Source organism: Nelumbo nucifera, chromosome 5 (genome assembly GCF_055504915.1).
Source record: "Nelumbo nucifera cultivar China Antique chromosome 5, China Antique-T2T, whole genome shotgun sequence".
Lineage (NCBI taxonomy): Eukaryota > Viridiplantae > Streptophyta > Magnoliopsida > Proteales > Nelumbonaceae > Nelumbo > Nelumbo nucifera.
This window is the reverse complement of record NC_142653.1, coordinates 4,860,486-4,932,574: the sequence shown is the minus strand read 5'-3', so window position 1 is coordinate 4,932,574 and position 72,089 is coordinate 4,860,486. Positions and strand designations below refer to the sequence as shown.

The window sequence follows — 72,089 nt, the reverse complement described above, 5'->3', positions numbered from 1 at the left end:
AAGCCAAACTTATAACAAAATTAAACCAAAATTGGCCTTTAAATCATTTGCAGTTTCACACTTTTGCACCAATGCAAGTGAAATTACACCGCGAACAAACGAGGAGAAAAATCAATGGAGAGAAGCTGAAATCCCTTAAGATGATCTATTCCGGTCATTAGAAGCATATTAACAAACTTTGGATTCTTCTGCTTGGCTTCGAATTCAAATTTTTTGAAATAATAAATTTATTAAAAATAGTAAATTTTACTAAAAATAAAAAAAAGACTAAAAAGTCCAAATCCTAATAGAATTTAAAAGTCATAAAAATAGTAAAGTTTCTAAATGAGAATTGGGATACACTCCTCACAGAGTGTCTGTCCCTCACAGCCACACCCTACTGTGTATTGAAGCATCTTTCATGAATAATAATAATAATATACAATTATGGGAGATGTTCCCGATGTGTGGCTAAAGCATGCTGTGAGGTCGGTATAAAAAAACACTCTATAAAGAATAGATCTGGACTCCTAAAATGACTAATTCTAGGGGTCGTATACTGCATGGAATTGTGATTTCAAGTATTAAACATTGGAATCAAAAGTTATAGCCTTCAAAAGTTTCATGTCATATTATTTTAGAAATCTGAAACAAACCATTTTACATCATTATTATCATCATCATCCAAGCGTTGTCCCAATTGTATGGATTAGCTACATGAATTGTGAATCATTTACAGAAAATCATAAATAGACCACTATAAAATGTTATAAAGGAAAATGGGCGGTCATGCTCATCAGCTCATGGGGTATATGACCCACAATAATGCTGAATGCAACTAGGGTTGCAGACGAATTGGATCAAATATAATCCTATATATCTATATCCAATTTTCATTTATTCATACATGAATTTGAATTGAATCTTAGTCATATTTAGATTGGATTTGGATTGAATTTTATTTTTACTAGTTTAGGAGTGGAGCAAGTGGGTGGGGTGGGGTGTGGGTGTGTGTAGGGGCGTATTGGCCCTACCCCTTGAACTGGTTCAGTGGGGTCAGTTTAGGTCTTCTCTACCCTTTGAACTGGTTAAACCTTGGATACATTCACTGTAGGGGTGTATTGGTCGATGTGTATCGATACTTTGAATCTTACCTATTAGTAATTCTTTAAAAAAAAAAAATCTCTATTTTTTTAGGTATAAATCTTTGTTAAAAAAAAACCAATATTTATTTTGTTTATGCACGTCTATGTACTTTGTTTTTGAACGTCCTCTTACTTTTTTTCTTCTCTTCCCTACTTTTTCTGAAACTTTAAGTCCCTTATCCATTTTCTTCTCTTTGCACAACCCGACAAGGAAAAAAAATATCTACCGGCACACCTCAATTTGGGAACCAAACACAGGTGAAAAGTTGGACTTATTATAACTTTTTCATTACTATAAGCTTGGCCCCCAACAGAAAATTCCTAATGTGCTCGAGTTCATTAAACATGAGGCGAGACCCATCTAAGTCAAATCCTCATAATTAAATGGTTTGACTGCTCGAATCAGTGATTTGCTGACCAAATCAATAATTTTTAGCTAAATAACAGTTTTGAGGTAAAATGGAATTGATCACCTGACTGATTCTCAGTTTTCTGATCCAACTGTCCGGTCCGATTTAATTTTGAAAACCATGCTCTAGAAACTAAAACATTAGAAGCAGATACATTTCCTTTGAAAACCCATTTCCATTTCTCCTTCCAAATGATCAAAAGAATGATAGAGGAAATGTTGCTAATTAGGTATTCAATTTGAGAATCATGTTTGCAGCACAATCTTCTCCAACTTCTAATTAATCCGACCAACAATCTTGTTAGGGATAAATAAATGAATAAAGTAATTCTAACCTTTTTGAGTCATAACCCCAGCTGCAAATAAATGATGAAAAGTTTCGGTTCTATGGCTCCCACTTCACCGACACATTGAGGACCATGTTTACACCTCTTTTCATGATGAGTTCCTCAGTCGAAAGAGCACTATATGAATCTGCACATGAACATTGAAATTTTAGTGGGAAAGCCTGTTTTCCAAACTAATCCATTTCAATCTATTAAGTGGTCCTGATCTCTAACTAGCTCCCAAGAAGTTACGATTCATATTGCAATTCCAAACCAGTTAATCATAAGAATCATCAATAAAGCAATTACATTGTTCAATCTGAGTCATGATAAAAGGTGGGACATAATTGTTTGCAACAAAGTTCGATGACCCATCACGGTTAAGAACAAATGGAGATGACACATAAAACTGAGGCCCCACCCCACCATATCCTGAATGGGGTAGTTTTTTTGTTTTTTTCAGTCAAGTGGAGGTGGAGCAAGGGAAAAATATTTTTGTCCTAAACTGGGGATAATTCAGGGGTGGGAGTTGCATATAATTCCTCGAACCCTCCTATGATAAATTAATAAAATACCCCTAAATTTAATATTAATTTCTAAAATATCATTGAATTTCTCCCAAATTCCTAAAACCATACGATCTCATGACTTTATTTCTAAAAAAAATTGAGTATTCTCTGTTCCCAACAGGTAGTGAATGGGTGTCTTACCCCAAACCAGCATCACCACTGGGGTAAGACACCCATTGCTGTTCCTAAGAGCAAAGTCTTTGATACCATCATCTTTAATTTCATTTATTAAAGGACCTGGTCCAACTAGTTATCATACCAAATAGAGAGATGGCCTCTACCCCACTATCCATTAACGATGAGATAAAGTGCAATATGTTCATCACTGATTAAAATGTAGAATTGAGTAACATTATCATTATCATCATCTAAGCCTTATCCCAGCTAATAGGGTCAAAGCTACATGAATTCTGTTTTGCCATTTCGTTTCATGTAAATCCATATTCATTTGTTACATTGTTGACACTTAAAATCATTTATTGTTCTTCTTTCTATATACTTCTAATTTGTTGTCTACACCTACTTCTTTTAGTCCCTCCAATTTGCAACAAAGTCTTTTTTTTTTACAAGTATTGTTAATGTTTTAACATGCAAGTGATTAAATCATGAGTGTTGAGTTATTAATTTATTTTAACAAGGGGTACATAATTCTCCAAAGCCCTAGACCCCATCCTGGATGAAGGCGGGAGTTGATCCCAAGTGTCCACTACATCCAGATACAGCCTTAGCTAGAGATTATAGCAGCAGGCTAGCTGTAGATCTAGATTAAGGAAATAATACAACAATGTTTTAATGCAAAAGGTTATATTAAGGATGTACCATTTTACTCTTACCATCTTTCATTTATTTCATTTGCCAAAAGTTTCAAATATCCATACAGTTCAATACGTCAGATGGGGTTTGGCCTATTTAGGATACTCAGGCCTTATACCGACCCTGAACAGGTTTGAAATATATATATATATATATATAATAGGCCAAACCCCAAAGCTCTGAGCATTTCGCGTATTTGTGGTAAATGATGGGCGTTTTATTTCTTAATTTTGTTAGTCAATTGTGAACGGAAATGGTATTTGAAAGCTATTTCTGATTTATTTATTTTACTTGTCATATTTCAAATGTGTTCCTTTGCTATGTCACTAATCGCCTAATTAATATGTATAGAAATGAAAACTCCACAATGTAAAATGCAATTTTAAGGATGCAACTTTGAGTTTTTAATTTTGACCATAAAAAAAAAAAAAAAACTTCTATTACAAAAAGAACCACCAAACTTTAAAATAGTCAATGTTGTAGACGAATAAGGTTTGGCTGAATGTAATGGTTGTTCAGCAAGTTGTGAAATCTATGATAAGGTTTCATGTCAATAAAAAAATAGATGTTACGTTGTAGACCTTATTATTGATTCCACAGCCAGCCAAATAATCATCGCGTTCAGCTAATCCAAATTCTTTGTAGATGAAATCATCCATGTTTAGCATGCAATTACTCAGTATTTTATGAGCATTGGGAATTGAAATTTGTTTGATTTGCATACTTTTAATTCTTTGCATATATTTTTTTTTCTTTTTTTAATTATTGGGCTTCAAATTTATTCCTTTTTATATAACTATATATTATGAGAAGTATGTAAATTAAGGGGTCGACATGATAACATAACTCAAAAAAAAAAAAAAAAAAAAACCAAATTTGAGAGAAACTCAGCCACACACTTTCGTTAGTATGGAGTAGCTATATATACTGTATAAGATTTGCATTGAGTTACAGTGTTAGAGTGAGGGTGTGTTTCAAGGTTTATCCTTACTCAACTAGCCACATAACCAGGCAAAGCGAGGGCCAACAAGAGATTTGGTGTACACGCCAGCAAGCTAGTCCTTTGTAGAGATGAATGAAGCACACAACAAGATACTTATTCTGACCATGGTGCCGAACAAAGTCAACATCCACTTCAATATGCTTGGAATGGGAATGAAAAACGGGGTTAGAAGATAGGTAAGTGGCCCCAATGTTATCACACCATAGAATTGGTAGAGAAACAAGTGAGATGTGTAATTCTTGGAAAAAGGAACACAACCATAGGAGCTCACATGCAATAATTGCTATATTGCAATATTCCACTTCAATACTTGACCGGGATATTGTCGCTTGCTTTTTGGATGACCATGAGATAATGTTGGATCTCATAAATACATAAAAATCTCCATGAGAATGAGAATGACAGTCATCTGTTCAACCAGCCCAATCCGCTTCAACAGAGAGTTATAAAAACAAACATCTATGGTGTACTTCAAGTAGCAAAGGATGTTTTTGACATGCATCCAATGAGAAGTAGAGGGGCAGTGCCTTGGGATGCACGTTTTTGACATGCATCCATTGACACACCTTTGTGGCCACAAAGGAAAGATCCAATCAAGTGAGCAAAATATATTGGAGGGCACCAATTGTATGTTGATACTCATTGGGATTAGGGAGAGTATCACCATTGTCATTAGAGAGATGTGCATTCGTAGGAAGAGGTGTGCATGCACCAGTTTGGAGCCTTCCATGTGAACATTGAGGCTCCGTTCGCTTTTCAATAAGTTATTTATCTAGGTAAATGCACTTAACTGAGTAAGTGATTCCCAAGAAAGACTTACCCGGGTAAGTGCATTCATTCATGTTCTTTTATTTTCCATGTAAATAAGGCAATGATCATTTTAGTCATAAAAATCCATTATTAAAAGAGGCATTTTTGTCCCATTCAAGTGTAGGCAATTTTCTATCCAAGTGGAAAAGTTATTTACCCACTTAGGAGCTAGGTATCACTTATCCCTGATCCCCACATAAATCTAAAAAAGAACATAGATTTCTTGATCAATGGAAACCAAAATCCCATTAACCAACTTTCCTCCCTCTCAAAATCCAAAAATAGAACGCCCTATGAAAAATAAATCACGGATATATTTCTATTGAGAGAGGAACAAGCTCAATGTGGTGGGAAGGACTTCAACGCCAAGGAAAAAAATGGAGCAGCTATGATCCTTCACTGCAAAGGCAATGCCCAGGGTGGAGAGGAGCACACACCACCATCATGAGAACTAGTGACAATTATATCCTCAACGTACATCAATATAAATAGAGAGTGACCATCAACATGTTTGTAGAATAGTGAGGTATTTGACTGAGAAGAGGATAAGCCACATGAGAATAAGAAAGTCATAAGCTTGTGATACCAGGCTGTAGGATCTTGTTTGGACTTTTTTAATAAGCAAACAAAGTCAAGATGGGCAGCATCCTTGAAGCCCAGAGGCTGAGACATTAATAGTTTCAGAGGTCACTATGAAAGAATGTATTTTGAACATATCCAATTGTCGCAAAGACCAACCTAAAGGAGACAACAAGATATAAGACAATGGGGATAGTGGTGGCTGCAACCAGTCGGGATTCATAACGTTCAATGGTACCACCTACATGTCGCTTGAGCCTGAAGACCCATTTACAACCAATGGATTCAACCTTAGAAGGCTTGGGAACTAGATCCCAAGTACCATTGGCTTGCACAAAAGAGTGAGGTTCAATGGGCTCAACTGTCAATGGATGCTTGGTTGCAGAGTAGAGCTTCAATTTGTAAATGCCATTCTTAGCGTTCTTTTTTTGGATTTTGAGAGGGGAAAGTTGGTTAATGGGATTTTGGTTCCCTTGTTCTTTTTTCAGATTTATGTGGGGATCAGAGAAAGTCTATTTTCCTAAGTATCACTTACCCTGAAAAATAATAACCATATCATATGTGGGTAAATAATTATCCCATTTAGGGGGAAAGTTACTAATAGATTTTTATGGTTAAAATGATCATTATCTTATTTATATGAGAAATAAAAGAATATGAATAAATGCATTTACCTGGGTAAATATTTCCCAAGAAAACAAATAAGGATGTTGATTCACCGGTAAAAGATGGGGCCACATTAATAGATGCTGGAGTAGACAATGGAATAATCGTAACATTAGAAGGAGGTGCAAGTAATGAAGGCCCAATAGAGGAGGCAGGGTAGATAGTAGGCCTAGTAGAAGTTCACACATGAGTACCGTTTAGTACTGACGGAAAACCAATAGAGGAAGACCTTTGACTTTTGAGGAATAGAACCAAAGACAGCCGTTGTTGCAGGAGAAGCACATGGTGGGTGCCATGAAATGATTAGTATCCTCATTAAATATTACATCTCTAGATATTAAATATATGGTTTTTAAAAATGAACGGGTGATTGAATCGGTCAGGGGTCCGGTTATCAGCTTGAACGGTCTGACCATTTGACTCGAATGGCCAGCTCATTTTGATAAAAAAAATTAGAAAGCAGTTAAAATCATTTGAACGATTAACTGGCCGGTTCAGCGGTTAAATCAATGGTTTCGGGGAAAAACGAAACCGATCAGATGACCAATTTCCAATTTTTTCGGTCCGACTGTCCGGTGTTAAAAAACATGATTAAATATGACCCATGTGCATGTTGAGCATTTGAAACATTTGTAATTAGCAGGATATCCCAAGAAAATGCAATCAAAGATTGGTATTCTATTTTTTTTTTGTTATGAAAACACTGGCAACCGAATGTATGCAGCACACGATAGTTAGGATGTTTGCCAGATAATCGTTCAAGGGGACTAATGAATCTAAGCACACGTGAAGGTAATTGATTAAATAAACCACAGTACGGAAGGCGTCATATAGGTAAGACTTCGGGGAACGAAACGGAGCCATTAATGTGAGCCTAGTTTCAACTATATGACAATATTGATGTTTTTCATCAGAAATTAATGCCATTTTGCTGTTGAGTATTTATGGGGCCAGGCATAAAAGACGATGGAGAATGCCAAAATCAGCAAGAAAACAAGTTTAAGTTTACTGAAATTCTAGACCACCATCTGTTTGTAATGTATCTTAAGCTTCAGCCATGGATTTAAAGGATAGAACCATGTAAATCTACTAAAGCCATCCACAAAAATTAAGTAGTATTGGTATCCAGGGTCCTCATAAACAATTTCCATTAAGGGAGAAGAAACGATACTATCACTTAGAAGAAATGCATGGTAGACAATGACATTTTCCTAGCTATTATGAAGCACAAAAGGCAAGTTTATTCACCAGGGAGATGAAAATCGAAGTAGACATTGTTATCAGCTGAACATACAATAAATTTCTCATGATAGCATGAACATGTATTATGTCACGTAAAAACATTGAACAAGTAGGGGAATGAATAAAGGATTTTCCGGTATAAAAAAGTATTCAAACCTGTACTGAATCAGACAATGATCTTGTCAGGTCCCTTGTACTCAGAGTGCAACTTCATATTTTGAAGATTAGTGGTCAGATGGTTGGTAGCCCAGAGTCCCTGTACCAACAAGACAATAATCATCATTCTTGGATGTATTAGTTGCAATCATTGCAGATGGAATTTTGGGTTTACAAGGAAAACATACAGTCTAGTATAGATCATCTGACATTGCCTTCTGCATTTTGGACTTCTTATCGTTGTTCTTGCTTGTTCAAGTAAATTAACACTTGTGAGTGTGGGCCTTTGTTATCCTTTGGCTGCAACATTGGCCAACATAGTGGACGAGCCCATAAGAAACTTTGAGTTAGTTGTTCATATGAATTTCATGGATTTAGTAAATAGTGCCTGAGCCTCATCAATTGTGTACTCTGCTGCTCCAACGGAGATGGTGGTGATAAGAGACTCTTACTCCGGTTCAAGGCCCTCGATATATCAAGGATGAAATCCATGTTTGATACTGGTTGCCCAGCTGCGCATCAAGGCAAGCACTCAACACGTTTTCCATTGTAAATTTGTAATGGTTTCAGGAGGAAATGGTTAGACCCAATAATTAAAGTATCGGTACCGAGTATCGTATTAGACCATTCGGATATAGATATGGATATATTTTGGAAACACATGGATATGGACAAAAAATGCATATAAATTCCATAAATATATTAATAATATTATATTTAAGATCAAAATAGGCATAATTAATGTATAAATATATAAAAAATGTATATTCTAAAGATATATGTGAAGAAATATACTACAATTAAAACAGTGGGATGCATAAAATTCATAAAATTTTATTAATAATGTATCAATCAAGAATCCTAGAACATATTATATATGTTTTTTTTACAAATCAATACATGCATAAAGCTATTATTATGTTATTTTCTACTGAATTTCAAGGCACAAAACATATGCAACTATTATACATGAATTTTAATATTAACCAAAAGTCAACTAAGAATTAATTCTCAAATATTTAGTTAACAATATTTTTATTTTTGTAAACAATAAGCATGTTATTATAAAATTTGTAATTAAAATATCAATTAAAAATTTATAAAAATATATAATATTAACTTAAAATATATTAATTTTTTAAGATACACATCATATGCAAATTCAAAATTTTTAACTACTAAAATAAGTATAACATTATTAACATTTTTCCATAAATTTTTAGATAAAATATCATTTTTTGATATAAATGTAGAATAATGGATTTGAAAAATTCAATTTATATTATATTATTGAGTATTTTATAAATAACATTTTTATTTTTTGTAAATAATATATATATATACTTTTATTTAATTCAAATCAAAATAGTAATTAATAATTTATTCTATTATTAATATCTTTATTCGTATAAATTTCTTGAAATTAAAAACCACTTTTTGATATAAATGTGGATTTAAGAAATTATTTATTCTAGTAGTTTACAAAATATTAGTTTTGAATATTATTTTTTATTGAGTTGGACACAAATGTATGTTATTTGTACGCATTACATGTGAACACTAGAATTGATAAAATAATGTTCTATTACATTTGTTGTCATAGCTCGAAATGTGGTCTAGTGGATTAAGTGCGTGGATAAGGCTTTAGCGCTAGGTGATCATCCTCCATCGTCGATATTGATACGATACTCCCTGTAAAGGATGTATCGTATTGATATTTAAATCCTTGGTTAGACCGTGTATATATATATATATATCCCGATTGCAAAGTGGAGAAGCAAGATGATTGAAAAACTTACAAAAGTCGTTCAATAGTGAAGAGTTGATAAGGGTTTCATCGAAAGAAAGTAGAATAAATTGCTCTAACCAAATAAATTTGTAGTCATTAAACTCACAACTTGGTAGCACTGATCCCCTCATAATACCTAATTGCTTATGGTTGCCTTGGCCTCACGTCAAGACAATCATCCCAAAATTTTATTCTCTCTCTCTCTCTTGTACACCCTCATCGGTCCGACCATCGGAGTGCTAGTTTCTTAAGGAAGAGAAAGCTTTACTTGTTTCTCCTCTCTTTAGTATTGTTTCGTCAGGTTGCACCTGCGTGGGCCATAGGCAACTCCCTATGTTGGTTCTAGTTCTTATAAATACTAGCAATTAAGCACGTGCGTTGCATGTATGAATTTTTTTTCATATTAATTACTTGCATTTTAGATATATCATACTTAAGATATAAATTGAAAATTAATAAAAGTAACAATATGACTAAAAATAAACTTAAATACTTGTACTAAATGTGCACATGTACTAAATGCCATTGAAAATTATTATTATTATTATTATTATTATTATTATTATTATTATTATTATTATTATTATTATTATAATTATTATTATTATTACTACTACTACACTACTAAATTTTGTGTTCCATTTTTGTCTTAAATAGAAATAATTTTTATTTAATATAATGATTATATAACATTAGAAATGCTTGAAATGTCTTTACAAAACTTTATACTTTTTTATTTTTTGTGTTCGACCTTTTTTAAAATATTTATTATTCAATTATGACTTAATGAATTTCTTCTTTGAAAAGTTGGATCATTTACCCATCATTTAGATAAGAAAACAGCTTTGCTTTCGGATCATATTTAAATTATATATTCTATCTACATTATATAAATAATTTTTACTTATCACACTTAATTTTTGTTTGACATAATTAATATATAATTTTTTATATATTCTTTTGATTACTTGTACTTTTTTATTACTTTTTAAATATTTATTATTTAACTATCATATCATTGACTAATCCATTTGACCTAAACCACTAACCCACGACCTAAAAAAAAGTTTGATTTCTAGGTTGACATTAAATTTTGTATTACATTTCCATTATTGATAAAATTATATCTTATGTATAATATTTAGTTTTGTTCAATATAATGAATGTATAATATTATAGATGTACCCAATATTTTATTTTTTATAAATATATAACATTATATTTTATGTATAACATTTTTTAAAAATTTTATCATTTGACTATGACATCATTTCATTTCTAGGTTGATTTTAATTTCATTTTCATCATTTATAAAAATACTTCTTACATTTTATACTTATTTTTGTTCAGTTTAATGAATATACAATATTAGTGATGTGTCCAATTCTTTTTATTTTTTGTATTATATATTTTATTTGTTTTATTTTTTATTATATAATTATGGTATTATTTATTAACGCATTTGACCCCAAATGGTTGAATTGCTTACCCACCACCGAGAGTGAAGAAAATGGTTTTGTTTTCAAATTATTTTTCAAAATATTTATTTTATATTATTAAAATTAATATTATGGATTTAATTAGTATAATTTAATAATGAGAAAAATATATCTTAAATATAAGATTTAATAAGAGAATATACCTTAGATATGAGATTTAATGAGAGATAATAGAAAAATAGTTTTACTTCCAATTGGTTTTAAATTTTACATTTCATTTCCATCATTAATAAAAAAAAAGCATTTCTTATTTATCATCAATGTTTTCAACTTGTTGACCTGGCTGATTGAACCACTTGAACCGTCACGTGGCATTGATCCTAGGTTTGGTTATATTGAAACTCCCCCTTTTAGTTAAAAACTGCCTAACTTGGGTGGTTCAACCATTGCCCCATTCGACCCATTTACCAGGTTACAGGTTGCACACTTAATTATGTGCAAATTCTGGAAGCCATAACTAGGGGTGAGAAAAAAAGCCGAAAAACCAACCCGTCCGAAAAAAAACAACTGAAACTGAACCAAAAGTTCGGTTAACCAAACTTGTCAGTTCGGTTTTGACTCAATATTTTAAAAAACTGAAGGTACCGGTTCGATTTTGGTTAACCAAAATAGAAAACCGACAGTTAACTTAACCAACCATTATACTTATATTTATATATGTTTTGTGTATACTTATATTTATTTTGTATTTTCTATATATTATAAATTAATAAATATGCATTATATATAAATATATATTTCTATAGTAAACATTGTAAATAATAAAACCGAAAAACCGACGAACCGAACTGATGGTTAACCAAACCAATCAACCGGTTAACCGATCGGCTTCGGTTTGGTTTCAGTTACTAGGTAACCTCGATTCGGTTTCAAAAATTAGCCCCCGGTTCAATTAATCGAACCGAGCACCCCTAGCCATAACTTTGCACTCTGATGTCTGATTAGGGTTGTCTTTTTTTTTGTGTAACTTTTCAAGATTTATACGTCTCAAGGGCCTTAGGTGCCTTGCCTTGCTATTTTCACAAAAAAAAAACCCTTTTTAGGCCCCAAATTGAAATTTTAATATTTTTTTAAATAAAAATTAATCTGAATTAAAAAACATAAATAAATATAACATAATAGATATAGAATACATATATTATATCATATATTATATATAATATATGTAAAACATAATTATAAAATATATGTAAAGCATAATTATACTATTTATTGATAAAATATATATATTTTTTACATACACACATATAGTGTTGACGTAGAGCGGTTTGATTCATTTGACCTTGATAGTCCAACCGGTGACCTGTGACCCGAAGGCAAAAGTGGGTCGGCCTCTGGGTTGGTTTTGAAAACATTGTTTATCATACTGATTATTGTTTAATATGTTAAATATGTGATGTTAAAAATGTTCCCATTTTTATATTTTTATATTTTTTTGAATTTTATATATTTTGTTATTTAATTGTGGAAACATGGATTGGCCCATTTGACCCAAATGGTTTAATTTCTTTCCACCACCAAGATGAAAACACTATTTTTTTTCCATGCATATATTAAAAATATAAGTTTTATGTTATTGAAATTATTAATTTATTATGTATGGGTTTAATTATAGAATTTAATGATGAGAAAAAAAAAACAAAAAAGCTTTAAATATATGATTCAATGAAGGTGAATGCAAATTAATACCTTAAATGTTGGATTTAAGAGAAAGAATTGCATGCATTGAATATCTTAAAATTACCTCTTTTCAACTCATTTAATATCAATAACCAACTACCCTATTTGCCCTCATTTTTTATCAATAAATTTAAATATAGAGGGGTAATTTTTGTCTTCAAAAAATTCCAGAAATATTCTTGAGGCTATTCATACTTTTTATAGTAAAGATATATATTTGGCATCCATATTGTAGATACAATATCGTTTTCTCATAAAACAGTAATGCTGATGTGTGGGTTGGAAGCACCTTTTCTAAGAAAACAGTGTCTTTTTTTTTTGTTTGGAAATGTTACTGCTAGGTAGGGTGTTTTCTAGAGCAACAACAAAGTTTTCCGTTTGGTACAATGCTCCAAGAAACGTTTTCAGCACCAGTACCTATTATCCAGTGCCACGTTATGCCCCCTATCTCTGCCACCTCATATCTCTATTGGCAGCAACGAGTTGCAGCTCCGGTAAACGTCAAATTCGGCGCTCCTAGTCATGCCTTCCCAATTTCTAAGGCATGGCATGAAGTACCGTTTTTTATGGAAAAATAGTTTTAAACAAAGTGTTTAATGGAACACCATTTTTTTCCAACGTGGCCCTGATGTAACGCCATTTTCTGGAGCAACGCCATCGATACCAAATAGACGCATAATGACTAGGAGGGAGAGACACGTTTAGGTCAATTATTGGTACCTACTCTCGAATAGGTTGAAGTTGAACCAACCCCATTCCCCAGGGTCACCAATTTTCTTCCAATTCTGATAAACGATAATCCGTTTTCGGTCCAAACTCCAAATTCGATATATTGGGCAAGGATGAATTGAATTAATAGTTTGACTCTTCAGTCTTCCATCATCCTGTGCCTGAAGACTCGCTAGGTGATACGTGTTTTCTGTAGATTACTCGTCCATGGAGGATTATTCTCTCCCTCAAGATTCTCTTTTTCTTGGATTCGACAGTTCTACTCAGTAAGTTGGTTTTGATTTCTTACCTTGCGTTTTTGCTTTCCCGATTTTCTCCTATTCTATATTTCTCTGTCCCGATCTTTAATTCGAAAGAATAACTTCACAGTCAGAACCCTATAATTGATTTCTCTTGGAATTTGATAATTTAGGTCTCTCAAGGCGACGGTTCTAGACTCCAACCTCAACATTGTGGCTTCTGAGATAGTGCATTTTGATTCTGAATTGCCCCATTACAAGACAAAGGATGGAGTCTACCGAGACCCATCTGAGAACGGCAGAATTGTCTCCCCCACATTGATGTGGGTGGAAGCTCTGGACCTCCTGCTTGGGAAATTCGCCAAGTCCAAGTTGGACTTCGGAAGGATTGCTGCCGTTTCTGGCAGCGGACAGCAACACGGTAGTGTGTACTGGAAGAATGGCAGTTCTGCCATACTGGGTTCTCTAGATGCCAGGAAACCATTAGTGGATCAGCTTGGAAACGCATTTTCCATTAAGGAATCACCCATTTGGATGGATAGCAGCACCACCGATCAGTGTAAGGAGATAGAGAAAGCTGTTGGAGGTGCACTGGAGTTGTCCCGGCTTACAGGGTCCCGTGCACATGAGAGGTACACAGGCCCACAAATCCGGAAGATATTCGAGAAGCAGCCAGATGTTTATCGTGAGACTGAGAGGATCTCCCTTGTTAGTTCCTTCATGGCATCTCTTCTTATTGGAGCTTACGCTAGTATCGATGAGACTGATGGAGCGGGGATGAATTTAATGGATATCAAACATCGTGTCTGGTCTAAAATTTCTTTGGAGGTCCGTTTCTTATAATCTGATCGAGTGCTCTAACATATCTCTATTGACATATATCAATTGTGACCTTACCCTCATAATGCTTGTTATAGGCTACTGCACCAGGATTAGAAGAAAAGCTGGGACAATTAGCACCTGCCCATGCTATTGCTGGTTTCATTGCCCCTTATTTTGTGGAGAGGTCAGTTGTCCACTTTTTGTTTCATGGAAACGTTGAAATGTCCAAGATCTCTTCTAGGAACTGCTAACGCTAAGCCTTCTGATTTCTTCTGGTCTGAAATCCTGACTCTGGTCAATTTACATATATTAACTGAATTCTGAATATTTTTATATATTTTCATGCACTAAAAATATTAAAGTAATAAAATACTCAATATACAAAGAAAAGAGATACCAATAAGACATCTATAAAGATGCAGTTTTTGGATTGTTCAACACTAATTACTAATAATTTAACAATGGATATGGCTTTAAATAGAAGTATAGATATGATTGACAAAACAGGATTCATGTAGCCGACTCCATATAGTTGGGATAAGGCATAGATGATGATGATGATCTAATGCTCCTCCATTGTCACTGCCAATGACTAATGTTAGAATGCAACTAACTACTGTCAAAGATTTAGGGGAATTTGCCAGTAGGTAAAAACAAAAACAACCCAATATCAGCAAAGTCAATATTTGTGGTGCAACTTGATTGTTATGTTGAACTCTGTAAAGACTATAGTCAATTTCACTTGAGTCGCTCTGCAGTGAATGAATTTGTGTTCTTTTTGGTAGATATACAACATCATTATACCCATAGTGAACAACTTTTATCTATATTTGAACTATCACTGAACTGAAGGAAAACCACTTCTGGTTAACACCAACTTGAAGCTTGATGTATATATCTTTTTGCTTAGCCTAATATAAAATTGATGGCATAATCATAAACTGTGCACAACTGTGCATTTTGTGCCTCCTCATTTTATGTCAATATGTGAAATTGACACTCAAGTCATGATATAGGTGTATCTATAAGCTCTGCTATCAATGATACCTTGAGGAACTATTTTTTGAAGCTTACAATATGTCCTTATAATCCTCTTTAGTGTACTGGCAAAATATGCTTTTTGCTCCCTTTTTACACTCTTTTGTTGGTGATCCCCTTTTTTACACTTTAAAGCTTACAATTACAGCTTCTTTGAGCTGCTTCAGGTTCCACTTCAACAAGAACTGTTTGATAATTCAGTGGTCTGGAGACAATCCAAACAGCTTGGCAGGTGATCAATTTTCTCTATCACAGTTCACAAATTGACAGAGTCAACATCAGCTTTATCTCTTATTAAAATTTTCTAGTATCTAAATATTATCTATTTCTAATTATTAATTACTTTATAATATTTCTCTAAAAATAGTATCATGTTACTACTGGTTTAGACAGTTGTAATTTGTTTTTGATGGGTTGCTTATTTCATTTAGGTAGTAAAATCATTTTCTATGCCTTTTCTCAGAAGAATTGTTAGAAGTAGTTAACAGGGGCAGTATTGTCTTTTTCATGTTATTTTTTTTCTCTTATATCTGCTGTAACTTTCCTAAGGGTATTGTAGTCATCTCAGCCTTAGTAGAATGCTAATACAACCTGGTTCGACAGTAAGGAGAAGTGAACAGATTTCTCCTTTCTAGTCTTCCCTCTTTTCTTCTCCTTTTCTTCTCTTTCCCTTCCCTTTCTCTTGCTATCTTCTTCTCTTTCTTTCTTCTATCCTTTCCTTACTTTATTAAAGTTGGAACAGTAAACAATAAAACATCTTGACGGATAGAATTGAAGCTTCCCCTAGCACATAGTGGGTTTAAAATGTGGTTTAGAAACCCTGTTTATGATTGTCTGATAACTTAAACAATAAACACTACTCTGGAAGCTGAATACATTCATATGTAGTTCTTCAGTTTCATTTTTACATGCATTGGTGCTAGGGCCTACTTATAGTTTAAGGGGGTCTTCACCAATATGCATGATTTTTTTTTTAAAAAGAAAGACAACTGCTATTTCAGAAAATGAAAAAGAACAACATACAACAATATCAACTCTCAACTTTGGTTCTCTGTTTCTGGGTAGATTTAACACCATTATTGAATGATCATTTTCTCCTATGCATTCTATGTTTCAGTTTCTCACTCTGTATAGCACATGGTGAACTTTGCAGGTCTGACCCTTAACTCTCCAGGGGATTTAGCAATTAGTCTTGGCACCAGTGACACAGTAAGCTAAATTACAATATCTTATATTATTTGGTCATGTATTAATATTGAAATTCTTCAAATCGAGTACCCAAATTTGTAACCTTATTGATTATATTCATTCTCCCTGCTTGGAGAATATACATCGTAGTAAGAACTCTCCCATTGATTTAATGTCAGTACAGGAGATCACACTAAGAATGGTGAATCCACAATGTGTAAAACTGATGTTGAGAAGTCATGTCATTCTATATAACATGGAAGGATGGAATATAGGATTTCCTCTATGGAGATACCTGTTGGGACCCAAATACCTTCCCCAAACCCAACAAAGGGAGTGGAGCAGGCCACTACCCATCAGCAGTACTCAAGGAGGCAGAAAGGACAGGCGACAGAGCCTCAGAATTAGTTACACACAGAGAGGGTGATTCTGCCGACAGAAGATATTCCCTCCATGATATTTCCCAGAGTTAGTTATCCTACCAATCAGAGGATATTCCCTCTATGATTACACCTGTAGGCCAGCTATATAAGGCCATACTCTTACAATGAAAGGCATGAATGAATATCCCATGTTTCTCTCTCACTGAATCCCTCTTTTCCTACCTTCCCTTCTCTTCTTCCTCTCCACTTTCTGTTTCAGGAGGTTAAGCCACCCTCAAAGGGGCTTCCAGGGTGAGCGGTATCTCACCAGGTTGGTATCAGAGCAGGGTTGCAGACCAGCTATGCCACAGACAAGATCCTCTACCATGGAAGATAGAGTCGACCAACTTGAGATTGGGTTCCACCAAGTACTGAACGAACTCAGGGACCTCAAGGTGGTCATCTCTAACCTCGCCTCCCAACAACAGTCCGGCGAGACCAGTCAGCCAACAGGGGCCGATGCCTCTGTTTTCGGTAGCCAGGGAACTGGGGGTTACCCTGCCGGAAAGGTTACTAAAATCAATTTTCCAAACTATTCCAGTGGAGATCTCATTCCTTGGATCTTCAGAGCAGAGAGATTCTTCGAGTATCATGAAACCCCTGCACACCAGCACGTCGCCATCGCCTCCATTCACCTAGAAGGAGACATTATTCTCTGGCTCCAGGGGTATCGACAAACCCATCCTCAGGTAACTTGGGCGGAGTTCACAGAAGCTTTGTGCATCCATTTTGGGCCAGCGGCATTCGTGGATTACGACGAACTCCTCACTCGACTAAAACAGACTGGGACAGTAGCATACTACCAGCTCAAGTTCGAAAGAATGGCGACCTGAGTACATGGATGGCCGGAGAAGGCCTTGGTTGGGTGTTTTGTGGGAGGTCTCAGAGAAGACATCTGCCTGGAAGTGAGAGCTCTTTGACTAGCGACAGTCATGGCGGCGGTGGGTATGGCTCGCTTGCAAGAAGAGAAGATTGATAGCATGCGCAGGACCAGCAAGCCATCCTATCCGAATGTGAGGGCTCTCTAGCAAGCTGAACAGCAACCCCAGAAACAAGTTGGGGATTCTCAGAAGCCCATCTTGCCCAGGCCCACTGTGCCTTTCAAGCGCCTCTCGTGGGCTGAGATGCAGGCCCAACGCGAGAAGGGCCTCTGTTACAACTGTGATGATAAGTTTGGGTCGGGCCATAAGTGCCGGGTCCAACGAGTATTTCTCCTTCAAACAGAGGGAGAACCGGAGGGGACAGAACCAGAGCACATCGAAGACTGTGAGTTGATATCAGGCGAACCAGAACCTGTTGGAGCCGAGATCTCCCTACACGCTCTCATGGGCCTCAACCCTCTTCAGTCCATGCGAGTAGAAGGAAGATTGGCTGGCCGATCTGTGATGGTTTTGATTGACAGTGGCTCTACTTTGAATTTCATCACTTGTCGTTTGGCAAAGCAACTAGGTATGACTATACACCTCACTCCTCTCTTTTCAATCCATGTGGCTAATGGGAATCAGATGTTATGTGATGGTGTATGTAAGAAGGAAAGGATCCTCGTACAGGGCCATAATTTCGTGGTAGATCTCCACCCATTGGAATTCTCGAGGGCTGATATTATTTTGGGAATCCATTGGTTACGTGGCCTAGGTCCTGCACTGTGTGATTGGGCCAGAATGACAATGGATTTTTGCCAAAATGGACAAACCTGCCATTTGCAAGGGGTGCGGCCCCCTAGTCCCCGAGGTGATACTTTAACCTCTATAATACGGGCCTCCAAGGATACTGGACAGCCCTTGTTTTTGCACTTAGGCATTCGGCCCACCGTTCCAATTTTAAACAACCGGGACTGTGACCAACCCACTGAAGCCCAACACCAGACCCTAAGATCGATCCTTGATCAGTTTGGTGACATATTCAAGGAACCGAAGCAGTTACCTCCACCCCGGGCCCATGACCATCAGATACCCCTCTTACCAGATTCCAAACCAGCCAATGTGAGGCCATATAGATACCCTTATTTCCAAAAGCTGGAAATTGAGAAGGCAGTAAAAGAGCTAATGGACAAGGGGCATATATAGACCAGCACCAGCCCGTTTTCATCCCCCGTACTCCTAGTGAAGAAGAAGGATGGTAGTTGGCGGTTTTGCGTAGATTACCGGGCCCTGAATCAGATTACAGTGAAGGACAAATTCCCAATACCCCTCATTGATGAACTGCTGGATGAGTTACGGGAAGCACAAGTGTTCTCCAAACTGGACCTGCGGTCCGGGTATCATCATATCCGCATTCACCAGGCTGATATCCACAAGACAGCCCTTAGGACCCACGATGGCCATTATGAGTTTCTGGTTATGCCGTTTGGTCTTACCAACGCCCCCTCCACCTTTCAGGCCCTCATGAATGACATCTTCAGGCCTTTCCTAAGGCAATTTATTCTGGTATTTTTCGATGACATCTTGGTTTACAGCAAGGATTGGGGCACCCATATGAAACATCTGAAACTTACCCTCACAATTCTGAGAGAGCACCAGTTGCATGCCAAATTGACAAAGTGCTCCTTTGGACAAAGACAGATTCGGTACTTAGGCCATGTGGTTGCTACAGGGCGGGTCATGGCAGACCCAGAAAAGATAGATGCCATCCAAAAATGGCCCAAGCCCACTACTATAAAGCTCTCAGGGGTTTTCTTGGGCTTACCGGTTATTATAGGCGCTTCATTAAGGGGTATGGGCTTATGGCTGCCCCTCTAACACGCCTGTTAAAGAAGGATTCTTTTGGTTGGGCTGATGATGCCCAACGGGCCTTTGAAGACTTGAAGATAGCAGTTTCTAGCCCTCCAGTCCTCACTCTTCCGGATTTCTCTCAGCCCTTTGAGATAGAGTGTGATGCATCGGGTGTCGGAGTGGGGGCCGTTCTGATGCAGAAGGGGCAACCCATTGCTTATTTCAGCAAGGCTCTCTCAGCAGCTCACCAAAATCAGTCCACCTATGTCAGGGAAATGATGGCCGTGGTAATGGCAGTACATACCTATTGGGACGCCAATTTATCATAAAGACAAACCAACGAAGTTTGAAGTACATAGCAGAACAAAGGGTGCACACCCCGGAGCAGCAAAAATGGCTTAGTAATCTAATGGGATTCGACTACCACATCGAGTATAAACCTGGGCCTGCCAACAAAGTAGCTGATGCCTTATCACGGGTAGAAGAGCTGGCCCAACTAACCTGCTCTCAGCCCAGTTTTCCCTTATTTGAAGCTATACGGCAAGAAGCCAGATCTGATCCACAGCTGCAAGACATTAGGGAGAAGTGGAAACGTGACCCTTCTCAGGTTCCGGGTTACCAAATTGTGGGACCTGATCTTTTCTTCAAGGGTAGGTTTGTGGTTGCTCCAAATTCCACCCACAAAACTGAACTGCTACGGTTGTTTCATGATTCCGCGTTGGGAGGACATTCAGGGGTTCTACGGACCCTAAAAAGACTCAGCAGCCACTACCATTGGGTAGGAATGCGCAAGGATGTGTTGCACTATGTATTAGAATGCCCAACTTGCCAACAGCAGAAATACTCCTCACAGTCACCCGCGGGCCTTCTACAACCCCTCAAGATTCCAGAGCAAGTGTGGGAAGACCTCTCCATGGATTTCATCACAGGACTTCCTCGTTCTGCAGGAAAAGAGGTCATCATGGTAGTGGTTGACCACCTCACCAAGTATAGCCATTTCTCTGCTTTGCCTCACCCTTACACTGGAGCAATGGTGGCCGACATTTTCATACGGGACGTGGCAAAACTGCATGGAACACCAAGATCCATTGTCTCGGACCGTGACCCTGTCTTCCTAAGTTCATTTTAGAGGAGTGCTTCAGATTGCAAGGAACCCAACTGCACCCATCCACCAGCTATCACCCGCAAACTGATGGACAGACTGAAGTCATTAATCGATGCTTAGAAGCCTACCTTAGATGCTTCATAGGGGAGAAGCCTAGACAATGGGCCCACTGGCTTCCGTGGGCAGAATACTGGTACAACTCAACTTATCAGTCAGCTGCAGGGATGACACCCTTCAAGGCCCTATACGGCAGAGAACCCCCTCCCATATTACCCTATGAATATGGGTCGTCCAAGGTGGCAGAAGTAGAGACTCGCCTACTAGAAAGAGACGAGATCCTTAGACTGCTCAAGGCCAATTTGACAAAGGCCCAGCAACGAATGAAAATAAGCTATGACTCTCACCACTGCCCATTAGAGTTTCAGGTGGGTGATTTTGTCTACCTTAAGCTCCAACCTTACCGCCAGGTCTCAGTGGTAAGATGGGCTTGGCACAAGCTAGCTCCCAGGTATTATGGGCCCTACAAGGTGCTGAAAAGAGTGGGCCTTGTTGCTTACAGATTGGACCTCCTGCTACCTCGGAGCTTCATCCGGTGTTTCACATCTCTCTTCTCAAGAAGGCTGTGGGAAATCATACTGCTATCTCATCTAGCTTACCCCAATTCACTGAAGAAGGGGAAATTTACACAGAGCCCATCAAAATTGTGGATTTTCGATGGGTCCGACGAGGTGGGCAGGTTGTACCAGAAGCCAAGGTAGAATGGGCCGGGCTGCCCCCAGAAGATGCCACTTGGGAACCTTATCTAAGGCTGAATGAGAGGTTCCCGAACCTAGACCTTGAGGGCAAGGTCAATGCTAAGGAGGGAGGAATTGTTGGGACCCAAATACCTTCCCCGAACCCAACAAAGGGAGTGGAGCAGGCCACTACCCATCAGCAATACTCAAGGAGGCAGAAAGGACCGGCGACAGAGCCTCAGAATTAGTTACACTCAGGGAAATTCCCTCCATGATATTTCCCAGAGTTAGTTATCCTGCCAATCAGAGGATATTCCCTCTATGATTACACCTGTAGGCCAGCTATATAAGGCCATACTCTTACAATGAAAGGCATGAATGAATATCCCCTGTTTCTCTCTCACTGAATCCCTCTTTTCCTACTTTCCCTTCTCTTCTTCCTCTCCACTTTCTGTTTCAGGAGGTTAAGCCACCCTCGAAGGGGCTTCCGAGGTGAGCGGTATCTCACCAATACCCTTAAACTTAATAAAGCTGGTTCTTTGATGAGTTTTGCTTAATATCTTTGCATGCTGTTCATTCAGGTTTTTGGGATAACCAATGAGCCCCAACCTTGTTTAGAGGGACATATTTTCCCTAACCCTGTTGATACAGCAGGTTACATGGTAATGTTGTGCTACAAGAATGGATCTCTAACTCGTGAAGGTATGACCTCCAAATAAGATCTTGAGAAAACATTAATTACCTCTCCATGTTGAGAGTGCCTAATGCTACTATGACTGTTGTGCCAGATGTACGGAACCAGTGTGCAGAGCAATCTTGGGAGGTTTTCAATGAATTCCTGGAGAAAACACCTCCCCTAAATGGTTTCTCTTTCTTCCTTTGTTATGCTTATGTGAGCATTATTTATATATGTTATATTAAATTTCTTATTCCGTTCTGGAACAGATGGAAAGCTGGGATTCTACTATAAGGAGCATGAAATTCTTCCTCCTCTTCCAGGTGGCTAATTGGCCTTTTCCTTTTTTTCTACAGATTTTCTTGATCAAATCGTATGTGTGCATGTCTGTGTAGTATATATAAATATGGGGTAAATTTATGATGCCAGAAAGGTATGATAGCCGAAGGGCTTTGACCAATCAAAAGCTCCCGTGCATTTTGATGAATACCACCTGATTGGTTAGCACTTTTATGATACTGGTTAATTGGTTACAAGTTTTTCTGACATCATATCTTTTTAGTACCATAGTTGAATCTATATATATATATATATATATATATATATATATATATATATATATCACATTTTCATATACACAATTGCATGCGTGATGCATGTGTGCATACATGCATCAACATAGATCCTAACATGTCAAAATATTTCTTTATCATTATGGAGAATATGTTGGTCCGAATATCATAGGTCCAATCTCTGTGAACTACCTATGATTCATATGCTTAACACCAACCATATAGTAGTTTTATATTGGTGAAGTTTGACTAAACCAACAGTTGGAACCATCAAAGCAATCACATTTCTTTAGATGGTGATGAAAATCTCGTGTTGCTTTTGTAGCATGGCTAGTGCAATATGGAGGTCATATGTGCATGTGTCCTGAACAAAGTAGCAATTTTATTTATTAATTCACTCATACTTTCTAACATGATTTATGTATGCATTCAGTTGGTTTCCATCGTTATGTTCTTAGAAACTTCACCAGTGACTCGTTAAATGGGTTGGAAGAGCATGAAGTGGAGGAATTTGATGCTCCTTCAGAGGTTGGTGACCTTGGATTATTCATAGCCTCTAATGTTGTCAGTGAAGGAGCCTCATGTAGTTTTCTTGTTGTTATGAGGCAAATAGGATTATATGCTAATTCATTGATATCCACTTTCAGGTACGAGCTATAATTGAAGGCCAGTTTCTCTCAATGCGAGCTCATGCAGAAAGATTTGGGATGCCATCTCCTCCAAAACGAATAATTGCAACTGGTGGGGCATCATCAAACCAGAGCATTCTCAAATCAATTTCTTCCATCTTTGGTAGTGACGTCTATACAGTCCAAAGGCCAGGTAAGCAACTGTCATTTGATCATTATTTTTCTTTTCCTATTTGCTTCATATACTTCATTTTGCTTCAAACATTACATTTGAACCAGAAATTTATAAATGGGGAAAATCTATGATGTCAGAAAGGTATGATACCAAAAAAGGCTTTGACCAATCAAAACCCCCTGTGAATTTTGATGAATACCATCTGATTGGCTACTACTTTTATGATACTAGTCATCGGTTGTAAGTTTTTTCGGATATCATGCCTTTCTGGTATCTTTTTTGTCATCAAAAAGAGGGGAAAGACCCTGTACAGTATGGTACAGTCAATCAGAAAACAGCAAAAGTATTATGGATACAAAAATCTATATAGTATTGGATGTAGCTGATTTTTCCTAAGAAACAACGTTCAACAATGGATATTGTATTAAACAGAAAATGGGGTAAAGGGTCCCTGGCTCTGATGGTTGACTGGGCAGTGGAGAAAAGGTGATTCACCGTCTCCATCTCAAGACTCAAGGTTGCAGAAAACACAAGTGGGTGAAGGCACAGTTATGCCCCTTTTGGTGAGATTTTCTTTTTTAAGGGATTTTAAGGGCTGCAGTCCAAGTATGAAAAGATATCTTGGAGGTAATCCTGCAATCCCAGATGAGTTTGTGTGGGAAGTCTGGGGGCGTGGAGAACCCGATGATGAAACATGGATTTTACTGTGAAACTTCCAGAGCCATTCCACTTCCAAATGTTCTGCTTCCAAAAGCAAATCAGTCAAATCAGTGTTTGGCCTTTTACCAAAAAAATCACTGATTGGCTGTCTCTGCATAGTGAATGCCAGTGGGCCCACACATGCATCCCTATCGAAACCGGATTTTGTCCTCACAATCCCTGCAGCCGTGCATTGGGAATATCTCTCCACGAAGAAAACAACATACTAGTACCTAGATGTTCCCAATGCATGGCTGCAAAAAGTTGTGATAACAGTGTGAGGATGGTACTGTGAGGACCAAATCCAAACTCATGTTACTCATCCTTATCACCATTAACTTCCTCCTTTTCAGAAACACATATTTCATTTATCCTTTTGGACTTGCCGTCCATGGCCAAGGCAAGAAAAAATAACTTGACTTCCTAGATGAACAAGGTTTTTGCATTATCGTTTGCTCTGATAAGTATCTTTTGTCTGAATGAGAGAAATTAAGACCATAAGGTTAAATACCATTTCTACCTACCTGTTTTTTGTTTGTAGTTAGGTCTGATCTGAAAACTAGCTAATGATCCCATACCTAGTACAGGAGAACTATATGTGCATATTTTGTTTGGGAATTGGGACACACTATCTGTGTGGTAACTTATGTAGCATTTAGACTGTTTTGTTTGTCATTGAAGATACTAAAACAGTTCTTTTGTACTTATAATGGTCTACCAACTACCAAGTACAACTATTTGACGTGGTTTATCACCTTCAGCCTAAGACCTCAACTTGTTGATGCTCTTAGCCCCAATGTACACACACCCAGATTCACGAAGAGATGGTAGAATCTTGTAAAGAATGATTTTGCAATTATTACAAGTCTCCTGATGGCTATCTATTTTATGTTCCATCCACCTGTTGCAGAGGCTTCTTACTCTTTATTCCATGTTTGACAGACTCTGCTTCCCTGGGTGCTGCCTTGAGGGCAGCACACGGATGGCTTTGCAACAACAAACGCTCTTTCGTGCCTATCTCATGCATGTATGAGGACAGATTAGAGAAAACATCCCTTGGCTGCAAGCTTTCAATGAAAACTGGAGACCCTGAACTTCACTCCAAATACACCTTGTTGATGAAAAAGAGAATGAATATTGAGGAGAACCTTGTTCAAAAGTTGGGGCGCTGGTAAAATTACGTAGTAAAGACAAAAAGACCACACAACAGTGGAATTAAGCAATAATTTAAAGAAAATATATAGAAGGTGCTTTTTCTGTGATAGATTGTAGTTGTTAGATGAGTTTTATGTTAAGATCCTGTTAATAGGAACAAAATGAAGAATACTTGTAAGATGGAGACATGGATTTGAGCGTACTGTGTTCAGAAACACAAGCTGATACTACAACACACTGGTTCAAGGAGAAGCATACCGTCTTAAGCTACTATGACTTTGATCACAACCAAGGTAAGTCTGCAATCCAGAAAACTGATATAGGGATGCAAACGGGCAGGGTATATTCAAATCCGATCCTACACTGTTTATGTCAGATTGGATCTGATAGAACTCAATCTGAATTCGAATCTTATTGGATCTTCGGATCTGATTTGATCCGATTTATTTTCTTTAAAAATAAATAAATTGTTAAAAGAAAAAATAAAATATACCAATTTAAATAAAGGAAAAACAAAAAATACAATTTTTTTTAATTATTATCATATATATATGTTTTTATAAAAATACAATATAAACAATATATTTATAAATAAATAATGTATATATATATATAACACATCTTATCCGGTTAAAGCTCATAAAGAGGACAGCTCCCATCAAATCACAAGAATAGCTTCATGAAGTTAGAACAAGCTTGTACTTCTAGTTATATTCTACTTTCTTATTTCTGAAAGATTTTCAATCTTTTCCAACGAATTGTTGAAATGATTTCAGAGCGCCCATGGTTTAGCAACGAGTATGGTACGAGAGTAGGATTCATGTAGACGATCCACATAACATTGGAGAATTGTTTCAGTTGCATTTGAAAGATTATGAAACCCTTCTGTCGAGAAACATTAATTTGTAGAAAGGCATAACGCTTGTAGGATCCTGGCTGCATTGTTCATTTGTTCAAGATTTGTTTTGGACAGCAACTACAGACTACGGTACAGGCTCCTTAGTCCTTACGTTCCCCGAGGCTGCTTGGGGCGAAGTTTCCTCACTATGACACGTTACCCATTCCAAGCCCATGTTAATAGTTAAATAATATTTAACTTTTTGGTTTTTAACGATGCAAATACAAGTTAGAAAAATCTGACATGGAAAAGATATGGTATGGATAACACTTGATTCGCTATCAAGTATATGATTCCAGTTGATTGATCAGATGTTTTTTGAATATCCTATCATTTCCATATCTTAATATTCAAATTTCAAAATACAGGACATGTTTGAACTCTGGAAAAACCCTTCCCGCCTGTAATGTCCAGCTCCTCTCCCTCCACGGCCCCCACCCCATTTCCATCACCGGAGAGAAACACCATTCCTCTTTCCGTGCCACCAGAGTTCACATTGACGCCCCACAGAACGTGCCCCTCATGCATTGGGAATATTTCCCCTAGTTGTCATTGGAAAACGATTGGGATGTTTATCCAATTAATGCACACTAGACTTATTTGCATGGGGTAATTTTTTTCATGATTAGTTGTCTATCCCAACAAGCTAAATAGATGTTCGCTTTGTTCAAAAAAAAAAAAAACAAAAAAAAAGATGTAAGCTAGAGGAAGTGGTTTTAATAAGATAAATGAGGTGGTGTGGCCAGAAGGATGAATTGCCAACTCTTACAGATGAGAGGTGTGTGGGAAAGTGATACACGAGAGAGGCAAGAGGTAAGAGAAGCAAGCTATGCCTACGACCATTGTCGTGTTGGCGAGTGCAGCGGGCGTATAAGAAACCTCTACTAATAGTTAGGAGTATAGCATGGCATCGGAGAAGTAAAACAAAAGATTACACGTAGAGCATTAACACAATCTAAGCTGCTTCAGTAAAACATATAGCGCATCCGAGAAAACGAAAACACATCGTCCACCTAAACATGGAAGAAACTAAAACTGATGAACCAACCACACTCGTTCACACTCAGTACTCGTCTCCCTCGTCACCATCTTCTCCCTCGGCAGATTCAGCGCCAACCTCCTCATAATCCTTCTCCAAAGCTGCAAGATCCTCGCGAGCTTCAGAGAACTCTCCCTCTTCCATGCCCTCACCAACATACCAGTGAACAAAGGCACGCTTAGCATACATCAGATCGAACTTGTGGTCAATTCGGGAGAAAACCTCCGCAACACTGGTGGAGTTGGAGATCATGCAGACAGCCCTCTGAACCTTGGCCAAGTCACCCCCTGGAACAACAGTTGGTGGCTGATAGTTGATACCACATTTGAACCCAGTGGGACACCAGTCCACAAACTGGATGGTTCTCTTGGTCTTGATGGTAGCAACAGCAGCATTCACATCTTTGGGCACAACATCACCTCGGTACATCAGACAGCATGCCATGTACTTGCCGTGGCGAGGGTCACACTTGGCCATCATAGATGATGGCTCAAAGGCGCTGTTGGTGATTTCAGCCACCGATAGCTGCTCATGGTAGGCCTTCTCGGCTGAGATTACTGGTGCATACGATGAGAGCATGAAATGAATCCTGGGGTAGGGAACCAGGTTGGTCTGGAACTCAGTCACATCAACATTCAGGGCACCATCAAACCTCAGGGAGGCAGTCAAGGATGAAATAACCTGAACCAAGCATGCAGAAATAAGTTAATGATGTTATTATTCCAACATTATTTTCATAGCAAGTTCTGATGTTTACGACAAGAAAACGTCTATTACCTGAGAGACCAGGCGGTTGAGGTTGGTGTAAGTGGGACGCTCAATATCAAGAGAACGCCTGCAGATGTCGTAAATGGCTTCGTTGTCAAGAAGCACAGCAACATCAGTATGCTCGAGAAGGGAATGGGTAGATAGGACACTGTTGTAGGGCTCAACAACTGAAGTGGAAACCTGAGGGGATGGATAAACAGTGAAACCAAGCTTTGATTTCTTTCCATAGTCAACAGAAAGACGCTCCAGGAGAAGTGAACCAAGACCAGAGCCAGTGCCTCCACCAACAGCATTGAAAACAAGGAAGCCTTGGAGACCAGTGCAATTGTCAGCCAGCTTACGGATGCGGTCCAGACAAAGATCAACAATCTCCTTACCAACTGTAAAAGAAGATTTCGATGTTACAATCCATATTTTATTAACAGAAGAGACACAAGGGCAATAATGAAAAAGGAGATGTACTCACTAGTATAGTGACCACGGGCGAAATTGTTGGCAGCGTCCTCCTTGCCGCTGATAAGTTGTTCTGGGTGGAAGAGCTGGCGGTATTGTCCAGTTCTCACTTCATCAATGACGGTGGGCTCAAGATCTACAAATACAGCGCGAGGAACATGTTTCCCAGCACCAGTTTCACTGAAAAAGGTGTTGAATGCATCATCTCCCCCACCAACTGTCTTGTCACTTGGCATTTGGCCATCAGGCTGTAATAGGAGATAATTACTATTACGAAAAGCCAACGAAGAAAGATGAAAATGCACAAAATTAAAGGCAGCAAGGCAATATTCAAATTGTTGGGTTTTTCTCCAAAACATAGAATTCACCAAACACACCTCCGTGCGCGAGATGTCTGCTTAGAAAATCATCAGGCACAGAAGATGCAACACTGCGTTGATACCAAAGGATTTCGGAAAGAATAACAGAAGCAGAATTCATAAAAAAAAAAAAAAAAGAATAACAGAAGCAGACGGAAAACTTTTACTGTTGCAGTGAAGCACACTGCGTTGATACCTACAATTTTGCAATTTTGACTTAGATAAAAAACAATGTCTGTAAAGATTTCAAATAATGGGGGATAATTAGGCAGGAGCAGGGTATGTTTCAGCACATCGAAAACTAAATTGTAGAGCAGTAGAAAACTAAGTAGATCTGCAGAACTACACAATATAGTTAACTAAAGTAGAATGTCAAAATGCAAATTAAGGACAGATTCCTCCTGGATCTACGATCCAAATGAACGAAATGTCCCAGATCTGGAGAGTAAAATGAAGGGAAAGCTGATAATCCAGGTTAAACACAAAGACGGAATAAAAGAAAATGCCAAAACGGAACAAAAAAATCATATTACATAGAGATCTAACGCTTCTAGACGTATATACCATATATCAAGCAAGATAAATGAAGATAAAGCAAAACTACAACTCTATATGGGCCTTTAGCAAAACAGATCTAGCATTTATTCTAAAGAAAATGCATTAGGCGAGGCAAAACCCTAGATCTGGAGAAATGTCGAACCCTTAACTAGGAAAAATGAATTTTCATTTGAAAACGGTGGCTGATAAAAAAAAAAAAAAAAAAAACTATGCTACCGAAAAAAAGAATTGAAAGAACTGGACGAAAACACAGAACTAGAACAAATAAAACAGAAGTAAGTTACAGATCTGGATATGGTACCTGGATGCCATGCTCGAGACAGTAAAGTTCCCAGCATGCATTGCCGACCTGGATACCGGCCTGACCAATGTGAATTGAGATGCACTCTCTCATTTTCGCGGGAGGAGAGAATCGAACGAAAAAATGTGAGAGAAGATAAGAGTAGAGAGAAGGATAAAACTAGCACAAACCAGATAGGCGTTTATCAAGACGCCCTTTTGGTGCGAGGTTCTGAACATTTCGCTTCGCTTATATATTGGGAAGAGAGGAGAGAGACGAGGGAAAGAAACCGTGGTTAGCTAACTGTGGTTACGGACGGGTGGCAGGGAGGATCTTGGTTGATACCATTACCGCCCGATTTCAATTTTTGTCTTATAACGGGTCTGATTCTTCCATAAATTTGCAGGGACTGCCGTGTATTAAAAGAGTAAAAAGACTCTCTCGCACTTTTGCACTTAACGGCATTACGGTCATTTAGGTTAAATTTTAAATTTTGAAATTCACGTTTTGTCGCTGCTGCCTCAGATGGGAGCCCTATATCTTCTCCCGTGGGCCGTCACCTTTACGTTTTACTTTCTTCTGTGGGCGATCCCATGCCCCATCCCTACGCAATGGATCTAGTCATCCAGACCGTGGGATCAGCATCCAATTCTTCAATGCTCTGTACCGAAAATGAAAATAATTGTAACTCCTTTGTTAATTTCCACCGCAAGGAAAATTTGTGAAATGTCCAACATGTCAGTGGCCAGTGGGTCGAGCTAAGTGGTAATACCCGTTGACATCCGTGCACCAATTTATGTGAATCTATGAATTCTGAACTAGAGGGTCTAAGTATGGTGTTGAAACAGTTTTGACAAATCAAAATCCACCCATGCATGAATTTTGATAAATAAGACAAGATTCGCTGTTATGTTTATGTTGGCCCGTCACGATCATGCGGGCCGTGGTGGCATGGGATTTTAGGTCCACGGACCAGCAGAGCACGGCACGATCGAATGGGTTCGCGGGTTGGTATGGTCTAACTCACAGCCTGGCCCATATATTATTTATATATATTTTATATATTTATATGATATTATGTAATAATATATATTATATAATATATTAATAAAATAAATATTTTTTTATTTTATTATATTAATTTATTTAATTATTGTATGTATAAGCAATTCTATACACAAAATTCATATAGAATTAAAAATTTAAATTGTTTGTCAATTTTTTAAAATAAATAGCTTTGTCCCGATGCATGGCCTGACCTGGCCCACGGGCCAGCCCGGCCCATGGCACGACAGGGCAAGAGCTCGAACGAGCCTGAGTCGTGGGCCATGCCGAGGCGACCTCCAAATTTTTCACCAATGAGGGCAACACAGCCCGACACATTATCATTTTTGTAGTTGGCCACAGGCACCAAACATGTTTGTCAATTAGGCTCAGATCTTATAAGGGCATTTGGCCATTGGGATTGCATGTTATCATTTATGCAATTGTTAAGTAGGGTCTATAACTCATGTCCTTAGTCGTATGCAATACTGTGACACATTATGAATTGTTCGATTGTTTTATTATTGCACAAGTGTGTGGAGGTACTCAACATGCGTAAAAGATGTTTGCATTCATGTTACTTTAGTGCTTGGTTGATAAATTTTGCTTTCAACTAATTTCTTTATCTTGTCTTAGCTAGAAAGTAAGAAGAAAAATGTTTTTAGGCTTAAATGTAAGTTATTTAATAATCATCTTATATAATGACTTCTCTTATTCAATGGTTATTTGAGTAAGTTAACGTAATAACTTTACTTACTTCTAACCATTAATAGTAATTATTTTTGTAGGTTTTAGGTTATCACAAAATAGGAGATCTGTTAAGAGTGGCATCTTCTATTCTTTATAAATTTTGTGTTTCATTGGGATGAACAACATCTATATATAATGTTGTTGAGTAAAACTTTATCATTAATTTGATGTATTAATGTTTCAATCTGATGCATTTGTAATAAACATTATATGCATATTATAAAATTTAGATATTGACATTTTGTGAGGAATAATATTTTTTATGTATTATATAATTGTTTTAGGACTTGAATGATATATGTATTTTCATCAATATCAAATTCTCCGTGCATCACATGGACCATTTTATTAATATTAAATAAAAAAAAGTTGATTTGATTGATGATCATCAATCGAATGGTTGGACCATGTATTCAAACGCTGACCCGCTGATCCTGCAAGGAAAAGTGGTTCAACCTCCGGTCTGCGTTTATAAAAGATTTGCCCAAAATTGGGTGTATCTGCACTTATCAACCATGTCGGTTGTAGGATAACTCATTATACATTTGAAGTGACCGTCCACCCACCCCCACCCTGTCTTAAATGCTTCCGATTGAAGAATCGAAAATCGGAAATACAAATGGGCCGTGGACTTGATTGAATAAAAACATCCATCACCAAACAACAATTCTCCATTCCCGTGAAAAAAGCGACAATTTCATCATATGGGGCATGATGTTGATATTCAAACAAAACAACGATCACGACTTGCTACCGTAAACCCTGTAAAGAAGAAAATGAAATAACCTAATTTTTAAATTAATTGCAACTTCTAACCTGTAAAAGAATTTAGGGTTCATTTGGTTTGTAGTTGGAATTTGAATGATCCATTCCTATAATTTATTTGGTTCATATAGGAATAAGAATGGAATTGAAATCAAAAGGAAAAAGATTTTATTCCCAACGAGTAAGGCAGATAATAACCATTCCAATAAGAATGAAAATGAAATTCCAATTCCATTCAATCAAACAATTAGAATCGGAATAACCATTCCGATTCCAATTCCAGGCCCCTATTCCCAGGAACCAAATGGGCCCTAGCTCATTACATTACTTTTAAAATGAGGTTATTACTATTTATACAATTAAATGATTTTATTTGTATGGATTTCATGAAAAATAATAACAACGATAATAATAATCTTGCATTACATGGACATGTTACAACTTGCAGGGAACAGTTAATCTGTTGAATTCGTTTGAAATGTCGTTGAGAAACAATTTCCGTATTCCATTTTATATTCTCACTTCAACTTTAAATGAGTACGTGTTCGGGGAAAAAAACTTTGTTCACAAGTTGATTCTAAAAAGATACAATTTATGCCCCTACACTATGAAGAGAACAAATTCAATAAGCGAGGTATTTTATTCACGAAAAAATCTAATGTTAAAAAAAGCTTATTCAAGAAAAAAAACAATAATTTTGTTCATTAGGAATTTAGGACAATATTCTATAATAGGGATGTGCATTGGAAATCCAGTCCGAGCCAGAGGTTACAGCCATTTTGACCAACACAGTTTTGAGTTCGACTTAGCCTCTATAACCTTGCATTGGAAATATCTCTGTATTAATATCATGGGGAGGTATCCTAATGCAAAGTTGTAAGAGGCTGTTGGAATGGTATGAATACAGGCTTGCCCTGACAGAAGCCAATTTACACTTAAATTTGACATATATATATATATATGGATTCCACTATGATATGAAAAAAATATGATATCTGAAAAACTTTTAACCTTTCAATTTGAATGATAAATGTGATAACCAATTAAGTTATTTATCAAAATTTATGGGTGGGTTTTGATTGGTCAAAACTCTTCCCATATCGTATCTTTTTCGCATCATAGATTTTCTCATAATATATGCACACAAAATAAACATAGTTGGACTGGACTTGGGTTTACTCTGGATTGAGCTAAGGTTAATTTGGACTGCAACTAACCAAAATATAAGAAAGCCTATAATTTAGGCGCCAAATCAAATTTGAGGTTCAAAAATCGAAGCCCAACCTGTATAATATTAAGGGATGGGTCGTTCAGAACTTGAGTTGGGCCCTACCCAATAACCCAAATTGGCAAATTGTACCTCCACTATTTTCCACAGGTCTTTCATGGTTATAGGTACAAAAATGCAAAATCACATAAAACCTTGTATATTTTGAAGAGAAAGATTGGAAAACCTTTACAAATTTTATATAAATTTCTCTAAATTTTCCTTCAAACCAAATATAAACTTAGATAGCTTCTCTATGCCATCCTCGTTCACTTCCTTCGGTCCATAGTTCCATACCCACTCCAACTGCAAACAATTTGTCTCCATAAAATAACAGTACTGAAGTAATGACCATAACGTGTCCATCATTTGCATTATCGAACCTGGACATTATTGTTGCTCACCTATTGATCTCATGGTTAACTTTTTTTCCAAGTTCTTAACTATGATATATTATATGCCAAAAAAAATTATGGTATCAACTTGTGCTCATCATGGCCCGGCCCAATTTAAAGATTGGGCTGGTTTGGGCCTGGACATATTGGATGGTGTACTAATCTTGTACGCAGCAATTAAATATTGGACCTATTTGACGGCACACGGCAGTTGTTTTGGTTGTCAAAAACAAAATTATCGAACACCCCTTTAGTTTGCACTAGAATAAAGCCCATTAGCCCATAACGGAGGTACATGCATCTTGGAAAGCTATTTTTGCTGACTTTTCTTTTATTTTTCATTTAATTATTTTCCCCATTGGGAAGTATCAAGTAAAGTTAAAAGAAAGATTCCTGTAAGATGTATTCATTGATGATACAAATTCAGCAAACAAAAATCATATTCGAGTAGAAAAAAGGTTTTGGACCAACCGGGTACTTCAAGTTACGGATTGAGCAAATTGTTATAGTCGAGATGACCTAGCGGTCTAGTCCAGCCCATTTTATGATGCTACCTAGAATCTTAGATTAATTTAGATTAGGTGAATGTGATGGCTGTTTAACAGGTTATGGAACCAAGGATAATATTCTATGTAAATAAGAATCCATGACTCTACTTTGAAAGGCATATGTCTCTTATATTTTGTTATTAATGTGGAAAATTATCATTGGTTCCACAATCCGTTAAACAGCCATTGCATTCAGCTAATCTTTTCTCAAATTGGATATAGGCAATCAAAGAAGTTAAAGGCTTTTTGTAGCAATTTCATGTATTCTGTTTCTAAGGGGCCACTTGACAACAGCTGAAGATGCTGAACTCAAAAAAATTATTACACTGTCTTTCAGTGAATAAGTTTTTAAGAGGTTATATTCTGAAACTGAACTTGGGTAAATATTCTTGAAATATTTATTATTTAAGTATTTTAGCAAGACAAAGCAATAAGTCTTTCACTTCAACTTCAAGTCTTCAACTGTCATCAACCACCAGGTCCACCACTGGCCCCCATCCGTTTGATTCTCTTTGTTTGTAGGAAGTCAATGCCATTAGGCTGTGTTTGGAAACGATGCAAATGGAACGTAAATCACAGTTCAAGGTAAATTTGTATTCTGGTTCACTTTCGCCTGTGTTTGGCAACATTACATTTATGTATTGTTGGACGAAGTCCAACCCAAAGCCGGTCCATCGACACCCCTACCTATGAGAATTGGACTAAGGTTGGAACAAAAGTAAAATGTCTATGGCATAGTCAGTGAGACCCAGGGATGAACCAAAATTTACACCATTGGACATTTTTAATCCCATGCATTTGTTGTAGTAAACTATGCCCCGGTTGGTGCGTCTTTCCGTGCAGCCTTTCAGCTGTCTATAAGTCGGGTAGACCGCGCCACAGTCTTTTTCCGTTTCATTCATAACAGATCTAGCCACCAAAAGTTGGTGCACTGAAAAGACATGAGAAGACTATTTTGGGCAGATCTCGGGAATCTCCAAATGGAGCCTTTTACGCTTTTATCATTTTATTCTCGTGTGGAAAGACATGGAAAGATGCACAGAAAGATGTGTAATAGCCAAACTAGTTTCGGACCAAGGTTCAAAATATCGATACGCCGTTAGGTGTATCAGGAGAATCGATACCTTTTTTTTTACTTTTTTTATATATATTTTTTTAAAACCAGTTCAGGGGAACCGGTTTAGAGCTCCTCCACCCCCTGAAATGGTCAGACCCCGATATGGGTCAATACGTATCGATACTTTAAACCTTACTTCACACTACTCATATCTTCATACCCAAACTCAATGTATCTTTTAATTCTCAGGGCTACCAAAATATCTTCCCAAAAAACATGCCTAACGGCCCTAATGCAGTTAAATTTGCATTGCAAATTACAATGATCCTTCTTTCAAAAGGCACACATTTCTGGTAAGTTGATTTCCTTTTTCGGGTTGTTGGATCAACCTACCCCTTTAGGCGCCTTGTGACAACGCAAGTATTGGATTACCATTGTCTTAAAAGGGGATGACTGACTGGTCAGGTGGATTGGATATGTTTTAAAGGGGTTGGTAGGTTAGGTTACATGGGCGGATTGACGCTCAACTTGTCCAATTGGGTGGGGGTGGCTATTTATTTATAGTTTAATCCAGCGTTGAATGGATTGGTGGGTTTATAACACTAAAGTGGTGTTCTTCGATGTGTCAATTTCAAAAATAAATTAAAACTATATTTGTTAGAAAATAAGTTGGTTCTTAAAATAAAGATGTAAAAAAAGGCCATATATATATATGGAAATCAGGTTTCGTATCACACTGTTCTTATAACCATTTTCAGCCCTTCATTGGGAACATCTCCCCATGAATGAATTGATATAAATATGAAAATATCCCAATGCGTGCTGAAAATGGCTGTGAGAACAATATGAATACAATTTTGTGAGAATTGAATTTGTGCTTGTTAGGGGTGCCAGTTGGACTGGGTTTATGGTCAACTTAGGCCCAACCCTAAAATTTGGGCTTAAGGCCCGAGCCCGAGGTCAAGTCTGATTTTCCCAACCCGAACCCAGCCCGTCTTGTAATTTGATGCATTCGGGTTGGGCTTGGGTTGGTCAGTGAACCCACTCTAAAAATTATACATATATAAATGTATATATACAAATGTTATGTATGTATGTATGTAAATTATAGATAGATAGATAGATATATTATGTATGTATGTAAATTTGTATGCAAAATATCTATACAAATGTTATATATACAAATATGTATGCATATATATGTAAATATGTGTGCAACATTTACATATATACTTATATATATATATGTATATATGTATAAATATGTATAACTGGACTGGGCTCGGGCTACCTAAGGGCTAGGCCTGAGCCCGACCCGAAAAATAAAAAAGCTCGACTTCTTGGGCCTGAGCCCAGCTTGAGGACCGAAAATTCAAGCCCAGCCTGTGTAAAATTCTGGGTTGGGCTGGTTCGGGCTCAGGCTGGGCCCGCCCAAGTTGCACCCTTAGTGCTTGTGTATGTGTGTATTTCCCTAAAACTCAAACAAAAGAAAACTCATCCTTGAATTATTGGTTAAAAAACATGTTTTTTATCTAATGACTTCGTCATCTTTAATAAATCATACAATATCTGTACTCAAAAATTTGTTTTTATTTTAAAAATCATCATTTTGATGGTTTCAAGGCATTGATATTGTAGAACATTCATGATTCATGTTGTGGAACACTCCCTTACTTAGCTCCTCTTTGTATTTTACTTTGGTTTTTAATTAAATTTTATTTGCGAATAAAAAAAGCTCATACGCAGATCGGACTTTAGAGTGTTAATAATTAAGGGTCATTTATTAAAACACCCCCTATAATTTCATGAATTTACTAAAACTTACCTTATAGTTTGTGTTTTACTTAAGTATGCCTATAGTTTGCAATCAATTTACTTAATCAACTTTCCATTACATGAAAGTTGAAAATGACGGTGTTAGCATTCATATGCATTTAAATAAATTTAATCAAAATAAATTAAAAACAAAAATTTCATTTTTGTCCTAGTAAAACATGAACAACCACTCTATATTTCTCTATTTGATCAATTTTGTTTTCTATACAAAAAAGTGTTAGGGGTGCTTTTGGAATAAACAACCTTGGGTCCATGCCCTTAAACATTTTCCACTTACTTTAGGTGATCATGTTACTCTTCTCAATTTTTCATATGGCAAAACAAATAGCTTAATGAAAGGTTCATTAAGTAAATAGGTTGCAAGCAATAAGGGTAAATAGGTTGCAAGATATAAGGGGTGTTTTAGTAAAATACAAACTATAGGTAGGGATGGATTCAAACCAAGCCAAAGCGAGCCGAATATCTAGTTATTTGAGCTCGGCTCACCAATAAAGTATGAGGCTCAAGCTCGAGTTCGGCTTGACTCAAAAGCTCTTAAGCTCGAGCTCAATTATGAGCCAAATATTTTTATAAAAATAAAAAAAGTATACATGTAAAAATATTATTTTAATATTAAGAATTATAAAAGCTAGTTATTATTATTATTATATATAAAAATAAAAATATATTATATATATAACATTTTCGTGCATACATATATATTGGGCTCAAGCTCGGCTCAAAGCTTAGTTTAGACCAAGCCAAAATGAACTTTTCACGAGCCAAACTCGAATAACTCGTGAAATGCTCGGCTCATGGCCACCCTTTGGGCCTAGTGTACTTTGGTCCTTGAACTTTAGAATGCGATAATTCAATACCTGAAATTTGAAAACGTGCCAATCCATACCTGTCGTTAACCAGCCATTAAGTGGCATTTGAAAAGACACAAATGCCCTTTCGAGTGTCATCTAATTCTCTTTACCAACCATTTGAACATTGACAAAAAATGAACAATTCCAAATCCTTGCCTCTTCTATTCAAGAAAGTTGGGGGTCATATGTCTCAGTGGGCATTTTGGTGACCCCAACTTTCTTGAACAAAAGAGGCAAGGATTTGAGACTGTTCATTTTTTTTATCAGCATTTGGATGGTTGATAAAAACAATTAGATGACACTGAAAGGGCATTTGTGTCTTTTCAAATACCACTTAATGGTTAATTAACGATATATACTAAATTGACACATTTTAAAAGTTTAGATACTAAATTGTCCCATTTCAAAATTTTAGAACCAAAATGACACTTGACGCAAAGTACAGGATTCTAATCAGGGATTTTCCCTTTAACTTATCAATTATCATAATTACAAAAACCGCAGTGCGGGGAAACCGGGAAAGATATATCATATTCTCATTCTCATTTGGGAATATGATACATGTTCGAAATCACTGGTGACGGCCTTTGGTTGCGCAATCAAGACTGCTTCAAGAGGCATACCGTAGGTCCGTGGAGCAACAGCACCACATACAAGTGGACTTTGTATGTGATGATTTACGACCCAAACTAGAGAGCCCAACTAATAATTTTTTCGGAGCCCAATTGTCTTGGCTTGTAAGCTTGTTTACCAGTTACCACTCTCCTTACTGGGTCCCAAAAGGATTCAAATACATTACTTAGAAATTCAGAATCTCAAATGCTGATGAATTTCCCCCCCTTCTGTTTACCGTTAAAAGATTGTTTTCTAGGGTTGGTTGGACTTAGAGTTGACGTCAACCCAACCAACACAACGCAGCCTGAATTGCATACTTGCATCCCTACAGCAGACCTAGTTGTTTTATGCTTTAGTAAATAGAAATGGATGGAGTTAATTAATTAATCCTAGTCCATATAAGGCCGTAAATCAATGCAAGGCTGAATAGAGAGAACGTGATGGAAATGGAGCAACAACCAACCAATCCTAGGTGGCAGTGCCACCGAGTCATCCACCACTTTATAAAAAACCATTAAATTTATATAACACCATCCAAACGGACCCACAATATCCACTATTATTGATCTAATACTGAATTACTGATGTGTCACGGATCCCATATCATTTGCTAATGTGGAATGCCACCTAACTTTCAACCACTGAAATATAATTGGAAATTTGTGATTGATGAGGTTGCGTAACATGACTGACTACTCTCCGTCTCCGTCCGTTGTGCTATGGGAGGCAAGAGCAACGTTGAATTCAAGGTTTTGTAGCTTTGGTCAAATTGACTGTCTCACTTTTCGAGTGTGTAACTAAGACAGCAAAATTAAAAAATGTTTCGTTAATTCCACTGGGACAGATTTAATTAACCACTCACCCTCTCACTAGGCTTAGGTTGGGCTCGAAAATCTTGCCTCTGATTGAGGCTACACAGCCTAAAGGCAACCATATCTACAAATTCGGATTTAATTGTTGTGGGTTGGATAAGTAGGGCCGGGCCTATTGTTGACTAACCATTTTCTAAATAATTGAAATTTGGCAATAGGAAAAAGATGAGCATGTGCTGGCTGTATACATTAACATCAATCACAAATTAAAGAGATGGGAGCATTAAATTTCATATATATATATATATATATATATATATATATATATTCCACAAAGAAAAAAAAAAGTAAAGAGACAAATGCACATGGAGCTTCAATATATTAGTTCAACCAGAAGTTGGGTCCAAATTCGATTCAATCAAACTCTAGTGCATTCTGATTGGTTTGGTTGATTTTGTTAGGGATGTAATCCCAATGTAGGTCCAAGCCCACATATTTATAACAAAAAAACTTGACCATATCCATGGGTTCCTTTGGGCTTAGGCAGAGACAAAGTGAGAATATAAAGCCCACTATTTTACACAGAGCTATATGCTCAACCACCATGAGCTCACACAGTGCCACCAGTGTTCAATATACAACTAACCAAGTAAAGGGGTCTTTCCATCGAGTCGGTGGTGATCAAAAGGAGAAGTAAAGTAATAACAGATATACATCTACCTATATTTATCAAGTCTAAAAAACGCAATATTAAAAGCAAAACAGTCCTCTCTTTTGTCGTCCTACATCACTTTGCCTCCTTCCTTTACATCAAGATCACACACCTCCCATTTCTTTCCTCTGACCCATACTAGCTCATCGTCAAGTGATAAGAAAATCTCTTATTGGTCTAATAGAAAGAGTGCCCGTACATTTCCGACATTGGGTTTTCAAGATTGCATCAACACTCTTCGTCTTATTATATGGGATACACATGCTTTTGCACTTATCTTTGTATCGAATCTTAATTGCAAATTAAGAAGCAAAAAACGAAAGCTGGAAACGAATGGGACAAAAACGGCTGGGCCCTTCTTCACCAGAAGGCATCGAAATGAGAATCAAATTAAATCACTATATAATAGAAAGAAAGAAAGGGAGGAGGAATTAATTAAAAAAGGTCGTCGAGAGATGCGATGCTCGTAAAGAAAGTAAGAAAGGTAAAAAGTAGAAATTAAAAGCAAAAAAGGAAAAGAAATTCAAAGTGTTATCTTATCCAGACATGCCGCTTTACAACGTACACACAGATATGAGATATCAAAAGGACGTCCAAAGATATCGAAAGAAGTTTCGGCAGAGGAAAAGAGGGGAATTAGCCTCCTTATAATTATAATTGCTTAGCTGATACCGCGTTGTTTGTTTAAAGCATGAATAAGAAAGGCGCAATCACTATCCCAATATGATTTAATTTTGATAGTTGACTCTTTACGTACGAATACACAGCTTAATATGGCTTACGCCACAATACACCGAATGCACATGGCCACATGGCCACATGGCCACAGAGAGAGATTCTTTCAAAACCCATGCAAAGTCTTTATCCACTCTGTTCTACATTCATATTCTCTATCGCCAATAAAAAGTAATTTGGTGAATACAATAAAATTGGAGAGAAATTGCATGTTGTAGGCAGAGGGTTAGAAGGTGTAGGGGAATACCATGACTATGACCATGAATTACATGATCATCGTAAGATATGATCTTAAGTGCTCATAAATTTAATAATGAATTTCACATTAAATAAATTAAATGGAATGATGAAACAGAATTTATATAGCCAATCTCATACAATTGGGATAAGGTTTAATTTAGACAATGTTTAAATATCCATACAAGCCGATATATCGGATGGGGCATATCGGCAATTTGGCATGTGCCACTTTTAATTTTTTTCTTTAAACTGGTTCAGGGGGTTGGTATAAGACCTGTCTATCCCCTTAAACAGCTCAGACCTCAAGATGGTTATTTAGGGATATGATGTATCAAAGATCATTGGTATGATACATATTGATAGATACATTGCAAAATTTTAATCCTAGGGCTTAGATGATGATGATGATAAATAAGACTTTGGGGAAAATGAGAGCTTACAATTACAATAGGGTCTCTGACTTGTAACAGAGACATGGGATGAAGGGATCAAAACAAAAAAGAAATTAAAAAAAAAATAGAATAACATTTCGATGTTATTAACAGAAGAAAAGTTGAGGAGGGATAAGGACCGGTAATGGCGTTTCACAGTTGTAATGCGGCCATCAGCAAACAGTTGTGTCAGTTTATTGTGAAAGACATGGTTATGGACTACATTGAATACCATTGATTGCAAGGAGAGAGATCGATCCTTTTTAATTAATCGCATTGGAATTTCAGAAAAAAAGAAAAAAAATCGCAAGATGCTACACCGCCATGCATGTTAGACTGCATGTGCTCTGTTCATCAAGCCTTATATACCATCAACCCGAGATATTAATTGCACGATATATAGTAGATAAAGATGGTATTTGGAATTATTGGAGTTTATTAAATAAATGCTGTCATATAGATGCCACTTCAGCATTTCTTCTATTATGTTAATATATATATGTAGTGACTTGCAAAAGTAGACTTCGGTTTATATATATTTATCGTTAGGAGAAATTTCATTTTAACGCTTTCATTAATGAATAAATAATATGTATTAAGTTTCAATAAACTAATTTATTATTACATTTTCCAAACAAATCAAATTAAAAACATTTAGTCAACAAAAGTTCACGGTTCCAAATACATATAAAGTAACGCTAGCATCATTCCTATGTGAAAATTAATGTGTGATTGTATGTTGTTGTTGCTTTGATTTCCATGAACATGACTTTGGGACTTTTGGAGGATCGTCAATCTGTCCATGAGAGTAATGAAGTAAAAAAAAAAAAACTAAAAAAGCTCTATTTAAGCCATCGTTATCATCTTCCTTTTAAGCCCATGTATCAATTATTTATCGCTTCTGTACCCAGTTGTAGAGACATTAAACTCACTTAGCTGGGAGAGTCCAATATTGTCTCCCCACGAAACATTTTTTACATATTTTGTGGGAATCATTTTCAGGTTTGTATTTATGAAATTTGTTGAAATTAATTATTTTTTCATCAGGGATCATTACTTAGATGTAATGATAAAATCTGAGGCTTAAGTATGAGAACGTGGGTTTGAGTATGAGCGTGGCAACTTTATGCCAAAGAATGATAAAAGATAAGAATGTACTGAGTTAATTTATTCCTCCCAAGACCTTAGATAACTGGGTTCAACATTGGATTATGGCCTTCAAATCATTTTTTTCACCATAATAAAAGGGGAGAGGCTAACTTTACAGGTCTAATTCCACTCTAAGACAGTCAATTAACTTTATATATGCCAAAAAAAGTTATTTTTTAAGCATATTCTTTAAATTACAAATATAATAAATCAAAGAGTGGATGAAAAAAAAACACCAATGACAAAAAATCTGGCATTAAAACATTTGTGTATAATTTGATATCAAGAACAAAAGAAATGGTAGAAAATTTGGTTAAGAATATAACTATAACTATATATATATATTAGCAAAGAAACATATTTATAAGAGATCCCAAACTGTATGATCAAATCACTTAGATAACTCAGTGGTCAAGTGAAATCATGGCCTTTATAATAATAAATGTTTGGGTTTAAATATCCACTTCCTTCATAGTATTTTAGAATTTATTTCAAGGTAAGATCCGTTTCAAGACTGATTTCACCAAGGCCAACCAAATTCAATTCATAAGTTTAGATAATATAGAATAGGGTAAACCATTAAACACTAGAATCGGCCTGAATAGAGAGTGATTACAATAATTTAAAACCAGACTCTATCTTATAACAAATTGAATAATATTGGTTCGAGATGGTTCCATTCCGTTCTAGGTTTTCAGTTGCTCACCCCTCCATCACCATCCATTACGCATCCTGAATTCTTATTTTTTGCTGATACACGCATCCCGAATTCAACTCATACCAACGAACCAGCTACATAGCTAGATAATTCAGCCAATGAACTGGAAGGCTGTACGCGGAGGTTGGGTAAGCCACATCACTCCTCAAAGCTAAGTGATAGGGTTGGAGTCTAAAGCTAAGTCATAGGATGCCACTAAGTACGGCTTTAGCGTAGCGTTGCATCCGCCAAAACTAAGCCTAAGCCTAAGCCTGGAGGGAATCTAAAGTACCGACTTCAACAGAAACGGTATGGCATTGGCGGGGATTTGTTTGGCTGTTTTAAAATAACAGCTGTACAGTCTTGAAGCTTCACATGCATTTTACTTTCATGTATGGGATACAAGAGTAATTACAATCAATATGTATGGTTAGACTGGTTGCTATTGCTAGGAGATGTTTTGAGATTGAGACTAATTGTTATTCTCACGTTGCGATTTTTTTTAATCCAAACTCAACGTACCACCCATAAATATCATGGGATAATTATTTATATACCCTCGGGATTGAAGAAACTACTTATATATATCCTATAATTTTAAGAACTATTTGTATCATTGATTCAGATAGTGGGGCGTTCGGCTTGAAAACCGTTTATTCAAAAACTGGTTATATTTCATCTTTGAACCAGAATCTTGTCAAAAATTATTGATTTAGTCATCAATTCACTGATTTGGGCGCTCGAATCATCAACCTATTCGACCTAAAAGAACGTTTTTTTATTATTTTTTATTAACAAATTATCTATTTAAATCGAGTAATTAAACTCTAGTCCCAAAAACCGGCGGCCAAAGCATTTTGGTTCAGGTTCAGTTATTAAAACATTGGTTCAGGTTTCAGCACTCTCCAAAACATTTGACAATGTTGCACGGTCGATCATTGCTCATAAGAATATGTTGGGATTGGCTTGGGTACGGGAACGCGCAGCAGATGATTGGAAACTGGGCTCCCATATCATGTGGCAAATATTCAAAAGATCACGACTGATCATTGATATATATGTTTGGCTTATGACTCATCATTGATAAATTGCACAGAAAAAGGGGCCCATATAATATAAGAAGCATATCAGTCTGATATTGTCAATCTTGATATTATCAGATGTATCAAGACCATCTGATTCATATTTCATTTTCAAAACTTTCAAAGAATTTAAAAATACGTTTTTTTTTAATAATCTAATCTACTTAATATTCAAGATGGGACCCACTAAAAGGTCGCTGGTCGGCTGTGGGAAAGTGCTAAATTTCCAAAAACAAGTGTTAAATTGGAATTTTGATAAAAAACACTGTTTCCTATCACGTTTATGATTCTGGTTTATTGGTCAATTGTTTTTTCAGATATCATATTTTTTCTATATCATAGTGGGATCCTTTTTGGGGAAGTGAGTTATTCCATCGATGGGGCTATATATACAACAGGACGGGTAACCCATCCCCTCCCCGATCCCCAATCCCGAAACCCATTAACCCCCCTCCCCCCTAACACTAAAAAAAAGTAAAAAATAGAATTAGGGTGGTTAGTGAATCCAGATTTATGGTAAATATCTCCTATATTTATTTATATGTTTTTATTAATGGGAGATATTCTCATTATACTATGGAATGTAATGTTAATATAAGAAGTGTTTCATGGGGAGTAAATCCGAATTCTCTCTTAACTTGTATAGAAAATTTTGGAAAATTATAAGTTTTGTTTTAATCTTTTGAACCAGCCTATCAAAGGTTGAACAGGTGGGGTTTAAGGTTTGATCAATTTGGATCAGCTGAATATGAAAGCTGTGTAGAAGGCTGTGGCTCCACGCCAGCCTTAAATGCTTAGTGAAAGAGGAGATCACATAAGTGCCTCACATTATACATCTTAGCGTATATTAAAAATATCTCTCATACTTATCATTGGGAGATATTCCCAATACACAGTTCGGATGTACTGTGGGGTGCTGATGTAAACTCATGAAAGAGTGAATGGTTGTGGCAATACATATCAAGGTTCAAAGTATCGTTACATATTGGCCCGTATCGACCGATACGTATTGTTCCATGACCCTTCCAACACGCCCCTACAATGGGTGTATCGGGGGTCTGACCAATTCAGGGGATGGAGGGATCCTAGACCGGCTCCCTTGAACAAGTTTTGAAAAAAAAAAAGTAAAAAAACAAATATCGAAACACCCGATACACCCCTATCGGTATATCGAATGTATTGATATTTTGAACCTTGATAAATATTTTAATGACTGAAGTGGAGTGTTATCATTGATTCCACAACCATTGAATTCAGCTCATCGAATCTCTATGAGCATATATATAAACAACTCTTATTTGTGGTGAATAAAAGTTAGATATGCCGTTCACAATGTTCTCTTTTTAGATACGATCGATGATATTATTAAAATATATTTATTGGAATGATATTAGTTTTTGATAATTCATAAAACCAACAAGTCTTTCCTCTTTTCAATTATTTGAAATGCTTGAGCGGTGGGACAAAATCATATATAGTCAGGAATCAATGAAGTCTTCTGTTGATTATTTTATCTCGTGACAAGACTTTGTTCTTTTTATGCTTGTATAAGTTTTGTATGCATCGATCAGACTTCAGGAGATTCGGATCTGCAAACAGAGAATAATTCTATCCATCTACGGCCTCTTTTTTATTTTGTAGCTTGCCGTGACAAAGGTTAGCTGTCAAGAGTGTTTGACGTGAGAATACTCTTTACATTCAACATCCATGTATGGGAGAGGGGGATTCTCTTTGTACTTAGTAGCTACGTGAGATCAGAGATGTTCTTTCTTCAGAGACATGATCTATTACTCACAACAAATAGGCGCCTCACATGCTCATCCACCGTGCATTGAGAACATCTCCCGTGAATAATAACTAATACACGGGAGATGTTCCCAATGCATGGTATGATGTGCATGTGAGGCGCCAGGTGTGAGGAGCAGATCCGGTCTCCCAGGATAAACCCATTAATGGTCCTTAGTTTTTTATGAATTTCTCCCCTAATAAACTGAGCCCTAATTTCGAGAGTATTTATTTTCATGCACTATTGAAATAATCACTTATTTGAGTTCAGGTCTACATTAATAAGCATTTTATTAGTGTTTAGTAAATAAGTTCTATAAGGTTGTGTTTGGTTTGAAGGAAAAAGTTATTTTCCTTACTTGTATGAATTTCATTACAAGTAATATAGATTATATATAATTTAAATCAAATCCAAAAGTAAAGCTATTTTCTTATCTAAATGGTGGGTCAATGATCTAATTTTTCAAAGAAACTCATGATGTCATAATTGAATAATAAATATTTAAAAAAATATAAAACGCAAACATCAAAATGTACAAAGTTCTGTTGCATTTGGGAATATTTATAATGTTATATATTCTTCATAATAAATAAAATATTATTAAAATAAAATTTATTTTATTTATGGAAAAAATAGAATTCAAAATTTAATAATAATAATAATAACAATAATTCCCACATGTAATGCACGTGCACATTTACTACAAGCATTTTAGTTTATTTTTAATCATATTATTATTTTTGTTAATTTTCAATTTTTATCTTAATTATGATATATCTAAAATTCAAATAATTAATATAAAAAAATTCTCAGATGTAATGCACGTGCCTAATTGCTAATACTAATAAGTACTGATTTTAATAAGTGCTGAGGCTAAACCCCATGGGTCACAACTTTGCCACTGAGGCAATTGACTAATCAACCATCTGGGTTTTCCCCTAACATGGAGAGAATTCCAATAACAATAGGCAGTAGGGGACCATCACTGATTGACAATCAGTCTATCAAGGAACCTCAGTCAAGGTAAAAATCTCATTACTTTTTTTTGTTTTTTTTCTAGCGGAGGAGACATCAAGTATCTCCTTGCCCTTGTTTGGTTTATATTGTTTGAGGTGCTGAGGACATTTAAAGAAACGTGCCAAAGGTGCTTCTGCTCTGTGCAATCAATAACATGAACCCTATTTCGAAATGAATATTTATTTGCCTTTTTCTCACATCTGAAAGTAGTTAATGACTTAAAACTAGCAACTGATCATTAAAATTGGGGTTGGCCCACTTGCATCCTTAAGGTTTAGTTTGAAAGGATATGCAAAACCTTATATTTTATATTGTTTTGTATGTATTTATATTGTATATATCTGTATTTCTACTCTTTTCAAACTGAATCTAAGCAAGGTTTGGGAAGAGTGTAAACACAGATATATACAGTGTGAATACATGAAAAAGTAATATAAAATTAATGATAATGCACTGTGCCAGCCATAAATGCTAAGTTGGTTGTGGGCCAGACTGGCACCGGGCATTATCATTGTTTCATTAGTTCCACACCTAACTACATATATAGCCATTGAATTTTGTTAATTGAATGGATTATTTACGAATGAATTTCAACTCTCAAGGTCTTCAATTCAATTATTGGAGTGAGTGACTACATTGACCCCTAACATTTTAATATACGATTGTTTTATAAAGTAATACTTCAACTATTATCAAATAGCATCTATTTCACACTCCAACAACATGCGTTTATAGAAGTGGGTTTTTTAGTAATAATATACATTTGTAGAGGTGGATATATCAATATTATAACAATAGATATATTTGCTACTACTTGTGATAAACTATCAGCCACTATATATTAAAATATAGACCTATAGTGGAACAACCACGGTGGATGCTTGTGGTGGATATATCAACTGCTATATGGCAAAGTTATATATCTATAAGATGAATATAAGTATTTCAGATAATTGGATAACCTTTTGGCAGTGGATATAAATGCCACAAAAACAAATTTATCTGCTGCCATTGATTTTTTATAGCGGCGGTTTTTTTTTTTTTATACCCGCCGCTATAATATATACCAACACCACTTACAACTGCAGAAAGCAATCCATTGGGGATCCACCACTGTAACTCTATAGTGGCAGTTTTTTTTTTTTTTTTTTTTGACATATTGTGTTAGAAATATCTGTCGCTAAAAACCAATTTTGTTGAAGTAGTGATCAAGCCTCTTTATCAAATAAGAATGTTGGAATTAATAAAGAATTTGACTACAATACCAGAAAAAACTTATAACCAATCAATGAGTACCATAGAAGTGGTGAGCAAACAACCGGTATCCATATAAATTTAATGAGGCTTTGATTGGTCTGACTCGTCTCGACCCTAATAGGGCCTGTTTATCAAAACCTTATAGGGCTTGGGTTTTGACTTTAGAGTATCTAATACTCGATTATAAACATGACTATTATACTATATAAAAGAATTTTTTTTTTTTTTAAAGTCAAGTTCCAATCCTTCAACCTTCATGTTTATTTGTTTACCCATATATCCTTAACTTTTAACAGTTAAAAAACAAGAGTCCAAGACCTATTGATGAGTAACTTTTGGGTTTTGTTTTGGATTTTTAGTTCTTTGAAATTACAAACTTATTTGTTTACCTATTCTCTTATGTCACTTAGTTTTTTTTTTTTACTTACACTATCTTGTTTTGCTCTTTTATATGGAAGTGTTCTATGCAATGTTGGTTTTGGTTGATAATGAACTTTGAAGAACATTTTTTTTATATATTTAATATTGAATCAATGACTATGAAATCGTATCGAACAACTTAAATATAGATACAAATAGAGATTATGCTTTGGAAACGCAGGGATACAAGCGAAAAATATGGAAACACCTAGATACATAAATAACACTAAATTTAAGGTCAAATAGCCATAAATAATGCATGCGCATGCGCGCGCGCACACACACACACACAGATATATATATGGCGTACATGAAAAAATATATTACAATTAATATAGTGGGATACATGGATATCAAACGATACATTAATTAAGAGTCCAAGACGCAAAACATATGAACCTATTATATTTGTCCTAATTATTATATCCATTGTTTTCTATTTTATTATTTTTACTTTTTAACATTAAAATAAGGTTAACCAAACATTAAATTCTCAAATATAAATTAAATTATCATTAACGATTTATAAAAATTATATTTTTTACTCAAAATATATCAAATTTGTTAACTTTTATAAGATATATATCATATGAAAATTCATAATTTTTAATTACTAAAATAATTATTTCATTATTAAAATATGAACTTCTATAAAGTTTTTGAAAATAAATATCATTTTTCATATAAATGTAAATTAGTCGATATGATGTATTCAATTTAATATTATATTCTTGAATATTTTATAAACATTTTTTTTGTAAATGATAAATATAATGTTATTTAATATAGATTAAAATATTAACTAATAATTATATAAATATATAAAAATGGTAAGATATACATCATGCACAAATTTATAAATTTTAAGTACTAAGATAATTATTTTATTATTAATATTTTATTTGTATAAATTTCTTGGGATTAAAATCATCATTTGATGTAAATTTGGATTTAATACATTATTAATTTCATTTAGTTATAAAATGATAATTTTAAATGTTATTTCTTTTAATTTTTAGTTGAAACTATTAATCATAAATATGCATTGTTTGGATGAACACAAAAATTAATAAAAGTAATTTTATTTCACTAATTCACGTAAAAGGTGAAATTGCGTATTGGCTTAAAGTAGTTGTAAGAATTTTAGTGCTATCATTAATTGATTTAGGTTCAAGTCACACTTTAAGCATTAATAAACATTTTTCAATAGAAAGTGTTAATTAACCTTTCCAAAAAATCCTAGCTTGGGCTTGGGTAAGACATTTTGCATGGGTACCTTATCCGTTGCCATTCCTAGTTTTGTGAAAATTAAAAGGTATTAGCAATAGATTCCCATTTTTAACCTGTTCTAATTTGGGCTTGGACATGAATTTAGGCATACTAGATTGGGCTTGAGCCCAACTTTTTTTTAGGCCAGGCTCGAGCTTTCTCAAAAAAGCCTAGCCCGAGCCCGAGCCCGAGCCCGAGCCCGAGCCCGAGCCCGAGCCCGAGCCCGAGCCCGAGCCCGAGCCCGAGCCCGAGCCCGAGCCCGAGCCCGAGCCCGAGCTCGATTTAATAATATATTATATAAAAAATGTATCTTATATAATAAAAATATACATATGATATGTTATTTTCTTTGTTCTTCTTTTCGTTTTATAAGTCATAGTGAGATCTTTTATAATTTTTGGGTTTTAAGGTCTTTTAATATAAATAAATTAATTTTTTATTGAGTAAAAAAGAAAAAAAAAAACTTTTTTTAAGGGCTGGACTTGGACCCAAGACCTAGGCTTGATGATTAGTTCGGGCTCGAGCCTAAATGTATTTTATTAATACAGAGAAAAAGCCCGGGTAGAGAAAGTTAGTAGGAATGGCCCATGGGATTTCCTTCTATCAACTATTCAACTTGGCTTTTTCAAGATCAACACTTCAATTGCTTGACAAAAGGGAAACGAAAGGGAACTCTTTTCGTTGTGGTCATATGCAAACTGCCGCAATGGTGTTTTCCATCTGTTACAAAATTAAAATTAAAATCCCCATCTAGACAACTTTAATTCAGTCTATTTTTCATAGTTGGTTGAAAAAATCTTTTTGAAAAGGGGAAAAAAGAATTGTTTTCCCTTGAGACATTTTCTTGGTGAAAGCTTTCTATGTTTGGCCATGTGAATTGCAGGGGAAAGTGCATAGGTCTAGGCTATCCATCTAAATGGGGCACCCAAACACTACTATCTTCCCTTAACGGAGAAAAGAAAAGAGGAATATCAGTCACATGGAGTGGCTTTGAAGGAATCCGGATTTCTTCCTCACAAAATGGTCCTCACAGCACTTGCAGCGTGCATTAAGTATATCTTTTTATGAAAGAAATCTGGAAACTTGGTTTGAGTTTACTATCATCCCAAAAGCAGACCTTGATGCCAAAGATGATGACCCGGTAGCTGAGATTTTCACTAAGGCTTGGTTCGCTTTTTGGTAAGTTACACTTACCTGGATAAATGCACTTACTCGGGTAAGTCTTTCTTGGGAAACACTTATCCGGGTAAGTGCATTTACTTGTGTTCTTTTATTTTCCATGCAAACAAGACAATGACCATTTTAGTCACAAAAATTGATTATTACAATGGACATTTTTGTCTCATTCAAGTATTGGTAACTTTTTCCTAAGGTGGAAAAATTATTTATCCACCTAAAAAATGGGTATCAGCCCAGGAAAATAAACTTTTCCTAATTCCCACAAATCTAAAAAAAGAACATGGGAATCAAAATCCCATTGACCAACTTTCCCCCTCTCAAGATCCAAAAGAATGCCACACGAAATTCAGGTGTGGGATCAAACCATAAAAATGAAAAACTCTTTAAAAATGAGGTATACGGTTTATTGAGGGACAGAGGGAGTCAATAATATTGGAGAAAAAAAGCGAATGTCAGAAGTGGGATTTGAACCCACGCCTTCTTTCGAAGACCAGAACTTGAGTCTGGCGCCTTAGACCACTCGGCCATCCTGACTACTGCGTTAGGCATAGTTTCGAATAATTTAACATGGCATATTTTAACCGAATTACTGATGATTCAGTGAACTATAATCATCAGTAAAAAGCAAAAATAGTGGAATAATAACCGGTCTATATTATCAATCTCCAAAATGAAGTACTGAACTAAGTGTTCTTGACTTTCTGGGGCCGCTTGATAATATGCCAGCAACTGAAGTGGCTAGGCTGAAAAAACTTATTACTTCGTCTCGTAGTTAATAAGTTTTTTAATAAAGTTGTGTTGTCTCTAACTGAAGTTGAAATTGGCCAAATTACTTACTATCAGGGTGTTTGAGTCCGTAGGTGTTTATTCAATAAACACTGCCGCATAGATGCCATTTCAGTAGTTTGTTTATTTTTCTCTTTCATAAATATCGAGAATGATAAAAGCGAACTTCTGTTTTTGTGCACACTTATCATTTAGAAAAATTATTTTCTAAAGCTTTCACAAATGGTTAGATGTCTTTTTGCTGTTAGGCTGTTGTGGAGTCTAGTGGCGCTTAGTTGTCATAAATAATTGTAATTGTTATCTTTTTCATTTTGTAAACAAATAAAGTACAAATGTTGAATAAAAAAACGTAAACGAAATCAAACACATACTATATCTTTCGATACTTTATTATTTAGTTGTCCCAAAAAAAACATGTAATAATTCACGGTCTATTTAGTTTACTGTCAGAATCAGAATTAAAATTTCTCGAAATCAAAATGAGTATGGTTTATTTTTATAGTCTGTTTAATTCAAACAGTAATAAAATCGGAACTCGAATCAGCTGGAATGAGACCTCATTCCGATTCCAATTCTAGATCCCTGTTATATTCTCACAAACCAAACGACCCTCAATACAGTTCAGCAACTTTTGAAATGTTACATTAAAGCTTAATATAGTTAACCGTTCTAAACAGTTAATCTAGTCCACCAATATTAAAAAGATTCAGTCTCATCAGTGTCTTCAGTCCAAAAGGCCCTCCTGATGATATCATCGAGACTGATAAGATATTTTCAATGCACGGCGGGGATATGCTGTGGGACGTTGTGAAGCGCAAAAGTAAACTCCTACCTTCCGCCTTCCTGCAACATCGCTGGGTTTAAGGGTTAAAGAGAGGGGTGTTTTGTTTCAGAACTCAGAGAGAGAGAGAGAGAGTGTCAAGGGATCTAAAGCCTAAAGGGAAGTAGGGAATTGTTTCTCATGCAGTAAACAAAGGCGTACAGCATGGTTGAGAATCCAATGCTACCAACGTGAGGTTATAGTACTTCCAATCTATTTAAATATAACGTGATTCCCCTGGACGGTGGACCCAGTCTCCTAGGTGGCACCAACTTAACTGTCCTTCTGTTTCGACGTGTCAACTTCACAGCCAAGCGCGTTGGTCCCACATCGCAAATAAAATCCACGTCATTATTCACTAACTGACGTGGATCAGCATCAGCATCTATCTTTCCTGGTAGGTGTGACGTGACCCTCTTAAAGCAAAAGTGACAACTACTGGTTCCGTCTTCGCCTGCCAGAAAGCCAAGTCCAGGGGTCGCTTCTTTTTTTTACCGTTCTTCCCTTGTATTTTCTTCTCGGAACGTCCGTCCAATTTTTGTCAGACCTTGCCCGAAAAGAAAACTGTGGGACGAACGAACGACGAAGGAGGCTGGAACTTGGAAGGAGACCGATGAGAGTAGGGTCTAAAACCACGGTTGCCGGGTTGCCGACCTCCGTCACCGACGAATCGGGAGTCGAGCTGACGCCGTTAGGCGGTTTGGGACCGAAAAACGGTCGGAATTTTATTTATTCATATTAATTATGAGGACAATAATGACCATGATGAATTAATTTAATAAGGGAGAATCCGGTAAGATTCTTTATTAATCTCAAGGCACGTGGCGACTTATAAGCAATGCAGCACTAGAAATTAGAGACTTGTACAGCAAAAAAAATTAAATAAAAATAAAAAAGAAATGTTGCACCACGCTCGCTGGCAATGCCTGGCACGCGTGGACAAATTATTTTTGGAGACGTTGGGAAGGTGACAAACGTATATTTTGTTGATGGACCAAAGTACCCCTACATATGGAAAATAGACGCGTGACTCAACAGACAACAGGCCCCGAAGTAAGATAAATTTTCATTCCAAAAACACCCTTATCTTTTATTTATTTCCGCTTTTCACTGATGTAACTCGGCCAAGGTTGTAATTAGTTGGCATTAAATGAATCTGGGTTCCCACTTGTATTTATAAAGATGAACTTAAATTCAATGACCAAATACGAAAAAGTTTGTACTTAAATAAGCAGCATCGGGTTCCTTGGGAAAGCCGTAGGAAGCTGTGACTGTTCATAGATGGCAGAAGCCAGTAGGTAGAATCGATTGAGGCAGACCCAAACCTGAAATGAAATCTCTGTTAAAAATATTCCTACTGGCTACAGGGAGATGAACTTAATGGAGGTTAATTTACATGTGATTTAGGTAATTAGGGAGATGTTACTTGTACAAATCAGATACATCAAAGGGTAGTCTTCAATCATTTTGAACAACCCGTTAGTCATTACATTAAAAAGAGGGCAGAAAAATAAGGAAAGAAGATAAAGAAAAGATGAAAAGGGTGTCCGGTCTAAGTCAGTATAGGGACGCACTGTTTCTGCAAAAGAAAAAAGAAGGGTTAAGTGTAAAACGTCGATGACAACACAGCTACACTAAAATGGATATAAATAAGATGTTAGCAAGAAACTTTGGTTTTCCCCTCCTACTGTCTTACTGGTCTCTTCTGTTCTGTTTCTCTGTTTTTATCTCTCTCTTGCCTTTCTGTGTATTCTAGCTACTCTTGTTTTTTTTTTTTTTTTTGTAATTTTATGGGTGGTAAAACCTCTGCACCATTCGTCTTCTCTTACTGCCATCTATCAGGGAAAAAAGCCTTGTCTGGGTTATTGTAATTATTGATTCTTCTTCTTCCTCCTCTCTATTTCAACCATCCCTACCAACACAACAATGCAGCCATAGTTTTTTTTTTCTCAGATTAGAAAGAAAGAAGATAATCTACAGCTACAGCTTCACTCTGTATTTCCTCGCACGACCAGCAAAAAAGGAAAAGCTTCAAAGAAAGAAAGAAAGGAACAACCAACAAACTAATAAAGGGTTACCTATATGGATTTTCTCAACTGTTCTTTCTCTTTGATCCTCAGCTTGATTCTGCTAGAGCTCTCAAGAGGTAAAATAGTTTTTCTCTTTGTGGATTCTGCGCTCTATGTTCTTGATTCTGAGATCGGAGGTGCTCTTACATTTTCTTTCGTCCCTTTATTTTTGTACTGCTGGTACCTCTTGCATTGCCCTATCTGATAAATCTCTATTCCCTCTCTTTCAGGTGTTTCAGGTACCACATTCACATTTGTAAACAAATGCGACTACACAGTTTGGCCTGGAATTTTAGCCAATGCAGGAAGCCCCAAATTAGATAGTACAGGTTTCGAGCTTGCAAAGGGCAGTTCTCGTTCCTTTCAGGCTCCAACAGGCTGGTCTGGCAGGTTCTGGGGCAGAACAGGCTGCAACTTCGATGGGTCTGGCCGGGGCAGCTGTTCCACCGGGGACTGTGGCTCGGGCCAGATAGAATGCAACGGGGCGGGTGCGGCCCCTCCGGCGACTCTGGCCGAGTTCACCCTTGGCTCAGGTAGTCAGGATTTCTACGATGTTAGCCTGGTTGATGGGTACAATCTACCAATGATTGTGGAAGGAAGTGGTGGGCAGGGTACGTGTACATCCACCGGGTGCGTGACCGATTTGAATCAGCGGTGTCCAACCGAGTTAAAAGTTGGAGAAGGTGACGCATGTAAGAGTGCTTGTGAGGCGTTTGGGACACCGGAGTACTGCTGCAGTGGTTCCTTCAATACGCCTGCCACATGCCGGCCGTCGGTTTATTCCCAGATGTTCAAGTCGGCGTGCCCGAAATCATATAGTTATGCGTATGACGACGCTACAAGTACGTTTACTTGTACAGGGGCAGATTACACCATTGCGTTCTGTCCTTCATCTTTAACAAGGTAAGGAGCCAAGGGGGAAGAAGAAAGAACACAAATAAATAAATAAGCAAACTGGGTTCTGTGAGAAGATCCATCAAATGCATATGGGTTTTTACAAGATCCCTGTTTTCCTTCAAAATGGGTTTCTCTATTTGTTTTGACCAAAATATTCAGCTCTCAAAATGGATTATTCTCCATGCCCATTTTCTTTTACTGTTCTTTTGGTTAGCTTTGATTGATCTGTTAGGATGCTTTGTTATTATTACGTTTTTTCAACATTTCCTATCTCTCATTTGTCCTGCAATTTGCTTAAGTTTTGTCTTTTGATTTCTTTTCTTTATTTTTTTTCCATACAGTCAGAAATCTTCGAGAGAATCGACGCCAAGAGCAGGGACTTCATCAGATGGGTCTGGATCGGGAACAGGGTCAGGGTCAGGGTCAGGAGCAGAAGCGATGCTGGCGGACGACTCATGGTTAGCAGCCTTGGCCACTGGGGGCTCAACCAGGATCCTCTCTTCTTCTGCTCTCCGGCAAACTTTAATCACTGCTACAACCACCAGTAGCATCTTGATTCTCTCCTTCCTTCGTTTGTAGTGTCTCTCAAGAGGGACAATTACAATTATTGTCGGCAATGGAGATCACCGTGACCGCCCCTCAGATTGACAGCATTGTTGGGTTGGGAAGTAGGAACTGGACAATTGGGGGTTGGGGGGGATTAAAAGTTAGGAAGGAGAACCGACAAATTCCAGATTGTAAGCCATCCATTTTTAGATTTCTCATATTTTTAAGTAATGTCACGTATATACAACAAGTCTAAAGAAAAATTTTCCTTTGCCTGCAAAAGTATAATGTATTCTTCTTTTTTAACTCTTAAGATTATTCTGTAATTGTGGAGCTAAAGCAACAAAGGAAGGGGCTAAGCTCTCTCTTTGGTTTAAGACAAAACACTTAAGAGTAAAGTATTGCTTTAACAGGAATCTGTCTATGATTGGTTGGTATGTAAGAAAGGACCACTTTGCGGGAGTTACAAGCTTGATAGCTTGTCGCTTTGTCTGCTATGGGAGGTAGGATGACCATTCATGTTGTAAAAGAAAGTTTCATGTATTCACTGTTTATGTTCTTCTATTGTTATATATATATATATATATATATATATATATGTATATTTGAAGTAAAATCATGGTTTGTTGGGAATGCCGAATAATGTAGCAGTAGTTGGGTCTTGGGTATATTTTAAAATCATGGTTTGTTGGGAATGCCGAATAATGTAGCAGTAGTTGGGTCTTGGGTGTATTTTAAAATCATGGTTTCTGGGAGATTCTGTCAAGTGAAATAAACCTTTCTCTGAGTTGTTTTAGGTAAAATCTCAAATCTGGCTTGAGTGAAAGAGAGAGAACTATAATAATCCTATCCAGCATAGTCACGATGCAGTTGAAATTTTTACATGGTGCTTTTGCATTATGTGATGGTAACCTCCAAACCATGCTTGTTCATTCCATCATTCTCATCAATCAATCGTAATCTGGCAAAAGTCATTCACAAAGGGCCAGAATATTTAGGTTGATTGGATGTTTAATATCACTGAATCCAAGGGGCCAGAGGAAAATTAATTGAGAACTGACGTAACAGTTCGATAATGGATCATTGGATGCCAAATGGACCAAATGCATGTGGACTGAACATCTTAAATACTGTTTGAAAGTCGTCTGCTTCTATTTGGATAAATGGTCGGCTAAAACTGAAAGGAACCGTGTTCTCATGGAATCAATACAGCCCAGATGTCTGAAATCGATCGAGGAAGGGCCACGGATAAGATTCTTGTTTTAGTGGACTGTGGTAGTGATTGATCAACTTGACAAGAGGAGACACTGAGCCACCAAATATTGGAAAGAAACAAGCCAACTTTTTCTAGAGTTCATTTTCGTCAATTGGGTGGGCTTCAGTTTTTATCTCTAAAGTTCTGTAAAATTGATTTCGTTTAGTAGTCTTCATCATCCAGATTTGATAATGCTACAATGAACCACCCTGTCAAGGACTTGGAAAGTGGGATCAACCTTGGCTTTGGCTAACTTTTACAACTCGGTGCTTGCCCATTAAGAACTCTAAACTCTTTATTGTGTGAACATAGAACTTTTACCACTTCAGGCATAACTGATGGTTTACTTGCAAATCTAGTAATCCACTTCAATCATTCTTCCACCACTTCTCAATTTCCCCTTATTGCTGTCAAGTGCAGAGAGTTTCAGCTTTTCTTTCACAAGTGGCAAGAAACAGCTAAGCGATTTCTCCACGTCAGGGCGCTTCTGTCACTTCCTAAGTAGGCAACCAGGCACTATTTCATTGGGCCAATAGAGAATTGTCTCCACTGGATCATAGAGGATCCGATCATCCTAACCCTTCAATTTGATACTCTTCCATTTTATATAAAACTAGTGTAAAACCACATGCTATGCACATATGCTGCAAGTATTATTCCTACAGATATATGTTATTTGGATTCAACTTTTATTACCTACACAGAACTCAAGGTAAATATCCACTTTATATTATATATTATAGATAATCTGACAAATAACCGGCCCTTAAGTTCTTGGCATTCCAATCACCTTTCTAAAAGGCATTAGTACCCTTATGTAATCATTTTATTATTATACGAATTCAGGGTACCATTTATCTTTCACTAGGATTGTCTCATAAACTAGAAACTGGTCTTATAATTTTAGTAAGATTCTAAATTCAAAAGCATATAAACAGAACAGTATTAAGCTACACAATTTTTGAGGGTATTCCTGCAACTTATGGGATCAAAACCAGCTAGGGTGTGCAAAAAGAAACAATCACATACAACCGGTTCAGACAATGTTTCCTAAAATGCACTTTAACATATAATTTCATAAAGCACAGTGCAAAGATCCCACGTTCCATAATAAATTCCATTTACTTAATCTAGAGAGCATCATATTTGCATCTTTTGACATTTCTACGCATCATCCTTTTGCTGGAATGTTATTGTCTATACTCATGGATGGCTATAATTAAAAGCATGCTCACATAAAGATAAGATTCTTTCTGCTCTGCCAAAAGTTTCAATGCACTCACCCAATTTTGTAATACAAGGAATTATATATGAGAGAATCAGTAAAAGTTGTTAACTAAATGATTTTATTTTCCTATTGATAGACCTCGAATGAGCAGGGGCCATGGATCCACTCGTAGTGGTGAATCAATGTGAAGACAAGTATATGGGACCTATCAATATGCCAAGTAACAAAGCATATCGGTATTCTAAAAGTATATGTAATCAGAAATTTATTATTTTCCCGGAAAAAAAACTAGTGCAGGACCACATATAGCCTATAATCAGCAAACAAGCATGATATGTAAACAACTCTATGTAAAAACTTAATATGATTTGAGGAATATGTGCAGAATTACCTTGTCGATTGGGGCCTGGGAAAGAAAGAAGGAAAATAGGTCCCAGAAGTTTAGAATGTGATTGTGATCAATGATGGGTAGCATTGATCCTTTTCATAATTGGAATAGAAACCATCTAAATCTAAAACTCTGATGAAGCTTCCGAACTTCTTGGTTGTAGACTTCAGTTATGTTGAATTGCAAGCCCACCCCTTTGACTTTCCCCAGAAACTTCTCCAATGAGTCACTTCTTTTGGAGCTAAAAAATATGGCTTCAAAAAATCTTCTAAGTACTTTGGCAAGGATTTGACAGTTCCAGAAAGGCCTCCATGGAATTTCTTGATTGATGTTCTGTTGAAAATCACATAATAAATCATGAAATAGAAATGAGATGCATTTTGCATCAACTTAAGAAAAGCCTGTATAATTGTTAGTAATGCATGTCCCATTACTCTTGTTTGGTAGTAAGAAAACTCAAAAAGCTAGGCAACCCCAGACCATATAGGTTTGAAACCAGCGGTAAGCTGTCTTGACTTATCACCATACCAATTAAATTCTAAGATCATTGAAAAGGAAATCCAAAGTGCCTATCAGCTAAGGATCGATACATTGGTATATGCATGCAGAGAGGTTGGTCCATGTATGATCCAAAAGTTGCACTAGAATGTAGTTTATAAATTAAAAAGGAAGCTAAAGGTTAACCTCATTTATTACATTGTTTATACCAAAAAAGAAAGTTTCTGTTTATTTTCCGTTGGAGATTAACATGTGTAGGAATTAGGATGTATATAATTTATTTTATTTTTATGAAGAGGTATATAATTTAATTATAACATGGAGAGTACATTACATAGAATATCTGATTCTTAAGGATGCAAACACAACCACAATGTGGAATACATAAAGGACCAGTCACAAATTCACAATTACAAACAACGCATAGTAGTGCCCCCATAAAAGTGTAATTAATTAACTGATCAAGGTTTTAAAAGGCCATTGGTCTTGAATGGACAAGTTCTAAGCCTCAAGGCATTACACCACAAAAGTTTCAAGGAATAATGTGCATTGTGGAATATTACTTATTTATTTAGTTAAAAGGAATAACGTACCTAGTTTACCTGATTAATATGTTAAAATTTATTTCTCAAAAGAAACTAACTTATGAATGCTTTCCAAATAATACTTATTGCATGCAGATTTTAATAATCAGTCCTAAATGGGTAGTAAAACACGTGGCTGCTATTAAGTTACCAAGTACATAAATTTAGAGATTAATAGGTCAAAACATATATTGTATTCCTTCAATATGCAATTTTCTTGTATACTTTGGAATATTATTTACTTGACAGCTAATTTATAAAATGGTGGGCTATTCAAAAGGCCTCATGGTGGAAAAGATTGAAAATAGGCGAGAGAAAATGTGAAATTTTGAGAAATATGTAGTGTATATTCTAATAGGCAGCAAACCAACCTGACAGAAAAGATCAATACTTTGACATGTATGCCTTTCATATTCTTGTCTCCTGTCCTCTTGCTAGTAGTATTTGGGATTGGTTTTTCTACCTATTTGGATGCAGGTGGCTCAAACTTTCTTTTAGATGGCCAAAGCAAAGAGGGAGAATACTGTGGAAGTGTCTGCACAAGGGCAGCAGTGCTATGGATACTATGGGAGGAAAGAAATCTGAGAATATTTGAAGACAAGGAAAGATGCAAGGAAGAACTGATAGAAAGTATTATGATGAAGGTGACTTCATGGGTGAAAACACTGAATTTATTTTCAAATTTTACAGTGGATGATATAATTAGGAATTGGAGGACAGTTGCTATCTCTTCCTTGGCAAAAAAGAAGGTCCTGAAGGATTGGGTGCCCCCTGAACCAGGTTTTATCAAATTAAACTTTGATAGCAGCAGTTTTGGAAACCCAAGAAGATCTGGAATTGGAGGGGTTATAAGAAATGAAAGAGGAAATGTGTTGGGGCAGTTTTCGGGTCCCATTGGAATTGGAAATTCCACTACAGCTGAACTGAAGGCAATGGTATATGGGATTCAAAAAGCTAAGGAGCTGGGAGTGGAAAAGCTAGTTATGGAAGGGGATTCCAAAGTTATCATCAGTTGGCTAAAACAACATGAAAACACACCCTGGCTATTCAGAAAAGACATCAAGAAGATTAAAAGCCTATCCAAGGACATGCATCTTTCAACTCGGTGGACCCCTAGAGCAGCAAATGGATTTGCAGACCAGCTAGCCAAACAAGGGGTAAACAGGGATCACTGTTTCTGGGCTCAACTGTAAGAGTGAAAAATCAACTTACTAGTGGATACATAACATTGTAGTGGGGTAGCAGAGGCTAATCATAAACTGTAACCCCTGTAATTTCTATTTTCATCAATGAAATTTCTTTTTATTGATAAAAAAATACTTTGACATGTCAACCTTGAAGTAGTGAAGCTCAAGATCCAAGTATACCAAGATCTCGAAGAGCAATATCAAATCTTAAAGACCATGTTATCATAAGAGAGGTCACACCCAATGTCGAGGTCTCCCATATTCAATATTGTCTTTTGACATGTCAATGGGAAATAACAGCCTCTACTGATGGAAAGTAGAAAGTTCAGATTCAGCAACAAAGCAAGTTCAGCATCTGAAGCAGAATGACAGCCTCTACTTTATGAGGGTCTTCATTCCACCTCAACAAACACTATTGCCTTTAGGTCCTTTGTCATTTTAAAATAGAACTCCACACCGATTAACCCAAATTCACTGTAGTGACCACTAGAAATGGCCCAATAAAAGGATTTTTACCCCCGAAATTCACATCCTAGAATTACTAATTACCAATATTTGATTGATGATAGGTTAAGGCCCAAACACTTTCAGGAAAGAAAAACTCAAAACAATACTTAACCTAAAATTCTTCAAAGCTATTAGAAGTTGTATTTGCTTCATATTCAGATGTGCATTGATTCCTCTCTCTCCAAATGAAAAGAGAAAAAAAGACCTATCGAACCGGAGTTCATATTCAGATGTGAAACTAATGACTAAAGGCTTCATCCCTGAGGTGTAGTTTTTTTCTGTTATACCTATCAATTTGTCTTGACAAACAGGAGGTGCATATTATCTGACAGATAATTTTGAGGATTTCTGTCGTAGATTCTTTTCATTAATGTAGTGATTGAGATAAGATCACCACCCATATAGATGAAAATTTCACTCTGAGAATGGCAATGTTCAGTTGTCTGAGTACATGAATTGGCACAGTTCACTGAAAACTGATCAAGAATGGTTAAAGTGAGATATTAAAGAGGCCCAACCATATGACAATATTGGTTAGAACTACTTTTGAACCCATATAAGATATCAATAATGTATTTCTACCAACACAGAAATATCCCAATATTGGTTAGAACTACTTCAACATCCAAGAAAAATTGCAATGGCAGTGCTAGCAAAAACTGAATCCATGGTTCATAAGGGTGTAGGGTGTTAGCTTTTGAGGGATTGTATCTTGTAACCACTCTGTCACCAAAGTAGATGAGCCACACAGAATCTAGCAAATTAAAGAAGATCATAGAATAAAGTTACATAGATAAAGCTTTTTTTTTCTCGTCACCAGCCTAACTCATCTTAAAACAGATAAAGACATTGAGTGAGGAGGTATAGAAAAAAAAACAATACATCCTTCATCCCACCCCCCAGAATGAATCATTCTTGCCAGAAATTCCCATATAAAGTAAAAATGATTTTTTTCTTTTTCATCATCATCCAAGCCTTATCCAAACTATATCGGGTCAGCTACATGAATCGTGTTTTGCCAATCTGTTCTAGTTAATGCCATATACACTGTTAAATTATGGGCACTTAAATCATTTCTTACTACTTCTACCCACATCCTTTTTGGTCTACCCCAAGCCCTTCTAGCCCCCTTCAACTTGAAACAAATTATAGGTGTTGTTGATGGTCTTCCATGCAGGTGACAAAACCATCTTAGTCTACTTTTTCTCATTTTACCACCAATTGAAGCTACTCCTAGGTTCGTTTTATCACCATCTTAGTCCACAAAGCATAGATGGCCTTACAACTGTTTTATAGAATTTTCCTTTTAATCTAAGTCTAAGCAGTATTCACCTATCGCATAAAATTCCAGGTGTGCCCCTCCATTTTCCCCATCCTACTCTAGTTCTATGGGTGACATCCTTTTCTATCTTGCCCCTGTTAAGAATTATCTAACCAAGGTCACATTGAGTTGTTTCTTGGTCTCCAATCCTAAGTGTACCCTGATTTACACTCCTATTATTATTATTATTATTATTAAATTTACATATCATATATTTTGTTTTAATCCTACTTATTTTCAAACATCTTGTTTCTCAAACATTTGTCCAGAAGCTTCATTTTGCATTTATCCTTCATTAGTTTTATCAATAAAAACAATGCCATCAGCAAACAACATGCACCGCCCTTCTCTTGAATATGCTTAGTCAATTCATTTATGATCAGTGCAAATAAATAAGGGCCAAGTGCTAAACCTTGGTGAAGGCACACCATAACTCTAAAACTTAATGTCTTTTCCATAGGTGTTCTAAAATTGGCTGTTGCACCCTCGTACATATCTTTGGTTAGGTCCATATACCTATTTGGAACCCCTTTATTTTCCAAGACCACCATATTATCTCTCTAGGAACTCTATCATATGTTTTCTCTAGATCAATTAACACCACATGGAGATCTTGCTTTTTCTCTCTCTAAGCTTTTCTATCTTTTTTATCAATAACAGGAAAGTTTCATTATTTAATGATAAGATACAATGGAGCACCACACAGAGAGATAACCTCTCTTAGCTCTCCCCAAGATGACATCGAAATACACAACTTACAGCATAGTCCAGAACATCTGATCCCTTCCCAACCCTTGCTTTTCCAAAGAATCAGCAAAAGCATTTGCCTCATTTTTACCCACTACAGCTTGATCTCTATATTCTGAGTTCTGAGTTAAACATTTGAACTTTCTTCTTTCATTAATATCAATTGACACAAAAGAAAAATAGCTTCCGTGGTTGATCTCTTTGCCATAAACTCAGAGGTAGCATCTTGTGCCTCTCTAAGGGATGCTTGTAATGTTTATATTTTCAGAATATAAAAAGATATTCTTGTTTCATGTCATAATCATTGTTCAATTATTCTCTCCCAAAGTTTCATAGTTTGGCACATGAGTTTAATCCCTTACAACATTGTATTTCACCTTTGTTCTTAAATAAAGACACCATACTGCCCTTTCTCTATTCATCAGGCAACTTCTTTTCTTTTTACACTTCTATTGGAATCTCATTGGGTCCTAACACTTTTCTCTTCATCTTATTTAGTACCTCTTTTACTTCAATAGTTTTAATTTAACGAAGGTATGTATTATTTTTAACACTATTAATATTAATAATCTCTCCTCCATTAGTGTCTTCTACATGTTCATTTAATAATTTTTTTTTCAAATTAGTTTTTCTATGTTTATTTTTTCCCATCTTTTACCAAGACTTTTTGATCTTCCTTTTTAATGCACCTAACATGGTTTAAATCTTTGCCTTTCCTTTCTCTCATACTTGTTAGTTTATAATTTTTTTTCTTCCCTCTTTAGCGCCTAGTTATGATAAAGTTCATCATATGCGCTAAATTTAACTTAACTTTATTTTTAGCTTCCTTTCTTATGAATTTATATTTTTTTCCAATTTCTTGTATTTTAGTCTTTTGCCATTCTTTGTTATGTGTTAATTTTAAATTGATTACATGTTGAACCTCTTCATTCCACCATCAAACTTTTTTTTATTTCCCTTTCTTTATAAAATCTCCCATTTCAAACCATATATCATTAGTCTTTCCTTCTAAATTCCATTTTCTGTCTATTATCAACATATCTCTAAATTGAACTAGTTTTTCTCCTTTTAGGTTTTCCCACCTAATTCTTCAACACCTATTTTCTTCCTTATTTTTCATTTCATAGTGCACACATCTACCACCACTAATCTTTGTTGTGTCATGTGTGATTAAGTTTTCCTAAGAAATTTGCTATAATCTTGTCAAATGTTTTGTCCTCTCCTTGTGTGTCATGTGTAGCACATCACCAATTCACCACTTGTAGATGTTCCTTACAGTATTCCCCATGAATTATGTTAATATACAACTACAACATGGACGCAATCAACAACTAGGGAATTCTTATCAAAATATTACAACTCCTGATGCATCTGTGATGTCTGTAAAAACCATTTCAGATAATCCCTAACCTGATTGTGACTCTAATGTCTTTTTGGACCTTAATGGATTCAAAGGGAATGAATCAAACAGTCAAAGTGAGTTCAATACACAGGGATACATAGTAGAAGAAATTAGAAAAGAAGACAAACACTTTGAATTCCAAGAACAAAGAAATTTTCTTGGTAAGTCAAATGTACCAAAATTTTAATAAACCAAAAATATCAGCATGAGACAAACAAAAGTAAGCAATGACGGTTTACACTGGCTAATGCCAACCTACACAAACAAACATGTAAATACTCTACTGAATTCGACTAAGCCTTAATGCCTTATCTGTTTAGTGTCATATTCATTGTTAACAAACAAACATGAGAACATTGTATTAATATACCAAGAAAGAGTTGCTAATACAAAGCTCATAAATAGGAAAATTTCCTAAGTGAGCAACTAGTCAAAAAAGAAAGACAGAAAACTTAGAAGCGTATGGATAAGCATTACATATTAAAACAGGCAACCTTGGCATAAAAAACATGGAAACAAAATAAAAAATGGTAACATGGAAGTAATAATTTACTACATAGTTGTCAATTTGACGCCTAGGCGGGGGCCTAGGCGACAAGGCGCCCTTTGAGGCTCCCCTCGCCTAATCAACACGCACTTTTTTACTCTCTAATATAAAATACTTTTTTGTTCATTCTTTTTTTGAGATTATAATTATAAAATAGACATTCTTCTTCTTCTTTTCTTCTTTTCCTATAACAAAAAAATAAGGGTTCAGCCCCTATATTTTTTCAGCTTTATTTTCCTTCTTCTTTTTCTTCTCATAAATATGTTGATTCTCTATACTTTAATATGAATAATTATTAATAATTATTCATATTAAAGTATGGTTATGGTACCTATACTTCTTTTTTATGTTAATTCTCTATACTTTAATTATGAATAATTATTAAGGAAATATGGTTATGGTATCTTGAGAACTACCCTAGGATCTATGTTTTTAACATAAAAAAAAATCCATCACCTAGGCGACTAGGTGACAAGGCACCCCCCTGTCGCCTAGCCTCGCCTTGGCGCCTTGAAAACTATGATTTACTACTTCTTGGTTACTCATTTTATGCTCAGTTAAAGGCTTTAAATAGGAATAGTAAGTAAACAGTTGCATCCATGAAAATTTAAAATAACACATTTAATTATGCAATGCTTGTTCGTTGTTACTAGTTCTGACTCAAAATGACCATGAGAAAAGTTCTGAATCAAGCTGCAAACATTACAATCTTACAAAAAAGGTCATAACCTAAGTATCCGAAGCATGGAGCGGGTGGGGAGTGAAAGTAGAATATGGGTGGCAAATTTTAGAGGAACCTAATATTGAGTATCTATGTAGTTCGTGTGCATAAACATATAGACATACATATGCATGTATAATATATGTGTGTGTCTATTTTCATTTGTATCTGATTAATAGATGCACTGGGGGGATAACATTAGGCAGATTTACTTGATAAGTAATATGGTGTGTGTTTTAGCATGTAATCTAGTAATGGGACATCACACCGGAATCAAGAACTGGCAGTGAAATACCAAATTAGAGGTACACATTGGAGATCCTTCAACACCATGGAAGCAAACAAATGATGAGTATACAAATTAGAGGTTACAGCAACATTCCAATGTTTGAATATCCTTCGAATATCATATCCGTCAGGCAAAGGAGAAATAACGAACAAACCATGTGTCGTCCACATCAGATTGATAGAGGTTTCAATCTCATTAAAATAAACAGAGTTTTCTCTACCTTTTGGCTAACCAAAGTTTCAAGCAGGATTAGCACTGATGCCACATAAAATATGCTCACTTTAAATTGAAGAAATTAGATCACACTCTATAACCTGAATGCAAGCATGCAGACATCAAATTTGAATATAATACTAAGTCCTGAGAAATATACTGGTGTTCAACAAAAGTAGCTTAGAAAGAGCATAAACAGTTACAATTGGCTTATGAACCACAATTTATATCTTTCTTAAACACGCTGAGACACACATATGAAGGAGATGTCAATCAAATAAGCTCAAGACAATTAAGTATCTCCTAAGAATTCTGCAAGCGTTCCGAGCATTGAAGTTGTAAAATGAAAGACACAACAACTGAAGGAACTGTTAAGAAGTATAGAACTTACATTTGATCATGCGAGGGAGCACCGTCCAAGGGAAGAGAGTAGGCGCACGCATGCATTGCTGAGGCCGATCAGATCCCCACTCTTCTAATGCGTACCCGGCTTCGTTGATAGGACGACACCATCTTTCTATGATAGGAAGAAAGAGAAATACGCTGTATTCCAATTTCAGATCAATAGCCATTCTTTACAACTTAAGACAGAGGGGGGTAAGAGCAAAGGATCCAACCGAGTAGCAAAAGAAAATGAGAAGAGAAACAAGGAGACAGAGAAATAGAAGAAGGGAAGAAAGAGCCGATAGTTGGAAACTAGAAAGGATGATGACCAACGAAAGCTTGTGGAGGAATCCCTCCATACCTCACAGACACAGACGTGACGACGACTTCACTGTCGGGGTAGAAGAGTTGTTCTCTCCTGAAGTCCTGATTCCTGGTCTTTTTCTTTTTCGCATTTTCAATTTCGTTCGCCTTTTCGGTTTCACCGCCTTACCGGTGGCGGTGGGTCTCCGACTTTTCGTCCGAATCCCGCTTTCAAATAAAAAAGGGTTAAAAATATGTAAAGAGTATTTACAAATTACCACCACAATTTGTTAAGGGTAGTTACCCTTAGCCCCTAAATTTTCATTTGCAGCAAAGACCCCCTGAACCTTCAGATTCTAACATTTTCTCCCATGGGATACGCATTCTAGAGTTTGTCAAGAGATAAAAGAACTCATGACAAAAACCCACAAATCCTAATATTAATAAATAATAAGATATTATTAAATTCAAGAGGTAAAGAACTCATGACGAAAACCCTCAAACCCTAATATTAATAAAATAATAAGATATTATTAAATTAAAATTAATAAACTATTAACAAAATATAAGTAAAGTAGTAATAAAATAATAGCATTATAATAAAATATTACTAAATTAATAATAAGATATTATTAAATTCAAGAGGTAAAGAACTCATGACGAGAACCCTCAAACCCTAATATTAATAAAATAATAAGATATTATTAAATTAAAATTAATAAACTATTAACAAAATATAAGTAAAGTAGTAATAAAATAATAGCATTATAATAAAATATTACTAAATTAATAATAAGATATTATTAAATTCAAGAGGTAAAGAACTCATGACGAAAACCCTCAAACCCTAATATTAATAAAATAATAAGATATTATTAAATTAAAATTAATAAACTATTAACAAAATATAAGTAAAGTAGTAATAAAATAATAGCATTATAATAAAATATTACTAAATTAATAATAAGATATTATTAAATTCAAGAGGTAAAGAACTCATGACGAAAACCCTCAAACCCTAATATTAATAAAATAATAAGATATTATTAAATTAAAATTAATAAACTATTAACAAAATATAAGTAAAGTAGTAATAAAATAATAGCATTATAATAAAATATTACTAAATTAATAATAACAAACAAGGATATTAATTATTAAATATAATAATAAATAATAACTAATAAATTAAATATTAATACAATTAATCAAAGTAATAAATAATAATAATACAATATTAATAAATAATTCATGAAATAACAATAAAACATTAATAACTAAATAATAAAATATTATGAAAGTAACAATAAGATAACAATAACAAAACAATAATATATTAATAATTAGAATAATAATAAATTATTATTAAAATACTAATAAAATAATATTAATATAATATTATAATTAAATTAATAAAATAATAACATATTAATTATTAAATAATAATGAATTAATTTTAAAAATAATAAAGAAAATAATATAATATTAATAAAATATAATAATAATAATATTTTATAACAATAATAATAAATAATATATTAATAAAGTACTCATAAATTAAAGATAAACATTAAGATATTAATTATTAAATACTAATAATAATAACAAGCAACAATACTATTTATTAATTAATAATACTTAAGTACAAATATAATATTATATAATTAAAGTAATAGTAAAATACTAAATTATTAGTAAACTATAATAATAATATTATTATTAAAGTCATAATAAAATGTTCAAAATTTAATGATAAATAATAAGATATTAATTATTAAGCATTAATAAAGTAATAATAAAATAATAAATAGACTAATATAAAATTAAAAATTTTCAGTTGATTCCGATTCAAACTCTAAATGAACCAAACAACAATCAGAATCTAATTTTGATTCCTGACTGAACTAAACAAGCATTAGGAATGGGTAAATTCAAAACTCTAACTTTCAGTAGATGTCCAGTATTACTTCCTCCCTCTTCTCCTTTTCTACACATATGGATATTTATTTTTAAATAATGCCATTAAAACCATAACAAGTCAAAATCAAAAATCTCATGGGTCTTTATTGCCTCTCATAAAATCCATATTTATTCTTTAATAAGACAATTCTTAAATATCTCCATTCCCCTCCATTAATAGTCAATGTTTGTAACATCTCCCCATTTTCATTAAATCCCTCTTTCCTCTTAAACCTTTACTAATCTTTTTAGGCTCTTTCAAATAAAGTAGGGGTGTAAATTTTATGGATTGGGTTAGATTAAGGACCAACTTAAATGTGAACCCTAGTTTGGACCCAAGCTAATGTCAAAACTCAATTTGTCCATTAGTATTTGGGGTAAACCAATATTCTTATAAAAATTTTAAAGAGACCATTGCTCCTTTTCATGGTTTATCAAGTTTTTTTTCTCTTTTTTATTAATTTTATGGAGATATGTTTCATGAATACATTTTGGTTAATAAAAAAAAATATATAGTAGGAAAGCACTTAAATGGTGTTTGGAACCTTAGGCATTTATTAAATAAACACTGCCACATAGGCGCCACTACATTTCCCCCAGTATGTGAATCGGTACACATAAGGACTTGCAAGAGTAGGCATTGGTTTATGTGCATGCCTATTGTTGGGGAAGCTTCATTTTAGCGCTTCCCCCAATGGGTAGGAGTTTGTTTACTATTTTGTTGAGGTGGTGTCTAATGGCACCTAAGTGTCAATAAATGGGTTCATTATTGCTTTTCTCGGTTTTCTAAACAAATCAAGTACAAAACATTTAGTAAATAAATGTCCACGGTTCCAAACACATACTTAATGTGAAGCTTTGGTTATTAATCTCATACTAATCACCTTTTTTTTGCCTTTATAGGGGTACAAAATGAGGGTAGCCCATCCCCCAATCCCACTCACAACCCTAATGACAAATGTGATTTGATTCCAAGTCCAAGTCTCTATTGCAACTAGTTAGAGAACCTATCAACTGAACCACCATCATTTGGTTTTCATGCTAAGTAGTTGATTTATGTACTTCTCATAATATATAAGCTATATAAAAAAGATTAAGTTTAGAGTTCAATAACTAAAAAAGAAATATATATATATATATATTATATGTAAAGAAATAAAAATACATAAAAACTTTGGTGAATCAATGCTACTTTTCTTTCTTCTTAAAAAATACATTTTTAAACAGCAACCATGCATCGCATGGGTTACCGCTAGCAAGTATTGATACTTTCAACCTTACTCGGGACAAGAACAATGGATAGTAGCGATTCATACCCCAATGCATCTAAATAAACATTTCATCTTCAACAGTATGAATAAGCGGTTGATCTTGATATATTGTACTTCACAATAAGCATTTTCATCATTTTTGTTATCAGGCAATGGAATCTCGAATGGGCAACTGATCAGAGGCAAAGTGCTAGAATCTAAGGCCCTCTTTGGATAGACATTTCAAAAGTATTTTCATACTATTGAAAGTACAGGAGTATGAAAACACCACATTGTGTTTGGATGGCATACTTCATGCTTAAACATTCATACTTTTAAAAACACAAAACCCCCAAACTT

At 35.7% G+C, this 72,089-nt stretch overlaps 3 protein-coding genes, 1 long non-coding RNA gene and 1 other non-coding gene across 8 annotated transcripts; 2 read left to right on the top strand and 3 right to left on the bottom strand.

Moving 5' to 3' along the window:
• Positions 1-13,425: 13,425 nt before the first annotated feature.
• On the top strand, positions 13,426-25,808 carry LOC104589107 (xylulose kinase 2-like). 2 transcript variants are annotated; one of them, XM_010247298.3, is made up of 11 exons: positions 13,426-13,660; positions 13,807-14,461; positions 14,551-14,639; positions 15,661-15,725; positions 16,647-16,702; positions 22,235-22,355; positions 22,442-22,516; positions 22,599-22,652; positions 23,335-23,429; positions 23,549-23,723; positions 25,347-25,808. In XM_010247298.3, the coding sequence occupies exons 1-11, from the start codon at positions 13,602-13,604 to the stop codon at positions 25,577-25,579; spliced, it is 1,677 nt and encodes a 558-aa protein (XP_010245600.1). In that variant the 5' UTR covers positions 13,426-13,601; the 3' UTR covers positions 25,580-25,808. The 2 variants fall into 2 exon arrangements, with proteins under 2 accessions (XP_010245600.1, XP_088743451.1); XM_088887325.1 differs by having other exon boundaries at positions 25,315-25,358.
• Positions 25,809-27,376: 1,568 nt separating this feature from the next.
• On the bottom strand, positions 27,377-30,371 carry LOC104589106 (tubulin alpha-3 chain-like). The gene is made up of 4 exons (XM_010247297.3): positions 29,936-30,371; positions 28,731-28,965; positions 28,274-28,644; positions 27,377-28,177 (listed from the first exon to the last, which is right to left on the bottom strand). The coding sequence occupies exons 1-4, from the start codon at positions 30,026-30,028 to the stop codon at positions 27,521-27,523; spliced, it is 1,356 nt and encodes a 451-aa protein (XP_010245599.1). The 5' UTR covers positions 30,029-30,371; the 3' UTR covers positions 27,377-27,520.
• Positions 30,372-52,278: 21,907 nt separating this feature from the next.
• Positions 52,279-52,362, bottom strand: TRNAL-CAA (transfer RNA leucine (anticodon CAA)). Its single transcript has one exon. It is a non-coding gene; the product is annotated as a tRNA-Leu (tRNA).
• Positions 52,363-54,765: 2,403 nt separating this feature from the next.
• Positions 54,766-68,735, bottom strand: LOC104589105 (uncharacterized). Of its 3 annotated transcripts, none has more exons than XR_733906.3 (3): positions 68,225-68,735; positions 59,821-60,150; positions 54,766-55,013 (listed from the first exon to the last, which is right to left on the bottom strand). It is a non-coding gene; the product is annotated as an uncharacterized LOC104589105 (long non-coding RNA). The 3 variants fall into 3 exon arrangements; XR_016075941.1 differs by lacking the exon at positions 54,766-55,013 and adding an exon at positions 57,515-58,860; XR_733905.3 differs by lacking the exon at positions 54,766-55,013 and having other exon boundaries at positions 57,515-60,150.
• Positions 54,961-57,356, top strand: LOC104589104 (thaumatin-like protein 1). The gene is made up of 3 exons (XM_010247296.3): positions 54,961-55,580; positions 55,734-56,406; positions 56,742-57,356. Exons 1-3 carry the CDS (start codon positions 55,517-55,519, stop codon positions 56,977-56,979), a joined length of 975 nt encoding a protein of 324 aa, XP_010245598.1. The 5' UTR covers positions 54,961-55,516; the 3' UTR covers positions 56,980-57,356.
• Positions 68,736-72,089: the final 3,354 nt, after the last annotated feature.

Excerpts from the sequence above, each read along its gene's own strand:
- LOC104589107 (XM_010247298.3), top strand. The coding sequence starts at position 13,602 with ATGGAGGATTATTCTCTCCCTCAAGATTCTCTTTTTCTTGGATTCGAC. Across the intron at positions 14,462-14,550 it reads GGTCTAAAATTTCTTTGGAG|GCTACTGCACCAGGATTAGA; the intron begins GTCCGTTTCTTA and ends TGCTTGTTATAG. Across the intron at positions 16,703-22,234 it reads GTCTTGGCACCAGTGACACA|GTTTTTGGGATAACCAATGA; the intron begins GTAAGCTAAATT and ends CTGTTCATTCAG.
- LOC104589106 (XM_010247297.3), bottom strand. The coding sequence starts at position 30,028 with ATGAGAGAGTGCATCTCAATTCACATTGGTCAGGCCGGTATCCAGGTC. Across the intron at positions 28,966-29,935 it reads GTCTCGAGCATGGCATCCAG|CCTGATGGCCAAATGCCAAG; the intron begins GTACCATATCCA and ends CTCCTATTACAG. Across the intron at positions 28,178-28,273 it reads TCAACCGCCTGGTCTCTCAG|GTTATTTCATCCTTGACTGC; the intron begins GTAATAGACGTT and ends TGCTTGGTTCAG.
- LOC104589104 (XM_010247296.3), top strand. The coding sequence starts at position 55,517 with ATGGATTTTCTCAACTGTTCTTTCTCTTTGATCCTCAGCTTGATTCTG. Across the intron at positions 55,581-55,733 it reads TCTGCTAGAGCTCTCAAGAG|GTGTTTCAGGTACCACATTC; the intron begins GTAAAATAGTTT and ends CCTCTCTTTCAG. Across the intron at positions 56,407-56,741 it reads TGTCCTTCATCTTTAACAAG|TCAGAAATCTTCGAGAGAAT; the intron begins GTAAGGAGCCAA and ends TTTTCCATACAG.